The sequence below is a fragment of the Haplochromis burtoni genome, unplaced genomic scaffold (assembly GCF_018398535.1).
Source record: "Haplochromis burtoni strain Fernald_Lab_line unplaced genomic scaffold, NCSU_Asbu1 Contig_371, whole genome shotgun sequence".
Lineage (NCBI taxonomy): Eukaryota > Metazoa > Chordata > Actinopteri > Cichliformes > Cichlidae > Haplochromis > Haplochromis burtoni.
In genome coordinates, this window is record NW_024582732.1 from 183,328 (window position 1) to 255,416 (window position 72,089).

Genomic DNA, 72,089 nt, shown 5'->3' on the forward strand with positions numbered 1-72,089 from the left:
AATGATCAAGAGTACCGTGGGAGATTATCTGGTTTCACATGATTGGTAATCTAAGCCAGCGGTCTGGTACCAGGCCGCGAGAGTTGAGGCTCGGGTGTGAAATTTATGATTTTCAGGGTTTTTATCGTTATTTTTTAATTGCTTTTATCATTAACTCCGTTTCCCTGGGTCTTTTTCTCTGTGTTATGATTAAATCTTCTTTTTTTGGCAACGGTACTGGTTTTATTTTGTTGTATTTACACCGGTCTGTGAAAATATTGTCAGACATAAACTGGTCAGTGGCGCAAAAAAGGTTGGGGACCGCTGCTCTAAGCGACCCACGTGAGAAACAGGCAGAGCAATTACACTCTCTTCCATTAGAGGGCAGTACAACTACCTGCTCTAATTAAATGGGTTGTATTGCCAACTGCCAGTAAAACAGAAGAAGACGAAGAAGCAATTACGTAATAGTCATGCTGTGAGTAGAACAACACAGCACATAATAGCAATAGATAAATAGTTAAATAGTTGAAAAGAAACAGTAGTCAGTCTGACCTGGGTCCTGGAGAAAATCCGACCCAGATGAAGGCCCTAGCATGAGTAGTGGTCAGAAGAAAGCAGCATATCAGGGACAAATCGAAACAATTACACTATGCCTGGTGCGCGGGAAAAAACTATCAACTATCAATATTTCCCAGCTCCAAAAGGCTGGGAAACAGTTGGTTAAGCTCCTTATATGTCAAATGTGTTACCGTATAAGCTGAATGAAAAAGTTGTAAGCAGCTTCCAAGTTTGAAAATTGACATGAACATGGAGGGGCGTTAAAGCGGGATTAATTTTAATTGCCACCAGGGGGAGGTAGCTAGGTTTTTAAAAACACTTCCAGTCATACTAAAGTGTATGAGACAGTGTATGAGCCACTCTGACGTGACCTCTGCAAAGGTTGTGTGTTGTATGCAGATGTCTAGAATTGGTTTGTTCATAACTGTTTTTTATTGAGCATAGTTTCATTGTTCTAATGAAATGTTCTAGTTTGACTACAGGCAAACTAGCTATTGGTGACATAAAGTGATAAATAACCTTTTTGTCATATATCAGACATATATTCTGTTAGTAAATGCATCACAAGGTTACCTCAAAAACTGTATGTCTAAAATGTCAACAAGCGGCCAGCAGTCAGCTTCACACTGGAACCATTTAGCAAATTCATTTAGAGAATTAATGATGTCAGAAAATAAGCAGCCTTACTATTTCCTCAAAACCATTACTACAAGTCAGGGGTAAGCTGATCTTTTCATCGCTATGCTCAGAGGGCATCATCATGTGTTATGCAGGCAAACAAACTGTATTTCAATGGCTCCATCCACTCGTGTGTAACTTAAATCAGATCATTTCTGCCTGGTTGTCTCCGAGGCAAATTCTAATCCTTCATATGGAGAGCTTTCTCAATGAGGGCATGAACTTATGTGCATATTTACTAATTACTACGAGCATCAATGAAATACTTCACCAAAACTTTCAGTTGAAGTATCTCTCTATTTACTTAAATATTGCCAAAGGTGGCTGATATAAATAAATGGATTGGATTTATATAGCGCTTTTCAAGGCTCCCAAAGCCCTTTACAATACCACTATTCATTCACACACTGGTGGAGGCAGCTACAGTTGTAGCCACAGCTGCCCTGGGGCAGACTGACAGAAGCGAGGCTGCCATATCGCGCCATCGGCCCCTCTGGCCAACACCAGTAGGCAAGTAGGGCAAAGTGTCTTGCCCAGGGACACAACGACCAGGACAGAGAGCCCAGGGATCGAACTGGTGACTTTCCGGTTACTTTCCGGTTACAGATGCGATTCCCAACCCCCTGAGCCACAGTCGCCAGTAGCAGTAGCTACACAGCTTTTTGAGGTTATCTTTCACAGCTGAAGTGTCTGAGCAGTGCTACATTTTGTTCACACTTGTATTATCACACTCGGCCGCTTTAGCTTCCTCTATGTGTCCTGTGTTATGAAAGCTTTCTACAGCTATTCTGAATCCGTCATCAACATGACTGATAGAGACAGTGAGGCCTCTCCTCTGAAGGCAAATGCTGCAGCTTGTCTAGCTGAGAAATGGATGAGGTTGGGGTGATGTTACTGAGGGCGTAACCCACCTCTAGAGTGTGAACTCTCCTGCTAATGTGTGTGTTTGCTTGAGGAATATGTACCAGTGTGTGTGTAGTGTCTGAAGAAATGACTAATGGCTAAGTCAGCAAGGCCTCTTCAGAGGTGTGGTCTCAAACACTATGCCCTTCACGTTAAAGGAGCATCTTCAGAGCCCCAGTGGGCTGTCTGTCTTAAGCACCAATCCATCACTGTTCTAGACTAGTGCAGCTATATGGGGCTCAAATGTATGATTTTATTCTTATTTTAAAGGGCCTGACATTTGCGGAAAATTTGCCAAGACTTGAGCAATCGTTCACCTTGCTTTCAATCTTTCAGCCTTTCCTAACTAAGTTAACCATGTCTAAATCTAGCAGTCAGAGTTCAGTTGTTGTAGTTACAACAGAAGCTAAAAAGGACAGGCTACTGGAAATATGTGGTGTTAATAGTAGATTTCTTTAAAGTACCGTGATAAATATTGCATGACACACCAACATTTTCTATTGTGGCAGAAATATCTAATCAGTTTAAAGCAGCAGCTTTATCAGCTAAGTTTAAGGTTTCAATTCTACTTTTTAAAGTTTTAATCCTACTTAAGACACACAACAACTTTGTGCAGTGGATAGATGTGCGTTTACAGTGCAATGGATGAATTCAGACACACTCACATAAAGTGTACCTAGTTTGATCTTGCAACACTCAACAGTCTATCTTTCCGAAACTGGCTTCTTGTGAGTAAAAGAGTAGTATTGATTCTTCATCTTACTCTCAGCAAGAAAGCAAGTAAATTTATAGCCCTGCATGTCAGAGAATTCCTCTAAGACAGGTAAGTATTTTCTTTGAAGCATGATTTGAGTTTTTCTTTGTTTTCCTTGGAGGATTTCTTCCTATAACTGTTCACCAAGCTTGTCTTCCATCTGACTATATTTAGCTTCTTCCTACAGTTCTGTAAACAACAACAGAAATATAAGAAAGAGAAAGCTTCGCTTCATAGAGATGTTGGGAATGAAAAACTCCCTTTTAATAATAAATCTTTTAGGTGCTACTTTGTCACTGACGAAACTGATAAAAATTGATGAAAAAATATAAACCGGTTAGAAGTGAAATATATAAGAAAACCCTACCTCTACCATCAGAAGACAAGACAAAGCCTCTGTTATATTCCTAGAACAATCCTTTCATGTAATCATTCTTTCAGCTCAGTTAGGTAATGATGTGCCTTCTCCTTTAACTCCTGACTGAATTCCCGATTCATCGTCTTTTGGCTTTTGACATGGTTGTAAGTGACAGACTTTCCCTTTGCTGTTGTGCATGTTTCAGTACCCCTTAGGCACTCCCAAAATGCTGAGAGCAAGCCAGCTTGCCAACTCTTGACATAATTAATGCTCTCCCATTTGTGTTAATTACCCAAGAATGGATTGCTGTTGGCCATGAAGCAACTGGCCATGTGGTTCAGTCATATTCAAGTTGACTGTAGCAGGAAATGTGTGGACAAAAACTTTGAGGAGTACAGTATCTATGTGAAAATGTTCAGTGCTGTTGAAGCCGGTGGTATTATTCAGATAAGAACTCTTTTATCCTAACAGCCGGAAGGGAAACAGCGAAGACGTGTGCATAGATGTGGTTGGATTAAAAGACAAACGTCTAATTTCTTTAATTTATGCTCAGACGATTCTTATTACACCCATAAAGTTATGAGAAAGAGAAAATGGAGCCATTTCCTCCTACTAAATAAAGATTACAAATTTATTATTAGTTAGTGTGAAATGGCTCTGCATAAATTTGGAATTAATTTTAAAAAAAATTTATGAAGAGCCCTGACAGAAAGACAGATATTTGAGATATTTACCTCCTCAAACCGGAGACTTTGAGGGCCATGTTTCACACCCCCTCCGTGACGGGACACAGACAGAGCTCGGCAGAGAGGCGCTCAGTCGAGATGCAGAAGCAGAAGGAGCCGCGGTCATGAAATTCCCTCCCTAGAAGTCGGTCCTACCTGCGCATGTTGAGGGATTAACCGGAGTGGCACAGGGGATGCTCAAGCATTTTTGGAGGGCACATAAAAAGTTTGTTCAGTGGGCTCCTATTGGCCAGGGGTTTTCTGGAGGTGGTGACTAAGTTTTATTACCATCACTTAAAAAGATGCAGAAACCCATATGGCCTTTATGTGAAACACCTCTGCCCGATTCTCTTCTTTTATGGTGCCTCCTAATGACATGTGCTGCCTGCGTGTAATTCTCCTAATAATCATCGTCAAGATAGCGAAGGAGCAGCCGGAGAGTGATGAAATGTGGATTTCATAATCATGTTTACTCATCAGTTTACCTGGAGAAGGCATGTTAGCCTGTAGCGCTGAAGAAAGCCTTGTTATTACCTTGAAGGGCCTCAGGCAGACACACTGTTTATGTTTCCTGCCTGTTGTGCAGTTGATTCTTTGGTGTTAGGTTCTTAGATCTTCTGAAGTGAAAACCAAAGACTATGACGTGGTTTCTTGCAAGACAGCTTTCGTTAGCATGCACAGGTATGCTGACATGTCTCACAGGGCTATGTTGCCCAAAAATATGTCAGAGGAGGCAGGAACTGCTTGGCTCATAGGCACAGATCTCTCTGTGGAAAAAAGAAAACCCCTTTTAACCACAATTGCACAAAAAAATGCCTTGGCTTTGACAAAATTACATGCCGCAGTGTGTTTTTATTCATAAGGCTGTTTATTTTTTTTATATTTCCCTGGGGTATATAGGTCTATTGATCCTGGCAACTGCTGTCCCTTCTATATGATGTGATATTGTGAATCAATAGCCTCACAGTCTTCTGATACTCAGTTTACTACCAGAATTTGTTACTATATCATATTTCACGAATCGATTGTTTGTGTAGCCACACCAACGCACTCATCTCAGAGAGTTGTAAAGGAAACACGATACAGATATTGGCGCTCCTCAGAGATTCAGCAGAAAGATCATGTGTCCAGCCTGGATAATGAAGACCTCCTGCTCTCAATGAGACAACATGCACAGACGGCGCAAGGAGAGAGAAAGAGAAGGCATTTTGGGATGATCCAGCCATGAGACTCGCCACATGACCAGGCAACTTGTGATCTGGAGTCAGATGAGACCCTCTAGTTTTTTTTTAAACCATCGAGGAAATCTTTTTACACCCTGAGAAGTAACAAACATACACACAAGCTTCAAATGTGGCCTCATTTCACGTGAGCTAAAAGGCTACAGCATTGTTAGCTAACGAGCTAAAGAGTAAGATAACAGAGGAGGTTTCGCTAACTCCACACTGTAGCAAAAGTCCTTACAGAACATGCTATTGTTGTTTCTGGGGTGTAAAGTAGTGCAGTTTTAGAATAACTACTGGTGTCTCACACAATGTCTTTGGTAATGGTGTGTCCAAATTCATAGGCTGCATCCTCCTGAGGACCCGGTCTTCGCGGTCTACGTGGGCCGGGTCCTCCGAAGGCCCAGTGTTGCCTTCTTAGCGACTTTGTCGATATATTTAGCAAGTTTTCAGACCCCCTCAGCAACTTTTTTCTAAAAAGCGACTAGCGACAAATCTGGTGACTTTTTCTGGTGTTATGGGAGACTCATTTATGACGACTTTTTGACGGGAAAGCGCGTATCGCTCTTACTCTCAACAAGCAGCGGGTGCTGCCATGGGCACCTCGCTGTGCCAAAGCGCTCACGGGCGGAGGATAGTCCTCCCTCAGCTGCTATCAGGGCAGCAGATGTTCACATCTATGCGTCCGAACTGCAAATGAATCGCGCATGAGCGAAGCCGCTGCTCCCGCACTGACTGTAGCGCAGTCAGTTCTTCTTTTGTTGTTTTGTGGATCACAAGGGTTAAAACTACTTATAAACACACACACACACACACACACACACACACACACACAAACTAACTCTATCAGAGTACCTATTTCGGGACACTTTTGCCGGTCCAAACCTGGATAAAGGAGTAGGGTTGGAATTGTGACATTAAAAAAACAATAATTGTTAAAAGAAAGTTAATTTGTAGTTCTAAATAAATTCTAAATGCATTTAGGACGTTTTTAACTCACTATATGTCTCTTCCACAATGAGACATAAACCTACAACCGAGGTTACAATTACATTAGCATGACCAATTATGCAAATAATTATGCATTTAGCGAATTCTAGCGACTTTTAGGACAGCCAATAGCGGTTTTCCTTACTGAGGAGTTGGCAACACTGCGAAGTCTGGGTAGGCCGGAAGTGAGCAGCTGTGAAACTGGACCGTGTAGCCTTCCGTTAACACTGCTAATGCTGGGAGGAAGCTAAAGATAATGCTAACAAGGCTGAATGCACTTTTCATTTAGTGGTGGAATTTAGCTGCTGACTAGCATTAGAGAGCCAAAAAATGCTGAAATCATCTTTAATGAAAAACGCCAGTCCTAAAGTGAAACATTAGCTGTTGTAGCTGTTCCAACTATAAATACATTTAAACATATAGTTAAAAAAAACTATATGTGAAATGAAAACAAAATGATAAATACTGTATGCTTAGCTTTTCTATACTGGAAGTCTACATGAATGTAGTACTGTGGAAAGAACACATTTCTTTGTTTTGTCAAGTTTGTGAAATTCAGATGTGATAAACACATTTGGTGGATTATAGTTTTTGTTATTGGCAGTTTCACTCAATTTTTTTTTGTTTTGTTTGCATTTGGACTTTTTTTTAACAGAACGGTATTTGGTTTTATTTAACAACTTTACTGTTCAGAAAGCAGCAGGAAAATTTTGCTTAGGACCATCAAACAGTTGTAGTTTTTTGCTTTTTAGCAAATATGACTAATATCCAAGTGTGTGTAACTTTACTTTAGGTATAAAAGGTCATCAGTGTTAAGACTCACACAATTTTCAACTTCATTAGTGATAGGGATTAAAAACAAATGCCTACATAAATCTATCAAATCCAACTTGATAGTAGAATTAAACAAATATTGCATTTAATCGCAATAATAAGCAATGCAAGCTTGATATTGGACTCTCAGAAAATTGGTGCCCTTGCTGTATAACCTCGGGAAATTCAGCCAGTTTTTTTTTCTTTCCCCAGACTATATAGTCATCTGGGCTCTGGCAACTGCCTGAAAAACTGAAAAAAAGAAAATCAATAGTGCTCCCCTTTTAATCAAGAGTGCTTGGAGCTTATGGCAGAATGCCACAAGAGAAAAGCAGCAATTGACTTTGGGTTTTTAAGCAGAAGGTGAAGCTTAGAACACAGGAGAACTGTTATCCAGCACTCACTTGGTGAATCAGAGACACAGAAGAACCAAACAAATTGTTAGAGGAAACTAATGCTCTGCTGCTGACAGCAGTTAAACACACAGTTGCCATAGCCAGCAGATTATGGGCATTTTTATTCATTTGTTACATAATCCTCCCCTCCCCCTTATCTGACAAGTGATTAGTCAGTGAAGAGTTGTTTAACCAGGACAGATGGCTTTTTAATTGTACCTGATTGCCAAGAACAAGCTAGACAGTGGCTACTGTGTGAATTTATTGTGTCTTCAAGAAGAAAACCTAGATCAGGAATCCAGATTGTTGTCTTACATGATCAAAACAATCAAACAGATGAGGTCGTCCACCTAATGATTCAATATGTTTTATTCTAGGGGGAAGAAATTGCTTACTGTATCATTTTGTTTGGAGTCATAGCATTTTTCAGCCATTTGTTTTGATTTTACTGCTTCTAACTTTACTGCTATGCTTCAATCTCCTCAGCAAAATCTCCATCAGGAGCTGTTTTTAGAAAAACCCACTGTTCTGCTAACCATTATCAGGTAGGCTATGTTTAGAACTAGTTGGTTGAACACAGTGGAGGATTTAGCCAATAAACTTACAAATACACAGCTGAAGTGTTGGTAGTGGGTAAAATACAGACAGGAGAATGCATCGGTTTTAGGGCCAAAAACCTGTGTGGAGCCAGAAAAATCTCACAGGAAAACAAAATAGCATTGAAAACAAAACAGGTAAGGAAATCCTGGACAGTTTAAACAATGAACAGCACTTTTGGGTCGCAAACACAAAGCTAACATGGAAGTGCAGATCTTGTTCAATGACCATTAGGGAGCGACTCCACTGGTTCCAAAAAGACTTCTGGTTGTAATAAACATCTGTTGGAGAAATCCTTGCTCCCATGCTCTGTGGCCTCCATGAAGACTTTCCTGATAAGTTTATGGGTTAAATAGCTAGTTTTAGCTCATTACCATGGACTGGATCTACCAGGGATGCATAATGGACAAGGCTAAGTAACGGATCCTAGTTGGAATAGAATAGAATAGAATGCCTTTATTGTCACTATACAGTTGTACAATGAGATACAGAGCATCTCCTACTCAGTGTAAACATGCTGGGGGGGTACAGTTCTGCAGCGCTATGTACATATGGACAGTATTAACATAGGGAAAAACATATATATATAAAATGTACAATATACAAGACGTAAGTAATATGTAATAAATAGTGTTATGTATATACAGTTGAGTTGTTGCACATAGAATTGGTATTGCACAGTGGTGGTCCATAGAGGAAGTGGGAAGTGGGGGGCTGTGTTATCTGTGCATGTGTGAGTTCAGGGTGGTTATCGCTTTGGGGAAGAAACTGTTTTTGAGTCTGTGGGTTTTTGTGTTGATGCACCTGTAGCGCTTCCCTGAGGGAAGCAGGCTGAACATGTTGAAGCCAGGGTGGGAGCTGTCCTTGATAATGTTTGCTGCTCTGGTGAGGCAGCGGGAGGAATAAATGTCCATCAGGGAGGGGAGAGGGCAGCCGATGATCTTTTGTGCTGTCTTGACCACACTCTGAAGCCTCACTCTATCTGCTTTGGTGCAGCTGCCGTACCATACCGTGATGCAGTAGGTTAGCAGGCTCTCAATGGACGAGCGGTAGAAGGTCAGCAGCAGGTTGGAGTTCAGCTTGTACTTCCTGAGGACTCTCAGGAAGTGCAGCCGCTGTTGGGCCTTCTTGATGACCGCTGAGATGTTTCCTGTCCAGGAGATGTCAGCAGAGATGAGGACACCAAGGAACCGGAAAGTGTGGACCCTCTCCACACACTCCCCGTTGATGTAGAGGGGGGCCAAGTCGGTGCTGTGTCTCCTGAAGTCAACAACAAAAGTTTGTAGTTTGTAGTTGCACAACAAAATGAATATGGAACAGATCAGGACTGGAAACCATTTGGATGCAGTCATTTCCCAGTTCATCTGGCCCAGATCAAATACAGATCCGTTCATGTACAAGCTCATATGACCTGGATCCATTTTATATATTTTTATTTTTATAATTTAAATTTAAAAATGTAATTTTTTTATGACTTTGTAAATTATTATCCAGGATATGCTCATTGGCTAATGACTTGTCAGTCAGATCCATCCTTTGCTTTTCACATCCAATTCCAAACACCACACTGTTATATAATGTATTATAATGGCTCACATAATAAAACATATAAATAAAGAATTTCTTGCCTCTGTTTGAATAGGAATGTTGATTTGTTAACATTATTATGGTAATACACATGTTGTTAAAGATATGATGGATAAAATAAACTTCCATCCACCCCAATCTCAATTCTATTCAAACTTTGTTGCCATATAGCAAACTCATTTTAAGAAATGCTAATTTGTATGTGCATCATAGAGGATAATTATGGGTTATAATCAAACCGCTTCCCAAAGAAACCTATGGTCACCTATCAAACAGCTCTTTTCTCTAAGCAATCACGCATTTCATTTTTAGTCATTATTATTTTTCCTTCCACTAAGCCCAATAGTGTGTCCAAATCACGTGACGTCCGCCTGCTTATTATTGCAATAACACTTTGTTTGCATAACAGTCACCCTTTTGTTCCTTATCATGGTAATTTCCGAGTGCACGGTTCACTAGAGCTTTTAGGGGGCCGGCTCTGACGTCAGCCCGCCCTGCCGGACGGACACCAGCAGCACTACGCTGACTGGGTGCTGCTGACTATTAATATTCACCTTGTGAAACTATCCACAGTCAGTATATGCGGTCAGCGTTGTGCACAAAGACACGGCCACTCAGCGATACTTTTCCCAAACTGAAATCCCCTTCAGGGGAGGGAGAGAGAGAGAGAGAGAGACGGGGAGCGAGAGGGGACTGCAGAACACACAGGGTCTGGATGAATAACCATGGCAACAGCAGCAGCAGCAGGAGAAGCGATGATATAAACATTTACATCCGCGCATCCGTCCGCAAACAGCAATTCACTCCAGTAGAGGCTTGGACCAGAAACCCTCTGCGGATATCACTCCACATCAGCGCTAAGGTGAGGCTGTTTCATTCCTCATGTGACACCTTCCTCCTCTGCCTTTTGCTGACTGGTTTGTTGTCTTCGGAACACGAGAGGATAGAGGGAAGCTCAGCTGTCATACATTACAACAGAGAAAGCTGCTTTCTGTAGTACACTGCTGCTCGGCGCCAGAGCTGCAAGGCTGACGGATTTGCTTAAAACACGGAGGCTAACGGGTTAAATTCATAGTCCATATGCGTTTCCTCTGTATGGCAGCTGAGGGTCTCTGTCTGACCTATTGCATATATGTGGTCACCACTGAGGAAACAAAACATTGAAGCCCACTCTACAGTGATAAGCTGAAGAAGCAATGGGGAAAATACATGTAGCTTTCAAAATAAAAGCATTGATAATTGTCTTCAAGCAAGCCACATACTACAGCGTGGTTTAATTTTGATAACTGGCAACTGTGTTTGGTGCAGCACTGGATTTCTTTTGATAACAAAGGATTTTTGTCAAAGCTGTCCCTCTGTAGGCTCAAATAGTGTAACACAAACACAGCAGAGACTGAAACTCGTGTGCAAAAATGCTAAAACAGACATAACTGGTGACATAAGGGCAAATAGTCTTCATTTAATAATGCTGCTCATGTACTAATGTGACAAATTCAGGGACTGGTGTAGCTGACTGATCTCAAAATGTCATTATAGAACATAACGCCGAGGTTAGAGTACTTTGAAACCAGTTAATCCAACACTGAGAATTCCATTTTAATGCCCATCTTCACACTTTTAATTAGTTTTTTCTTTGGACAACGTGACCAGCACTCGGTTTCCATACAAGTGAACAGTGCTTCAGAGTTGTGAATACAAATAGTACGTCTGTTTACGGATTGCATGCAGCCCTCCAAACGCCAGCAGAAAAGCCTTTTGATCTTCAGAGAATCTAATTTGGCGATTGCAACGATGCCAGTCACATCCTCTCAAAGTCATATTCTGATTCATTTAACTCCATAACTCGGCCCACTCCTCTCTCTTGTTCTCTTTCGTTTTTATCCTTCTTTTTTTTTTTTGCAGGGATTTGGCGTAATATTGTAATTTAACAACAGAGAGCATAATACAGCATCATGGAGGGGTTTTAGCAAATGCTAGATTATGCCATCACATGATTGCTGGGCTGGCTCAGTGGATTTCTGTAAAGTGCCACTCCAGATAACCAATTTGCAGATAGCTTTCTCTCAAAATTAGAGATGGTGAAAATGATGGATTTGCTACAGCAACTGTGATTTGATACCCTTGCTTATAAGAAGGTGCTGTAACCTAACGGCCCTTTGTCACATATTTGGTGACAGCTTTTTGTTGTTGTGTGCTGGAGAGGGATGTGGATGTGAATCAGTGGAATAATGTCTGGGATTAATTTCCGGTTCTTTGAGCTATGTGCACATACAGCAGCTCATGGCAAACAATGGCTCTCTGTCTTACAGTGACATTTATGCCTGCTAAGCCTGCAAAAATGTGCTTATTTCACACGCAGACACTGTGAACGTGTTGCTTTTTCATCCGTTCTCAAATTGACACTGGAGATGTCATCGGTGGTCCCAGCTGAGCTGACGCCAACAGGAGCTGCAGCAAAGGAAAGAGGGCAGCTTAAGGACAACAAAGAGTTTTTAGGTTTTCCTTAAGGTGGTAGAATTAACCAAGTTGCAAACTCTAGACCTCCAAGAATGCCAGAGTGTGTGGTGTGTTTGTGGCCTGCATTAAATAATAATAAGACAGCAGATGGGTGTTTTGCAACGATTAGTGTTTAATGATTTGCTTCTAGTAAGAAAGAGATAATTCACAAAATTGCACAAGCAGAAAATTCCAAGTGTAGTTTGGCTACAGGTTATGTAGAGATGTCTGGGAGCTGTGCTCGAACACAGTTAATTCAACAGTGTATTAAGGACATTGTATGAATGCAGGAATGTGTTTTTTACTTGTTATGTTAGTTGACATTGACCTGTTAATCATTCAGGCATAAAAGAGGCCTCCTAACTCAAAGGGTAAGCCAGGGTTGTGTCTACACATAACACACCTCTTAGCAAAGAACCAAATGTAAATTGTACCTTTAGGCACTTTGTCACTAGCAGCATGTTGCAAAAACTCAACATCTGTTCAATTTCTTTTGTCGAATCTACAAAACAAACAGACAAAAAAACCTGTTTAGTATCTGTGCACCAGCACACCGATTCCCAAACATGTATTATCTAAAAATTGGGCTTATAGCAGCATCGTGTGCAATGGGTTTATAAAAAAATTGAGGAAATTGAACAAATGGAAGAAAAAAGAAAGCTGTGAGTTCTATTTTCTGCAAGAGTTATGCAAATCGAGCAGTTAATAAAATAAAACTCTGTTGTTGTACTATTTTCGGGTCTTTACCTTACAATATAAAGCACCTTAAGGTGACTGTTGTTGGGATTTGGCGCTATATTAATAATACTGAACTGCATTGGAATTTTCTCTCATCCTTAAATGCCAGCATTTCAAGTTTAGTCCCACAGGCATGTACATTCAACTTATTCACTAATTTATTAATGCTGACGTAAAGGTACAGAGAATGCTTTAAAACAGGGGCGTCAAACTCAGATACACAGTGGGCCAAAATTCAAAACTGGAACAAAGTCGCAGGCTAACATTAATATTTATTGAAATGTATTTATTCCTCCAGATATAAGAATGAATCTTTTCTTATGGACTCAAACACGTTTTGCTGAAAAACTGAATATGGAACAAGCAAAGCTTAATACTAAACAATATATATATTAGCTGTATAATACCAGTAGGCCAGCTCTAATAGTAATTTGGTATGGCTTCGTGGGCCAAATGTAATTAGGCTGCGGGCCAAATTTGGCCCGCGGGCCAGAGTTTGACACCTATGCTTTAAAAGGTCCGATGCTGCAGTTTAGCTGGTGGGGTGTTTCATCAACCAAGATCATTGTTGTCATCGTCATGAAAAGAAACACAGTGTGTCTCTCTTAGATGACTGACAGCTGTATGCCTCTGGAGCTGTCAGCGTGGGTGCTTTGGTGTGTGCCTCGCTGATTTGATTAACGTATTGATGAATTTTCAACACAGGCTGATAATCAGTGCATGCGTCTGGGTGCTCTTGTCATGTACTGTAGGCTGCTGATTGTTTCACTGGGAAATAAAAACATATTACAGTAAGTCCCCGGCCTGTGAGCTTCCATTTTATCAAGTACACAGTGTTCATTCGACTTACTGCCTACCTAACACATTGTCGGAGAAGTGAGCTGCTCCTTCTTATTATGTATGTTGGAGACAGCCGATAACAGATAAGTATAACGGTGGCCTGCACAACAGTTCAGTGAATTAAGGAAGCAACAAAGCAGCTTTAGCTATATCTTAAGCAGCGCAAAAAGAAACATATTTCAGCATCTCACCGTCTCCCATCAAATGACCTATAACTGTTCTTACAAGCAGCATGCCGAGTCAGCACAAAGAGAAAGCGTCTCTGTCGTTACTTGTCTCCTTAGGCCATTTGCGGCAGTGGGCAGCTGATGTACTACATTAGTGAAGGATACTGTGTGTCTCAGGACTGTACTCATTTGCTTTTATGGTCTTCAGCTTTAATGTGGGCACTGGATTTTACTTTCTTTCTCCACTGTTGGCAGGAATCTTCTAATCCATCTTATCAGCATTAGAAGAGAGCATTTTTCTGCCAACTGTCAGGACACCTTAGATTCACCCTATTTGGTCAAATAAAGTGTTAAGAGAGGACACTGGGAATTAATTTCTCTGCTCAGATGAAGGGACAAGTCAGACTTTTTTCTTTAACATTTCTTTCTTTTTTAAAAGCTGTAACATCTTCTTAAAAGAATCTTGAAAAGATTCTGAAATAAAAGAAGCCTTTTTGTCCCAGCCCAGACACATTTATGCAAATGGTACAATAACTGACTCAGAAACTCACCATTAGATGCTCATTGGATAACGACTTACTAACTTTTCCCCAATGAGGATATTCCAGATAATCTTTCTTCCTTACTCGTAGAATGACCATCATTTTCAGGGAAATGTTTATTAAGGTGACACCTAAAGTGACCTGAAGGCGGGTGATTTCATGTAGCCTTCTATACCACCAGAAGTCTTTTTGCTTAGAGGAAGATTGCTCCCGGCTAAGCTAGCTTGGCACCTCCAAGTTAGCTTGGCCTGGACGCTCTTATACCGTCTGTGCTTTTGTCTGACTCATGCATATAGTTTAGCTGTTAATGAAATACTATGTGTGTAGTCAAGGACTCCTTTTACATAATCCTCAATTTAAAACAAATTAGATAAAAATAGAAAAAACAGTTGATATACCTGTAGTTTAGCTATTAGCACATCGTGTAAGTATTTTAAAGTGCATTCGTTTTAAAACAAGTCTCTACAAGCTTTAAAGAAATGTGCCCCAAAGGCCCCTTTTTTTAAACTAACTCAACCATTCACACCTATGGGCCATACTGAATCACCAATTAGCCTAACTGCAAACACACCCATCACCTTCTTGCTGTGAGGCAACAGTGCTAACCTCATGCTATATCGATATAAATACACTGAATACTAAGACAGGGAGAGTTGTATTTTTTTTTCCCATTTTCCTTATTGCAAATTCAAATGATATACGCTCTGAGTGTCTGAGCTCTGATGAAATGAAATCAGATAGATAATTCTTTACTGGTTAATGAAAGTGGGCTTATGCTTTTAAGCCAGCTAAGCTGAGGACTGCTTGTTATGCACAAGCTGCACTTCTAAAAGGTGTTTCCCAGCACTGTTTACCTGTAATGATACGTCACTGTGTACGTCTGACTTTATAGTAATATTGCTTTTATAGTTTTTACAGTGCTTACAGGAACACTCACCCAATACCACACACATGGTGGTGTTATATTTCAAAGCGTTTAATTATGGGTTTCTTAATATGCTTGACTGTAAACACAGTCAGTGTTTGAGCACCTTTCGATTGATGGCAGCTCAAACTTGCCGTGTTTCAGCTCTCATAGCACTTTATAGCCTGTGTACTACGAGGTTGGTATCTAATGTTTGTAGTAAATTGGATGGTTCATGTTCTGAGCTTTAATTACAAGTGACAGGTAGTACTTTTAATATGGTATGAATGAACGGAGAGTCAGCAAGTCTAGTATGTACAGTACTGATCAGAAGTTATTTTGGACACATGGGTTTATAATTGTGATTTATTTAAGCACATTCCCAGGACTCAATGACTTGAAGCATACCTATTAGATCCTACCAATAAGAGATCCCAATAGATACCTAAGTCAAGAGACAATGGAAATTCAATATTAGTTTATATAACTGTATAATAGTAAGGCTTCTGGAGAAAGATAATGGGTTTCTGTGTTGTGTATCCAAAGGATGGATTCAAAAAAATTGTGCTACAGTAAACAAAACTGTGATAGATAATCACCCTTTCTTTTGAATAAATGGGCACCACAGCGATACACTACATTAAACTATAAGTATTAAATGTTATTGTTATGTCAAACATAATAAGGAGACTCTTCTTCTTTGTGTTTTAAAATACTGGGCATACAAAAGTGATGTTTAAATATGAAAAACATAGTTGTGTTATAAAAGTTATTATTATTCAAATGTACTATAAAGGTAATGTGACAATGCTACTGCTGCCAATAAACTGATGTTTTCTACAATAGAACCTGGCTCACAGCTTTTCTTTTTAAGGTAGATAGAAGACAGAGAACATACAGCTGCACGCATTCATTTTTTACTGTGACATAATTCAATCACAGGGGTGGTTGTCATATGTGCAACATTAACCTGACCACTGGTAATGAGAACTATATTCAGACCAGGGTCTCTATCTTTGTCTGCTATCCACACTGCAGTGGACTGAATGAGTCATGCAGTATCACTTCCATGGGAGCTAGTTTTAGAAATGTCATCATTTGTCTTACCTCTCAGTGTGGATTTGGTGTTATTTTGGCTCATTGGTCTTACACATCATATTGATTGGTTGTTTTCTTTTTTGACAGGTGATGAGTGGGATCATATCATGTCTGAAGTACAGGGAACAGTGGAGTTTTCTCTAGAGTTGCACAAGTTTCACAATGTGGATCTCTTTCAAAGGGGGTAAGAATTTTTCTTATATATATTTAATAGTATTTAAAAAGTGCACATATCCTGAATCATTTAATTTACTGGAAAATTTCTATTTCTATTTCTGCTGCTAGTTAAATACTCTGCTGGTTAAATGCAACCATTGTTAGCTAATATCAAAATCTCTGTTTGTTTCATCATAGAACAATAACAATGCTATTTTTTGACACAGAGCTTGTGTACGCAACTAATTAAAATTAGTTCAAACATTAGTTCAATTTGTTAGCACAATCTAAAGCTTTTGATGTGGCTAAAGTCCAGAAGCTATATCAAAACTGGCGCTAACTAGCTAGAGTGTTGTAGCTGCTAATTCTGCTATTGCTAGCCGATGCACAGGCCTAAGAAGAAATGTTTGCAGTGAAGTGTTGCAAAATGTCACATGACAGTGCTGTTTGGAACAGTGTTCAAGAGAGGCAAATGAAAATGAAGCAGTGAGGCCCCCAGCAGACTGACTGTAATGCAAAGTCGTCTTCCTATTATTATATAATGTAGTATTATTAATGAAAAAGACAGATGTTACATCCAGTGCTTTACAAATAGGGAGTTTAAAAGGTTTTGTTAATGATAGAGGTAGTTCTTCTTTCTTGTTGCAGTTTTTATGATATTCCCAGACTAAAAAAGGACCCTGTGTAGCCTGCTCTGTCTGCAGATTAAAACATGTCATTTGGCTCAGTGAAACACCAGCTTTATCAAAATGATTTTCCCTCTCCAAATGTGATGGGCTAAAGCTTTATCACGATAATCCCTTCAGTTGAGTGCACTAATATGTTTGTTTTTACTCGATGCCACGTTGCTCTGTGATATCAGAAGAGATCCGTTGTGAGCACGAAACAAAATCTGACCCCAGTGTAAAGATAAAGCCCTATGGACAGAGAATAGTTTAGTTACCAACATCTACACATCTTCCCACACTGAAATGTGCTTTCTTAAGTCAATACTAATCCCTGTGCTAGACTAGTGGGCCACACAGCTGTCCACTGATTGCATTAGGAATACTGATTAAATCTGCATTTGATTTGCAAAGGATAAAATGGCGATAAGCAGCATTTACATTTTATACTGTAATAGGAAAAGTAAGTTTTAAAAACACAGGTGCATTTTCTTATTCAGTATTCTGTCCTTTCTGCAATTTAGCCTTTTAATAAAAACAATTCAGCTTGTTGAAAACTATTCATGGAACACTGCTATTTATACATCTCTGCCATAGCACATGAGTAAGAAGTGATCACTAAATTGACCTATTTTCTTTCCAAAAAACACCTTTTTGATTTTCTTTATTGTGACATCTTCTCTATCGAGCGCTGTCATTAACACACTGATGACATAATCAAGTTCACAGCCATGCTTTGGTCTCAGCTTGGTAATGATGTGAAGGTTTTACCCAAATCTGCTTTGGGTCACAATGATTCAATGTAAATGATACATTTTTAACACAAAAAGACTGTTTATCATTTCAAATGAACCCTATTTGAGATATTTTCCAATACTTTTACCTAGTTAATAACCCTCTGTCAATAATTCTTTAATAGTATAAGAATATTTGTGCAATCGATGGGCGACTTTGTGTAGCTTTAATGTTATTTTCTCATTAAGTTAATGGAAAGCATGTTAGAATCTGAAAACAAAGACTCTAATCAGTTTCAATAAACAGGATTACTGCAATACGTTGGTTTAAACAAGAGCTGCAAAGTTAGCCAAATTAGCCAAAGCTTTCTGTATTAGGCTCCAGGTGACTTTCACAATGCCAAAACTGCACATACCTTAAATCAGTGTCCCTGGATCTTCTTGTTAATAAAAAAATGTAGTTACAAAGATCTGTAACTGCATTTTTCACTTGTTGAAATTTCAGCAAGTCAAACTATAAGTGGCAAATATCTTAAATGAGTTTATCACATTAATATAAATACATGGTACAATGCACAGTTATGTTCCAGAAATGGTTTGGCTAACACATACATTACCTCCAAACCATTTATTTAATTGTTTTAATTGTTAATTGTCTTAGCAACGTCTGCTCCAAGTGTTTAACTACAAAACAAGTGGGCCTGGTGAACACAGTAATATGAACAGACAATTTTATGCAATTTTTAAGTACCATTTTCTTCTCACTTCCACTATACTAACATGCAAACTGAATGTTAATTAGCCAGATATTAGCGTGGGCAGCATGATGGCGTGGTGTTTAGCACTGTTGCCTCATAGAAGAAGGGCCTGAGTTTGATTCCACCAAGTGTCCAGGGCCTTTCTGTGTGGAGTTTGTATGGATGGTTAGGAAGAGGCTAGAAAATGTGATATTTAACATCTTTTGAATTTAAGTGGCTTTAGTTGAAGAATAGTTTTACAAACAACTGCAAAGTTAAATGAAAGATGGGCTTAAGAACATTTCTGTCAAGAAAATATTTTGTGGGAATGGGAATTGAAAGCCAATACTAAGGACATAAAAAACTAAAACCTTTATTAAGGTCAAAGAGCACCAACGAGACAAAAATACAGACAAAGTACAAGGAATGCATGTCTGAAACAATAAAACAGGAAATAACTAAACAGGGAAACACCGCACACAGATAGGACTTGACACAGGAGAGAAAGCCAAGGGTCTTATGGAGAAACTGTTATCAAAGCTAGAAACTAAAAGGAAACTAAGGGCACAGAATATATACCTATACTTATATAAATATATACCTGAGACAGAGAAACTCTTGAATCAAAAGAAACAAACCCTGAGAAACAATTCAACTGTAATACCAATAAAGTGGATCTAAAGCACTGGATAAATAATACTAAGGAAATGGATAAAGATAAAAAATAAAAATAAAACCAATAAACATACAAAGAGTACAAACAGAGACAGTAAATCGAAAGTAATTTAAAATAAACATACAAAAAATTGTTAAAACCTAAAGTTGTGTTGATACCTTTCACCTACTCACAGACTCCAGAGGGTGAAGTTAAGCAGTGCTGCTTCGTTAAGCGTGACTGTTCTGTTTTTATCCACCACCTCAGGTTCTACCAGATACGAGCAGGGCTGAAGGTCTCACCTCGAGTGCCCCACAGGGTCATAGCAACAACACAAGACAATGCAGGTAAGACAGACGATGTTTACTTCCTCACACTCTGAGAAACACACACATCAACTTTACCACTCGTTCTGGTTTGTGGAGGAACTCTTAATTTGCTGTGTTGTGTTCAGTAATCTGTTTGTGTAGTTTTGTTAAATAGATGGTGGAGCACATGTCTGAATACTTTAGTTTGACACTGGGTACTAGACCATGGTTATTGTTTTTTTGCCTGATGTTTGGCCATTTTACTGGTGCTTTTTCATGGTCAATTTCCGTCACATTTTAATTCCTTCATTGTCCCTTTCTGGCCATTTGGTGTCTCTCAGCAGTTAGTTGGCATCACCCTTTAGTCATTGTGCTTTCATATATAGTGTTGTTCTCTGTGTGTAGTTTGTGACTACAAAGGTTGTTCTGTGTTGCTTCACCATTTTTCTCTTTTTGAATATTTTTACAACCATGTTTGGCTGTTTTGTGGTCATTTCTGATCGAGCTTTTCATACAGTTTTGGATCTTTTTAAACTTGTTTGAATGACTTTCTAACAGTTAAAGGTAAATTGCATTGAGAAACAGCACACAGACTCCAAATTTACCTGCATTAATAAATTACCAGACATGATAAAATTAGACCAAATAAACCTTTGAGTTAACACACTTTGTTTTTTGAAAAAGATTGAATATTGAATATAGTTAATATTTCATGAAAAATATTAGCTAAAGCTTAATAAGATTCTGTACACTGCAGTCATTTCTACGTGGCTTGGCTGTGAACACCTGTAGTATTGTAGTACCAGAGTCTTTTAAGCTGATCAATTGAAACTCTTCAAATAAACAAAGAGATTAAGTGAAGGTTTAGAACGCATCATAGCAAAAAACAGCACTAGTGAAGGTTACTAATGATCTCAGTAATGGTCTCAGATTTGAGTCAATTTGTAAAAAACACTTTAATTCAGCATCTGTCTGATAGATTCAAATTTGTCCCGGTAAACAAAGAGTTTTCCTCGCGCACAAAATAAGTCATAAAAATCGATCTCAGCCCCGCCCGTCGGGCTATATGATTGCCCGACGGGCGGGGCTGAGATAGATTTCGGTCGCCCGACCCGAGATATCGCTAGCCCCGGGCTAGCGATTTTGCGAGCCCTGCCCAGTGGTGACTAGTGAAACATGTAGCATTAGATTACATTTCAGTAACATGCAAGTAAGAAAAAGTAGATGTCACCCTTCAAATCAAGTCACTTAGATGTTTCTTGGTTTCACAATTCTTCTAAGATTTTCAAATCAGACATGTATAAATTGGATACAAAGGACAAGATTTGAACCTTGCAGGGATATAAGAGGTTAATCAAATCTCTAAACTAGTCTTCATTCATCTGCACATCTGTCTATGAGTGATCCTGAAAGAATAATTGATGCAGTTGTTCTAAACTTCTAAGCTGGAACATTCAAATTCTTCGTCCTCAAAGCACTCTGAAAAGCCTCTAAGTTACCCCAAATGCTGCAGCATGAATGATAGAAGGGACTAGAAGGAAAGCTAATATTTCTCACATACCTCTTTATTTGCTCCTGTTAAATCCAGAATTGAGCTTAAATGTATTCTTCTAGCATATAATTCAAGTTTCCAAAAGTAGAATGGGAGGTCCCTGTGAAGCTAGCTCCCAGTTTGGGTTCAGAAGACAGACGCCTTCTCTACTTTTATGATTAGGTCTCCAATTTTCCTGTTTAAAGCTTACTGTTGAGGCTGGTTCTGGAAATCCTGAACCATTAAGCTGCTGTAGGCTTCCTATGATGCATCGACCACTGTCACTCACGTACTTTGACTCCCCTTGCATTTATATGCTGCTATTGCATGCCCTCCTTTTTCTCTTCTTTTGCCCCTTACTCTCTAGTCAGCTGAAGACCCCTGAGCCTGCCTGATGTCTCTTCCTATTAAAAGCAGTTTTTCTCCCTACCATTAGGGACTGTCTCAACATGTGGTCCTCTATCTTTACCTAAGAATTTAAACCACCTTAAATTGACACCATATTAAAAAATTGAATATAAAATTTTGATGTCTATATTTACAAAGAGTATCAATTAAAGATGTGACTGTTTTCTTAACGTAGAGCTGTCAACAGATGACAGATGATAATTTTAATAATAGTAATAATAATAATAATAATAATAATAATAATAATGACAATAGGAAAATAAAACAACCAACAATTTGACTGCTGAGTACTCAGATTTGCACTGTAATTTCTCACTGCTATTGTGGATAAAAGACAGAAATTTACAAAAGGTTACAGTAAACAGTAAGTAGTCCCACCACTGTGCCAGCTATCCAGGATCTGTAGAGAGTGAGAGCGCTGTCTGGGAATTTTATGGCCCTGTCTTACCGATGTGATTTAGGATTTAAAAACTGAGTGACTCATCCTGCAGAATATCTGGCATCTAAAATAGCTTTGAAACATTTCAAACAATAACTCTTAAATGTTTAATAAAATTTTATTGGATTTCCAGTTATTGAGGGAAAGTCTTTAGTCTTGGCTGAAAAGGGCAAAGCCGGCTTAAAGCTGCACTGTGCTGCATAATAGAAAAACTCATCTTAAGGAGAATGTCCATGTATTGAAAAAGCTCTTTGAATTTCTAAAATACATTTGTTTCCTACTTAATTAGAAAAAAAAGTGTAAACAATCACCAAAAAATACACTGTAGTGAAAGTTTTGTGAACATTGAATGCTTCATTCCTATACAAATATACAATTACTTTCAGGTTCCTCAAAGATCATGAAATATTCTTCTTCTGTTGCGTCCATATTTGTATTCATAGGTTGTGACTGAAGGCTTCCAAACCTACCTAACTGTCAAAATGTGGATCTGTGGCGTTGCAGAAAGCTGTTTCACTGCCAATCCTGATTCTCAATATTGGCTATTTTTAGCCTATCATGACTGGAGCAGTGTGTGTATGTGTGCGTGTGTGTGTACACCAGCTGTACTTGTGACAGTGCAGCCTACTGTTTTCATTAGGATGTTTTAGATTGTGAGGGCATTTTGGTCTTTTGGAGCAGGATATTAGTCTCAGGCATGTAGCTGTTGTCAGTGTTCTCACTGCTATAGAGGACAGCACCACCAGCAACACCAAACCATCCATGCGTGCGTGATTGTAAAGATGATGTGTGAGTGTTTTCACCTAAAACACAGTGACAGGAGGCACGGGGTTTTTGATTAAGAAGAATTTCTTGCTCCCTCATTACTGCTGGTTCCAAGTAGCCACTATAATGTCAAGTTGAATAGAAATGAAGAATAGCGGTTTGTCTATTTTTAGGGCTGCTGAATCCTGGAGGATCAGCTTTTTTACATGTTGTAAAGAAAGAGGTAGATCATTTTCCAGACAGGGGAGGCTTCAGTTTTGTTACTTTAGCTCAGATTAGCTGACACAAATGTATTTAATAATGTAACTCATTTTTAGAGGTGCCTAATGGTGCTTACTATTCAGTCTTTTCACCTAAAAGCTGCTTAAGTATTGACAGTTTGTGTCTTGACAGAATGCTACCTGTTTACACAACTGTAGGCCCACACATTATCCCAAACTGGTGACTGTAGATGCTTGAGCTCATGATTTGTTTTAAACATGTAACTTTCCTCAAATTCACAAATTGCGTTTTTTATAAAATACTTCTTCATATACAGTAAGGAAAACTCCAGCATGCTAAGCTAGTCTAGTCTAAGCTAGTCTAAGGTCCCGCCATAGCATTTCAGTCAGGCTGATGTCTAGACTTTCACATTTGTGTTTGGTTTCATTATCTTGTTTCATAACCTAATTCGGGCCAAGCTTTAGTTGTCAGACAGATGGCGTCTCGTTGACTCTAGAATACTTTGATATATGCTCATGTTTGTGAGTTCATGGTTGACTCAAGGTTTCCAGATCCTGTGGCTGCAAAACAAGTTAAAATAATTATCCCTCCACCATCATGCTTGACAGCTGGCATGGGCTGTTTTGTTGATGTACTGTGTTTAATGCAGCTTTGCAAAACCTAAGCCATTCAGTCCTGCTTTGTTTTTTAGAGAGAAGAGACTTTCTCTGGGCAATATTCTTTTATATAAGCAATATTTTATATATTTGTACTATCATGAGCTTTAACGTCTGACACTAACTGAGCTCTGTGGAGTCTGAAATGCAGCTCTTAGGTTTTTTGCAGTTTCTCTGAGAATTTTATGGTCTGATCTTGGGGTGTATTTGCTGGGTCATCTGCTCCGTGAACAATTTTTCCATTGTGTTAATGCTCAGCTGAACGCTACAGAGCAGCAAACGGCCAAAACCTTTGCTTTAATAGTTGGCGTGACACTTTCTGATGATCAAATAATCAAATACATTTGATTAGCACTTGATATAGATTGGTATAGTGCATTTTTGATGCACTAATATCTAAGCTGCTGACTACACTGCAATGTTTCACCAGCCATTAGCATATGTAGACAGCAAGAAACACTGCAGCTACGTATATTACAGTGAAGATCTTGCATGCATATTGTAATTGGAAGGCTGCGGCCCTCCCCTCTCCTCTGCAGCTCTTTCCACAAGGTCATGCACTGAGCCTGCATACCTCACAGACTGAATCATAAACATAAAGCTGCCACAGATAGAACAATTACATTCATCATACAATTCCCTTACTGTGTCCTCTTTGAAAGCGTGTGCTTGACATTTCAATTGTCTGTGCCCTTCAGAAAAAAAATGAATTACTTGTGAAGGATCGTGCCACACACTCAGCTGAAGGATTTAATGACTGTGATTCATGCGCAGTAAGATTAGGATTTTCAAGTCAGAATGTTAACTGGGAGAACTGGAGTGTTGTTTACGGTGCACCGGCAAAGATGCCCTTTCTTATTAATATCATGAGGAGCAAATCTGTGTGGCGAGTTCTGTGTGCTTTACTGATAGGCAGAACACGAACACACACACACACACACACACACACACACACACACACACACACACACACACACACACACACACACACACACAGCAGATGCAGAGCAGAGGCTGTAAGCTGATTATTTCCAGCACAGAAGCTCTGTGGCTAAAGCTGAAGGGCGTTTCAGCAGGTTTTAATGTGCAGGATGTGTTAACAGTCCAGTACCTGTGAGAAGCACAGTACACCAGAAGAGTGTCAGAACCGAGTGATTTCTGATGGCATGTGAATATGTAGTTAGTTTGATGATGCTAGGTAATTTTGTGTCAGGTAGGTTTAGCTTCTTACAAATTTCTGGACGACTAGTCCAGAAAAAAGACAAAGAAACTGGTCAAAACTGGGAGTAAAAAACCAAGATGTTTATGGCACGGTGGAACAGTGGTCAGCACTGCCGCTTACAGCTACCAGATTCTGTCAATGAACATGTGGGTCAGCTTGAGCCTTCCTGTTGACATGTTTTGAACTGCCTGTGTGAGTTTTAAAGGCTCCTTCAGTTAACTGGCGTAAATCTAACTCCCTGGGAGGGGCTGGCAACATGTGCCACCCTCTCATCGATATTGATTCAATCAAAAATATTATCATTTTACTTTCAAATAAGAACACTTTCATTTTGAGATGTTGTCGGCCTGAGTAAAAAAAATACCTTGGGATTGATGATGCTTAATATTTCCTTAAGAATAGGTATCCATCCATTCACTACAGCCTATCCTTTTCAGGGTCGCGGGGGCGGGCGCTGGAGCCTATCCCAGCTGTCATAGGGCGAGAGGCAGGGTACACCCTGGACAGGGCGCCCACACAAGGACAGACAACCATTCACACTCCCAGCTGTCATAGAGGCGGGGTACACCCTGGACAGGTCGCCCGTCTGTCACAGGGCTAACATATAGACATAGACAATATTTACATTTAAAATAAGTAATCAGAAGTGTTATTATAGTAGATTATGATATTACTATTTTTTATCAATTAGCGTTAGATACCAGCAAAATTACAGTTTAATATATTTATATTGTAAGTCTTAAATTATATGTATGTATATATATATATAATGTATATTATATATATAATATATGGTGTGTGAGTGTGTTCTACCGAATGTGTAAGAAAATGCAACTTTTAAAATTTTTTATATACTATATTTAAAGGTCTTTTCTTCTACAGCCTCATGTGACTGCCATGACAAATAGCTTACAGCCAATTTAGTGCCAGTTCTGTATAAACAAACTATAAACAATACAGTGTTACACCGATTATCAGTTTCCATCTTAACTGATCTTCAATCTTATGAAAGAAGGGTTCATAATATTGTTATATTGCATTTTAAGGGTGGTTTAGTGTTTTTTCCACCTCAAGTGTGCACAGCACTGCTAGATGTGTCAAAGCTGTTATTTCAGTTAAGCTGCGTTCTTATCAAGGCCTTATCACTGAAAGTCCCTCGACACGTATTGTAACATTTAATCAAGTCTGTAGAACAAACAGGCATTGAAAGGGAAGTATAATATCTGTGAGCGTGTGAGAGTAGCCACTGCAGCAGGTGCAGTTTGTTGATTTAGTGATTCTGGCCACATGAAGGGAGAAATCCAGCGTTTGTGAAGCACGGAGGCTCCCGAGGGAAACGATGAGTCCTTCACAGGTCAAATAGACACAGAGGATAATTTATGTTAATGACAGCACACGGTGTCGAGTTTCTAATCTGCTTATGTGTCTTGAAACAGGAGCTTGAAACCTACACAAAAACAAAATAAAAACAAGAACATCAAAGTCACATTCATGCAACTGTAAGGAGACCGTGCTAACACCGCGCAACAACTCCTACCCCAGAAAGTACATCCCCAGAGGGATTACGCTGTCTGTGCCACACATCCACCAAGCCTTTGACAGCACTCGTGCTTCCACACATCCGTCACCCTGGCTGGGGCTGCTTGATGCTGCAAGTAGTGACAGCATTATCGGGAGGAGGCCTGCAGAGAGAGGGAGAGTAAGACCGAGACAGAAAAGAGCACAACCTCAGCAGGGGATTTCAAAGACCTCTCACGGCTCACAGCTGGACAGCAGCTCTGCAGTGCTGCCAGGGAAAAATGCGCTAGTAGCACACAGTAAACAGCCACCGCGTCGCACACCAAAGTGCTGCGACGTGGACGATGATGGCAGTTGAAACAATGGGCTGCCTCTGAGATCGTGTGAGTTTTGGGGGCAAATGTGTGACCTAAGTTTTGCACATAAAATCCAATTTATTAGTTTTCCCTTGTGCTTGAAAACATATGTGAATTTAAAGGTACTACTGGCTCTGCATTCCCACACCAAGAAGTTTAAAGGACTTTAAAGTTTATCAGTTGAACTTGATGTGAGCAACATCGATAGACCTAAATATGAAAAACAGCCCACAGCTGTTTGCTTTGCCTTGCTTTAGTTAAACAAGCCTAGAGACAAGCGGTAACTGGCTAAGAAAAACTCCAGAGTAGTTTCTGGAGGTTGTTGGCTGGCCCTGGGCGAAATTGACTGCTGCACCAACAGCCTCACTGTGATTGCTTTGGTTGCTAACAGACTGCCACGATTGCCCATAGTTTGCATGGGAAACGTGCCATTTGTCCATGGATTAATGAAATGGAGAATGTTCACCTTTCAAAGTAAATGTTGTTCCTTACTGCTGAAACCAACAGCTTTTACACTGACACTGAACATTCTCTGTTTCCTGTTTGCATCACAATTTTTCAGGTGTTTCGAGGTAGCTGCAAATAAAGGCTGACAGATCACCCAATGTTGCAGTCAACCCGAGTCAGTCTGCCCTCACCTGTGACTCTGGTTCTATTCTACAATATGTATTCCGATATAACAGAGCGTTGCCAGGTACATGTGGGATTTTGCAATTAAATTGCCATCATGCAGCAACTACTTCGCTATTTGTGGAAGAACTTCTGAATTGAACTGATCAATACAACTGCAGGAAGGTTTTTTCTCTAGCATCTGCAGCCAGTGTGAATACAGGTTTAGAGGGAACCTAGTCATAGATTTTTTTTTGTTAACAGTGTGCGCTGGCCTGCTTTCTGAACCAGTCTAAGTGGTCACATGAAGAACTGCAGTTTTTTATGTTTCCATTTTGCTGCTTGATTTCTTTTTTTTTGTAGCGTTCTTGGCCCAAAACTCATTTACAGATTTTATCACTTGGTTCTAGAGCTAAACGTAGATGCTTGCCTCTGAGTGCCTGTAAATATGTGCAAATGGCAAGAACTGTGTAGATCCTCACAAACCTGTTGATGCTGTGCAGAGATAAAGTGATGTTTTGTTTGTTTGTAGTCATGACAGTGAGCTCTGAGAAAGCTCCTGTTATCAGTTAACCATTCGTGTTTAGTGCTTGTTTTAGTCTATCGGATCTATGTCTTATCATATGTGGATACTAATTGCACTTGCTGTCACTGTGCTTTTGCGTCCCACATTAGGAGAGTGCAGCTTCAGCTCTGCGGGGGTTTACGACGGCACCGTGTTCAGCCGGATATTTCAGATCCTGTACAGAAACGAGGAGATTGCGGTGAATGACTGTATGATCTTCAAAGTCCACCTGCTATTGGACGGAGAACGGGTGAGTCATGTCGGTGACATTTTCTGCACACACACAGACAAATATCCAGTTTGAAAGGGGGGGGGGGGTAGATTGATTGCCATTTGCTCGCTTTTTTATTTATTCCATAGCAACTTGTAGCTTTACAGCATATTAAATGGCCCGTAATTAATGGATTTCATCATTCTCTGTTCCCTTCTGCACTTGTTGTTTTTATCATCTGACACAAACAATACTCCTTGTTCAGAACACACACATTCGTTCCACTTAATCACAGCAGATATTTTACACAACAGGTAATAAAAGATAAAAAACTACGGTGCTATATATTTTGCAGTCTGAACACCTGCAAAATATATAGTCTATCTGTCTATATCTGTATAGATTTAAAGCAGGGGTGTTGGAGCCGTTCTATTTCTTTGGCCAAAGACAGCTCAATTTGCAAAGATGTACTTTCTGGAAACATTGACTTGTAAGGTTTGTCTAACAGAGCTTAAGATGTCTAAAGCATCATTGGCTGTAGAATGAAAATAGGGCAGCAACCTCCTTGCGATTAGGAACAATCGATGGGCGCCCAGTGGTTGCATTAAATTGTTTTGCTGTTGGGAACCAATTGTAAGTAATTGTCAGTGCGCAACACCCTCACCTCACGATTGCACAGGCCACCTGGCCGGAGGCAACCTATCTCCAAACAGTTGCAGTCCGACTCAGACTAACTGCGGTCCCGCTCATCCAGATGAAGGCAAAGGTTTGCAAATAAAGCAGACGGATTGCCGATATGTTGCTTTCAATCTGACTCAGTCTTGTCAGTGACACGTAGGTAGGGACTCGACTCAACTTATATAAACTGTTTGCATTCTGATTATAGATTCCTGTTGAAAAGCAAGATTGCCGGGCAGCTATAGCAAATTGAAATTAAAGTGCCGTCATGCACCAGAGGAATTTCTGAATTTCTACTTCAGATCTATGAACTGTGGCTGAAATGGAAGTAGTTGTGTATGAAGACAGCAACAGATCTGTGATTTTTGCAGACTGATCACAGTTACAGCTGCCATATTCTTAGAAGTTTGCACTGATGTTCTGGGTAAACATTTCATGTGATGGCTATAACAGGGATAAAAATGCATTTAAATAAACAAAGCTTATAAGTTAATGTAGCTCTAATCTTTGAAACTACTGGTCAGTCTGATGGCTCGCCCTTAGCCCGTTAGCTAATTTTCTGAGGCTACCAGTGTAGCCCGGACACTTGGATAGACATTAAAGGAAATCCAGTTCAGAACTTCCTGTTAAATGTTTATGAACCCAGAAAATGTAATAAAGTTTATTGAAAGTTAAGTTGACCTCAGACACAGCAACTGTTTTTGCGATTGCATTGGTCATATTATTAAATTAACTATTAAATGGCTGCTAATTGGTTAGCTACATGCATGAACTGTTCCAGAAAGAGTTAGTGGTAAGTAACAGATTTTTTTAAATGGGCACTGATTTTACTTTTGGAGTAGGTCTGAAGTGGAATATTAGAAGAACTGAACTTTTCAACTTTTTGACAGCTGGCTTTCATTTTCAGGCCTAGAACTTGTCTCCAATACTTTCTTTAAGGGTCTGTAGGCACACTATAGTTTTTTTTGTTAACGGAGGCATTAGCGGTTTTTAAATGTGATGAAATGATTGACAGGAGTTTGGTTCCCTGAAAGATAACAAAAGCTATTCAGTGGAAAAGGTTAATTGCCTTTTTCAAAGGAATTCGGTCCTAATCATAATAACCACTCAACCAGTGCGAGGGTCACTGAGCTCGTAGACTCGTTCCGTGAAATTAATGTTATGTAACTGAAAGACTGTGCCTGTGCACCCAGACCGGCCATATTTAGTTCAGCTGATCAGGTGTGTAAACCTACCTGACAGTTATTGATGTTCTGTTTTACTGTGGGCGTGACCCTGAGAATCCACTCTGCCCGTTTTTGCCTGTGGGAGCCACCGGAGCTCAAATTGATCAGCAGTGACAGCGGTGACACGGGCTTGATGCTGGGACGTGGGAGTGTTAAGATGGCCTCATTTGAAGCTAATCATGCATTTGATAGCCGTAGCTCACACGCTGACAGTACTCTAAACCGTCGCTCAGCTGCTCCCTAACATGTGGTGTATACGCCTAGTTTACTGTGGAAGGATTCCTGCTTCTGCCAGAATGTGGATTTTCTGTCTCACATGACAACTAATTTTAGAAATTTTCATTAAACGTAGGTGTTGCTGTGGAGGTGTGGAGACAGAAGAGCTTAAAGGCATATCAGATTTCATCTGTAAGCTCTCCCGAAGGCTCCCCGCTCATTAACCTTCCGGAGGTTATCTGCTGTTCACAGCTACAGATAGCGCAGACGAAAATAGCCTCTCATTTCCCCTGTGCACACCCGATGTATTCTTAATCAATCACACCATCAATATCAGATGGATTTATACGTTTACTGTAAGCGCTACAAAAGTGGAACTACTTCTATTAAAATTTAACAGCGCTGCACACCAATCCTCAGAAGAGTCTGTTGCATCCCTTTTCGGCCCCGGCTTTGTAGTTTCCTAATATCGTTTTCTTTTTCTTTTTTCACTTTGTTGTTCAGATTTATGCCTTTATTTTCTACCGCACTTTGAACATGAGAGGAATTGATTTTTTCAGCCCACATGAAAGACATAAATGCCGGAATACAGAGAACATAAACAGTTAATCAAAAAGAACACTAAAGTGGCTAAATCAGAATTGCAAACAAGGTTGGTTACATTAGCTTCTGTGCCAAATAGCAGCAAATCCATCATGTTCTTGTTGGTACCGTGTGATGGCCGTTCCCCTTCATTAATTACGAATTTCTCCATTCACGTGAGTGACAGTAAATAAATGAGAGTCAGATCCTTCTCCACAGAGCACAAGTGGCTGCCGTATGGTTTGATGAGTGCAAAGATAATGTGAAAGCTGAGGCTACAGCTGTTTTTGTGAAATATCAGAATCTACATACGTTGACTTTTACCAGCCTACCTGTGTTGCTTAAATCTGGATATGAACACTAGTCTAGTCTTCTGTGTGAAACACCCAACAGCCTCTTGCACTGATTTGTTGCACTTCCGTTCTGAAGTCTCAGTTTTGCATTCGCCATTGTGCCAGGATGGAAGCTGTTGGGTGTTATCAGCAGTGTTGGTCAAGTTACTTAAAAAAAGTAATTAGTTACTGATTACTTCTCCAAGAAAGTAATCCCATTACTTTGCTGATATTTATTTTCAGAAGTAAATAGTTACTTTATTACTTAGTTACATGATACACAACCCAAATACATACTAAAGCAATAGACCTTTCAGCCCAATTCTATTTTTTCTGCATAATCCATCATATAAAATTGAATCAAGTGAAAACTAATAAATCTTGTTTTATTAGTTTTAATCTTTTAGCTTTATGCACATTGCATTAAGCAAAAATGTAATTATATGAAACAGTCTTTGACTTGAACTTTGTTTAATAATTAAACCTATTTTTTGCATATTCCAGCATATAACATAAAATAATGTTTTAGCGGCACTAAGTCCTGTCGCTCTTATATCTATGGTCACCTGGAGGTTTGCCCAGTGCTGCAGCGGTCATGTCAGTGGGAGGATCTCTGTGAATTTCACATTCCCTTGGCAGCGTGCTAGGTGCTTGCTCAGATTTGAAGTTAAATTTTTTGCTGTAGAAAGAAGTTTTCTTCCCACGCTGAGTGTACAGCAGATGCTAATGTTTTTGTCACTTTTTACGGAATCAAGCTCAAAGTAATGTCAGTACGTCCATACTTTAAACGCTGCACAGTCGTACTCTCTCCCGCTCTCCATATTATCCATTATTGATCTACACACGTCTGTTGCTGCCACGGACGTCGCACGCTTTTACGTAATTGTCATGAGACACTCTCACAAACAAAATCATGGTCTACTAACACAGTAACGCAGTGTGCTTACAGGAAAGTGACAGTAATCTAATTAGTTTTTTTTGCAATAGTAGTGCCTTACTTTACTCATTGCTTGAAAAAAGTAATCGGATTATGGTAACGCGTTACTGCCCATCTCTGGTTATCAGCTATTGCTAACTAGCTTGAGTAGCAAGGTGCAGTTACAATTCTATGTGATATCAATGCTACATTTGGTTAGCAAATAAACAGGTGGAAGTAAATAAGTATAATCCAACACCGATTAAAATACACTAATGCAAAGGTACAGAGACCAAAACTCTCACAGACTCATGGGCCACTTGATGCCATGTCCAAAGCGAGTTAACCCACGTTCATTTTTATTTTACACCATAAAAAAGCATGTTTAGAAACCCGGTAAAAAGGGATTTGGCTTCTATGGAAAGTTTCCCCACCATAATAACTGTGTGGACGGATAGATTTGTATACATCTGGACACTGTAGTTAGGGGCGTGGTCACCTTGGCAGACAGGGACCAGTTGAGGTAGCTGAACTTGACCTGTCTACATGAGTTTTTTTGGTTTGTTCTGTGATAGAAAGATTATGATTATGATTCTTTTGTGCCCATGGTCTTTCAATATTTATGCATCAACAATCCTTATCGTTCCCATTTGCAGGTGGAGGAGGCCTTGAGTGAGGTGGATTTTCAGTTGAAGCTGGATCTTCATTTCACTGACAATGAGCAGCAGTAAGTTTCTGAACCACTTTGAAAATATGTGTTTGGTGTGTATTTGAGATGTGAAGTGAGCGACTTTCCCATTTGGCTGCTAGACATCACTTTAAGCAACCGATCACAAATATAGGGCATACGATCCTTGACTGCAGGGATTTGTATGTTTGCTTGGGACAAAAGGAAGAAGAAGAAATATTTAGATTGTATCATCATTGTTGATATTGGATTATGAGTGAGCAGCTTTCCCAGTTATTTAAAACTGGTACTATCTAAAGGCAGTTGCCCTGATATTTCCCACTCACTTAACAAAGAGACGCTCCTTTTAATGTGAAGTTTTAGGCGCTCCAGGGTCACACTTTTACTATCAGCAATAAAACCACTTCTTTAGTTAATCTGCACTCTGTGGCACAGATACAAAGATTATCAGATTTTAATTTTTTATCTATTATTTCATTCTCATTTTCAGTGCTGAAAAAAGCAGGCATTGAAATTCTGCTTAGTTTTAACAGTCTACCCATAACATAAATAACAGTTATGATTCGTCATATTAAAAACTTTAACTGTAAATAGTTTCATTAGGGTTTCCTGATTAATTTAATATACCAACGGAGAACAGTGTAGCATTATCTAATTAAAGCATCTGAGTACTTCCATCAATGATGTTGTTTAGTTATTCTGTCCTTTGCTACATGAGCCATTCTAATGGAACAGCTGCAAACATTATGGACGATGGCAAAAAAGGACGATTTTCACTTAAAGAGTTGGGTTTTGTTTTTACTCCCTCAGGTTGGCTGATATAGCGACTGTCCCCTTGATCAGTAGTCGGACCCTCAGCCTCCATTTCCACCCGCGAAGAGGCCTCCACCACCACGTCCCTGTCATGTTCGACTATTTCCACCTGTCAGTCATTTCTGTCTCCATCCACGCTTCACTGGTTGCCTTACATCAGCCCCTGCTCAGGTAAAGTCTGGAAAGCTTGCAACTGTTTCGCATCCTGCAGACCCCGAATCTTCACATTACACAAATTTGTATCTGATTTGGTATGATCTCAGGAGCCCAGCTATTCTTTTCACTGCACAATCTGCTAATCCGTTATCCAAACCTTGCTTGGATTCATTTTTGTTTCTTTATAAATAAGCCATTCATTTTGTAATCTATGGCTTTGAATGCTGTTTGGAGATGTGTTCAAGAAAAAAGGTCAACCATCTGCAATGAGCAGGTTTTAATTTTTTAAGTGAAAAATTTAACTGAAATGAAACCCATACAATCAAGCAGGCGAGAACGTGAGCTTGAACTGCTGGCACATCTTTTGCGATGGATAATGTATCTCTTGGCGAGCTGAATGAATAATTTTCCAAACACTCATCTGATGAATTCAGCCGTCAGTGTCATAGTCGATGTTCCAACATGCATTACATAGATTACTGCAGCACTTGACTGATTGCAGCAGCACTGCTCTTATTTCTCAGTTCATGTCTTCCTTCAGAGTCACAAACACTAAATACAACACAAACATTATTCATGCTTTGCCCCTGCTGTGTCATCCCTGCCCTCTCTCCAGCTTTGCCCGTACGGGGAAGGGCTCCTGGCTTGGGAAGGGCTCGCCAGAGAGCACGAACGACCCGTCCGCCATGTCTGTAGAGAACCTCGTGTTCGGCGCTGGCTACTGCAAACCTGTCATCTCTGAGGTGTGTTAACCTTTAGCGGTTCAGCTGCTTTCAAATAGAAAGTCACACAAAGTCAAAGCCTATTTTGTCTCACAAAGCTGAAAACAAATGTCTCCCTTTGAGCTGGTTGTTCTCTTCTTTTTGTGAGCGAGCAGCTAAATGCCAAGCGATGACGTAAACAGAAAGGTTTAGGACAGAGGCCGACAGATTTAGCCGGGATTTGCTTGGGCATGTCATCCAGAAGCAACGGGATTTTGAGCTGGGAAGGGAGTCGTCCTGATTTGGATTACAGATTCCAGACCTTGTCTGTCCTTCGGAATCAGTCATTTGTTGGCACTATGCAGAATCCTGTAGGTTTTAAGACCAGAGGCCAACGTGGTGATTATCACTGTGCAGCGCTGTGGTGTTTCATACTATTTGTTGAAGCCGCTTGCCCAGGCTTGTAGGCTTCCAGGCTTAGCATCTGGAATTGATAGGAACTCCCACTGGAAATGATGGTGCTGTCTCTCATGCTTCTGGCTTATTTATAGCGCACTTAATTCACAATGAAATAAATAATAATCTATCATAATTACTAATCATGATCATATATGGCCTATAGCAAATTTATTTTATTGCCTTTTATTCACCTAGGCGTATATTAGTAAAAAGCTGTATTCAATAGTAGCAGGTGATAAAAGACACACATGACTCATGTTCGTTATTGTGACTCAACAACTTCTTTCTTTAGTTTTGTAATTAGCCTTGATTCTGTGAGTGTGTAGCTAGCTGTCAGTCAATAGGAGAGAATGCAGCACTTTGGTTAACAAGCCCTACAGCTCGCAGATAAAAGTGAGAAATCTGCAGCCGTACGGAGACACAACCAGTATGCAGCAGGCGTGTCAAACGTATGGGAAGCGGGCCCGAAAAGGCCTCATCAGAGGGTCCAGTGTGAAAAGATATCATTAAAAATCAGAGTGGTGATTCCAGCAATTTCTTTTTTCCAAAAGACTCATAAAAAGGTTTTGTGCATTTGTCGATCCACTGTGTGGGTGCATTTGAGACACAGTGCCACTTATTTACCATCATTTCTCCTGTAAATGGAAGATTCATGTATAAAGTTACTTGCACTTCTTGAAACTAGAAGAAAATGTTTTATATTTCAATATGTTACAATGCAGTGATTGTGAAAGCACGGGTGAATGATAGTTTTAATCTCACATAGATTCCTGTCTAGACTAGTTTGCATAGTTTACAGATAAGGAGCCACACAGTATCTCTTTGCACTATCAAGCAGCTAGCCTGTCCTCGTGACTCTTTGGACTCGGAGCAAACAGTACTGAGCAGACAAAAGGAAACAAAAAGTGTCACCTTTTTCAAGTCTTCCAAGAATTGCAGAACCCAATGCAGTGGTGTACTCCCAACACAACTCGAATCTATGATAGTTTCACTGCTGCTGTTTTCAGGTATCACCGCATATCCAAAAATTATATTTTGGGGCTGATGTTCCTTACTGAGTTTAGCTTTCTTGTGTATATTTGGTAATTACACCAACATAAGGTACAAAGAGTTTTTCCTCAGGTTTTATAACATGCATCTCTCAGGTCTCCGTGAACGTCACGGTCTGCACAGTAAATCCTAATGAGCTCCCAGGCCCCCACGCCACCTTGCCTCTCCTCCTCCCGGTTTTTACTCCCACCCCTGGCTGGGCGCTTTAATAAGCTCAGCGTTTAGCCAAGCGGGGGGGTTCCGTTTGATCACAGTAATGAGTTGTGCTTGCAAGCGCCACGTACCACATAGCTGCAGGTGAAAGCTGCGCACAACGCTGCAGACTCTTTCACCTTTATTTATTTACAGCTTTTTACCCGCGGCTACGCTTAGTTTCCAGCACTTTCCCCCTTAACATGTGTCATTTTGTCTAAATCTTGTGCTTCTGCTGTAAGATAAGACTTTTTAAAATTTGGTGTTTCTTTGTGGAATGAAACGCTACCTGCATGCTTCAGAAGTAAACGGCTCCGTAGCAAATTAAACAAGCAGCAAACAGAAGCAGAAATCGACATCAGGTGAACTGTGGCAGATTTTAACCATTGTTAGTGTGCAGAGAAACTGTGCTTTTAGGATAATGACTAGTTTATAGGGGGGGAAAAAGCTATTTTTCGGTGCATCTCGCTTACAGACTGTTCCCCAGCGGGCCTCTATAAAGCTAAAGAGAATTATGGAAGTAAACATACAGGTGTTCCTTCCTGGTTCGGGTATACTCCACTGGAGCAATTACAGAGTGTGCACAGGTATGATGATAGGGCCGGCAACTTTACTAGCTCGAGGGAAATTACAGTATGTCCTGATACTCAGGCATCACATGCCTTTTGGAGCTCTACGCTCCACAGAGGCAGCCAAAAATCTCGGCACTGGGTGGGAAGAACTCTGATGAGTGTTTGGGGTCAGGGACCATGGATGGTTGTAGGCATACTGTGATGACTCACGTCTAAAGTGATACAGTCTTTTTGGACCACTGTCTCTTCTAGAAGACTTCAAGGCTTCGGTGATTTGTAGTTGGTTGCACAGTGCCAGCAAATGCTATTAACGGCTTTGGTGAAGCACAGCTAGAGCCCGTCTTTCATTGTTAGAGAGCCATCTGCTGGAACAAAGGCCCATATTACAGCCCAGATTTTACTGGCCGATCAGAAAGCAGAGGTTTGTACTTGAGCTACCAGATCTTGTTGTTTTTATTATTTCTCTTTTTATGTGCTGGTTCCTCGTCAAGCAGCTTTTCACCTACATTTTAGCATACACTTATTTATGTAAGAAAGAAACACTCAGTGGTAAATGGGCTGGCAGGCAGATGAGTGAGCCACAGCAGACACTGACTCGCACCCTTTACATTCTGAGTTTCAGTTTCCTTCTTTTGGATGAAGTGCAAAATAACATGGCATAAAAATAACTTTTCTACACCAGCTACCAAACTGATGGTGGTGCTTTCCTGACGCAGATGCAATTTTTTGGGCACTATTTGGGGGATGACTCATCTACTCAAAACCATATCTACCTACAGGCACAAACAAAGGACCTGTGTTTGGACGTTTGATTCTAGTTCAGTGGATATAATGTGAAGCATAGTTAAATACTATTTCATACAGATTGTTGCACCGATTTTAAAAAGACAATTCTCCAAACAGTGCTTTGCTTCTTGGGCCAAGTTCCCACACCTGGGACCTCTGAAGGCCCTAAAGGGCTGCCATACATCCACGTGTGCCACATAAATGTCTTGATCTGCTTTTGCAGCTCACAGCTAGCTGTGTTTAAGAGGCATTTGTTTTATTGTATCAGATCCTCCAAGGAGTTATTGTGACTGCAAAAGTAAGCTTCTATTACTAAGAGGTCAGAGCAACAAACCTTCAAACCAGGCTATAGTAGAGCCTGTTAAGTTCAAGTATGTGTACATGTTTGTCATTAAAAGAGGACATTGTACTTGAGAGGTGGCTTGTGACCTACATAGTAGCTGACATTTCCTCTGTCCTTCTCCTCAGGGAAGTTTTTATGTGCCCAGTGAAAACTGCCTGCAGAGAGCTCATACGTGGCACCGGCGACTCTGTCGCCTCCTGTTGGTGGCACACAGAGGCCTGCACACGTACTACACAGCACTCATGAAGGAGATCCCACAGCTGGAGCAGATTCCTCTGGAATCAGGTGGCACATATATAGAAAGCCTTGGACCTGTTTCTTCATTAAAAGTCTAGTGAGATCTGAAAATAACATATTGGAACATTTTAATAATGCAGGAACTGTTTTTTTTTTTACGACAATGTAAATTATTTAAAAAATGTGATTAAAACTGTAGAAAAAGTATTATTTTAATGACCTTGTCAGAAAGTAATTTAAAATCAGCCCAATAGAAATAGAGGACTAACATTAAACAGTTTACCTGTACTGAAAACTAAACTATAAGTACTGCTATTATTTGATGTACTTAGAGTACTTGTTATGTATTCTGTAAACCTTTTTCCGACTTTGGTACAGTGACACTATATTTCCGCTAAAACCTTAACTTCGTATATATGTAGTGGAGTACAAGCATGCTGATTGTAACCTCCAGTTTCCTGAACACAGTTTGATCACATGGTCTTAAGCAGTGAATGTAAATGTTTCCGTATTTGCCCTTTTAGACGGGGCTTTGCGCAGCCTCTTAGCCACTCAGTAAAACAAGCCATTTCTGTTCCCTTCACTTCAGCTTGTCTATATCTAAAACTGTGCACATATGCTTAACTTGTTTTATAAGATTTTCAAACTATATGTGTGTATGACCCCCTGTCACAGGATAACGAAAGTTAAAACTCCCCAAATATCTTTATTCCCACAGATGTGTCGCCTGTAGAAGAAACGCTAAATCAGCTGACAATAGAGCTACAGGTAAGTTCATGTCTTTGTATGATAGTAACAAACATACAGTGGGGCAAAAAAGTATTTAGTCAGCCACCGATTGTGCAAGTTCCCCCACCTAAAATGATGACAGAGGTCAGTAATTTGCACCAGAGGTACACTTCAACTGTGAGAGACAGAATGTGAAAAAAAATCCATGAATCCACATGGTAGGATTTGTAAAGAATTTATTCGTAAATCAGGGTGGAAAATAAGTATTTGGTCAATAACAAAAATACAACTCAATACTTTGTAACATAACCTTTGTTGGCAATAACAGAGGTCAAACGTTTACTATAGGTCTTTACCAGGTTTGCACACACAGTAGCTGGTATTTTGGCCCATTCCTCCATGCAGATCTTCTCGAGAGCAGTGATGTTTTGGGGCTGTCGCCGAGCAACACGGACTTTCAACTCCCGCCACAGATTTTCTATGGGGTTGAGGTCTGGAGACTGGCTAGGCCACTCCAGGACTTTCAAATGCTTCTTACGGAGCCACTCCTTTGTTGCCCGGGCGGTGTGTTTTGGATCATTGTCATGTTGGAAGACCCAGCCTCGTTTCATCTTCAAAGTTCTCACTGATGGAAGGAGGTTTTGGCTCAAAATCTCACGATACATGGCCCCATTCATTCTGTCCTTAACACGGATCAGTCGTCCTGTCCCCTTGGCAGAAAAACAGCCCCATAGCATGATGTTTCCACCCCCATGCTTCACAGTAGGTATGGTGTTCTTGGGATGCAACTCAGTATTCTTCTTCCTCCAAACACGACGAGTTGAGTTTATACCAAAAAGTTCTACTTTGGTTTCATCTGACCACATGACATTCTCCCAATCCTCTGCTGTATCATCCATGTGCTCTCTGGCAAACTTCAGACGGGCCTGGACATGCACTGGCTTCAGCAGCGGAACACGTCTGGCACTGCGGGATTTGATTCCCTGCCGTTGTAGTGTGTTACTGATGGTGACCTTTGTTACTTTGGTCCCAGCTCTCTGCAGGTCATTCACCAGGTCCCCCCGTGTGGTTCTGGGATCTTTGCTCACCGTTCTCATGATCATTTTGACCCCACGGGATGAGATCTTGCGTGGAGCCCCAGATCGAGGGAGATTATCAGTGGTCTTGTATGTCTTCCATTTTCTGATGATTGCTCCCACAGTTGATTTTTTCACACCAAGCTGCTTGCCTATTGTAGATTCACTCTTCCCAGTCTGGTGCAGGTCTACAATACTTTTCCTGGTGTCCTTCGAAAGCTCTTTGGTCTTGGCCATGGCGGAGTTTGGAGTCTGACTGTTTGAGGCTGTGGACAGGTGTCTTTTATACAGATGATGAGTTCAAACAGGTGCCATTCATACAGGTAACGAGTGGGGGACAGAAAAGCTTCTTACAGAAGACGTTACAGGTCTGTGAGAGCCAGAGATTTTCCTTGTTTGAGGTGACCAAATACTTATTTTCCACCCTGATTTACGAATAAATTCTTTACAAATCCTACCATGTGGATTCATGGATTTTTTTTTCACATTCTGTCTCTCACAGTTGAAGTGTACCTCTGGTGCAAATTACTGACCTCTGTCATCATTTTAAGTGGGGGAACTTGCACAATCGGTGGCTGATCTTATCTTATTGTCTCTTTATAAATATTTTATTACACAAAAAGTAGGAAAAATGCAGGTTAATCTATAAGTAAAAATAATTAAACTCAACAATCAATCAAACCATTACTTGTATGTGAATTACTGACATAACGCTATTTTATTTTTAACCTCATCAATGCAGAGCACACACTGACAATAACAAAAATACTTTATTATAGAGCTCTATGTAAGAAAACATTACTTTTTTAGAGTCTAACCAACAAAGCAGCCTCTGTCACTTTTCACTTTGATATGTCACTAGTCCATAGTACCTGCTGTTTCCTATTTGTTTCTATTCTAAAGCACCAGCATGCTAAGAATAGATTCACATTAAAAAAAGTTATTTCTTTATATTGTTATGTGCTTCTAAGGAATCAAACGTCTTAATTTTTAAAGTGATCTGGAGCAAAGGTTTTCTAGACATTCTAACTCAACATTTTTAGTCCACTCCTTCTCACTGACCATTTATTAAGTCACTCAACACTGACCTATGAACTATCAAGCAATCAAGTACAGGATGAGCCAGTGTTCTCACCGCACATAACAGAAACTTAGCAAAGAAAGACTTTTAAATACTATCTATAGGCACTTTGTTACGAGCAGCCTGTGAAAAAAATCACGATTTGCTTCCATGTGTTTAGATGAATCTGCAAAAAATGCCAAAGACAACTTATAAAATAGTATTTTTACGCCAGTGAGGTGATTCCCAGAGAGCTATTAGTCAAAAACTTGGCGTATCTCATCATGGTGTGGAATGTGCTCTTAAAAAATTGGAGGTAACTGAGCAAGTGTCGGACAAAATAAGATGTAGCAGACCTAATGATATATATCACAGATGAACAGTATCTGATTTAGGAAAAAATCCGAAGACTCATCAGAAAAGGACTCTGTGGAAGGGTGGTGATAGTATAAGTAGTGGTTATAAGTTTGGGGTTCAAATCATTGAGTGGGTCATGAGAGATATACAGATACAACTGGAGTTCTGATTGGCAACAGCTTTTTTTTAGCTTGACAATGACCCCAAACACACTGCAGTAAAAACATAGACACAGTGGAACATTATCAGTCATAGACAGGCCTCTCCAGAGTCCGGACCTCAACATTGCTGAAACAGTGTTGGTGTGGCTATAGCTCAGGAGGTAGCGCAGGTCAGCTGCTGATTGGAAGGTTGGTGGTTCAACCCCCGGCTCGCCCAGTTGGCATGACAAATATCCTCGTCTTGTACTAACCGACTTGCTCTCCGATGCATCCATCAGAGTATGAATGATAGTTAGAAAGCTCTCATAGTGCTTGTGTGAATGGGTGTGTATGGGGTGAATGTGGTGTGTTGTATAGAGTGCTTTGAGTACTCCGGGAGAGTAGAAAAGCGCTATATAAGAACCAGTCCATTTAACAGTGTGCAGTGTTCATCTTGACCAAAAAGCATAAAGCAGCCAACATCCAAAGAAGAGTGAATCCTGGAGAACTATTCCTGAAGGCTCCTTAAAGAAATGACATGAAAGCTTGACTAAGAGAGTTCAGGCTCTCGTGATCTTTATGTTTATGTGCGGGAATCTATTCTTAGTACTTATTTCATTTTACTTCCTTTAGTTTAGCTGAAAAAAAAGAATTGTTGTTGTCCTGATGGCGTTCACCTGTTATTATTATTCTCCATGCTGTGTGCAATTAGTTGGTTTTCTACTTCAGTCTTTGTCAGCTTGTTGTGTGATCTCCGTCTCACTCCTTTCCCTCTCTGTTTGTTACTACTAAAGTGCTTTTACCCTGGTTGTTTTTCTGCATTTGGTTTTAATTTCTGTGTTTTTCTGGCATCTCAGTGTGCATTGATATGTGCCTTAATCAGAATATGTTGGGGCATTTAATAAAATCTGTTTATGAGGCCGGAGCTTTTCAGTATAATGAAGCTATTAGATGATACCAGTAAAAATGGTCGTGATTAGTGTTTAGGTGAGCAGCTGCCAACCAGTCAATCTAGGATCTGACAATTCTTCGCTGTGTAGGCAAACTGCCACTCCATACTTGGACATAAATTTCATATTAATAATCCGCCCACAGTCATTTTCATATCAGACAGATTGTAGACACTGTTTTCTTTGTAGGTATGAATATGTGAGCAGGACAATCACCCAGCCTTGGACTTGTGCATGCTTTATTCTGGGAGTTCTTTGAAATGCAACACTTTCAGCTAAATATTACAGGACTGCGTTTTTCTTTTCAGCTGCAAGAAGGCCACGAGAAGGTGGCGGAGCAGATCAGCAGGGACGTAAGCCAGCTCTGCTTCCAGCTGGCTGCTCTGTGGAGCTGCTTCCTGGAGGCCGCTGTGTTCAACCCCCACATCCTGTCCTATCTGGCCCAGGAGCACCACACGCTCAGGGTGAGAGTTCAGCTCCATCAAAGGCAGGCTTATACAATGTTCAAACGTCATCATTTGCCTCTCTGAGGTGCTGAGCCTTTATTAGGCCCTGGTGCCGATATGTTTAAATATAGTGATTGTGATCCACCCACGCTAAAATGCAAGAATACCACAGAACAATAAAACATGTTTCATAAGCATTGACATTTTGTCTCTGAAAGCAGCTCCTTAGAGGCATGTTGTCACCAGTTTTCAGAAAGTAACATGATACTGAACAGTCTGTCTAAGAAGAATCAAACTAACTTTCACATTGATGAGGAAAAACATGTCAAAGTTAAGCCCAATCAAGCATCAATAACTGTTATGCACTAAAAAAGTTCGGATGATTACCTATAGAAAGTACTGTTAAATTTGTCCATCATGAAGATAGTTTGGATACAGCGCTTTCACAGGACTCAATGCGCACTCGTGAAAAATGAAGTACAGCCTTATTGCTTCCAATTTGGAGGTTAAGTAGGAGCCAGGTGCTACTGATTAAGTGATCGTCCCAAAAAGGACTGACCTCTGTAAAAGCAGGGTGACACAGTCCTCCCAGGGGTGGACATCCCAGCAAATTCATCCCAAGATTACCTCAAGCAAAGCTCAGAGATATTACAAAAATTACTTTTTAGGAAGAGCTGCCAGGAGAAAGTATCGTCTCCCTAAAAAGAACATGGCAGCGACTTTGGTTGCATCTTAGCAAACCTCAAGACTTGAAAAATCCACCAATCAGATCAGACCTTCTACCTACTGTTCATCATCTTCTTCTTCTACTACTACCAATACTGGCTGCTCTCTGTTCACTGATCATCACCTACATCCTTAACCTTCAACACCTTCTTCCCAGATATCTGGCAACTCTTCCCTACCACCCAGGACCAGTTTTTGTGCTTTGCTCCTTCTTCAACTTCCAATATTAATCCCTGTTCCTGCCTTCACTTGCTTCCTTTTCTTGACTTCCAAAGTCAACCTGCACCCTACCAACACGGTGTTGTAAAGATGAGTGGGCCAAAAATCCCCCCACAGTGATGTTAGAATCTTATAAAGTCATAGAGAAAGTGATTACTTCACATTCCCGCTAGTAAAGATGGTTCTATAAGCTCCTGAATGAGGTGTACTTAGTTTTTCACAGGAGTGCATAAAGTTCTGTAAAAAGAATATACATGTTACTGTCTCCTTAAAGTTTGGTATTGGAAATACATCTGATCCCATGACATCAATGTCTGTTTAAATACATGAAGATAATAAGATACCGGAGGCAGCCAAGTCAGTCTTTAAAAGGGGAGCTTTGTTCTCAATTCCAGCTCTGCATATTTATTCTTGGATTCTTCTAGAGTAACTGCACATGATTTAAATTTATTATTATACATCCATACTGACCCTCAGTTCATCCTCTGTCTAAATAAGCCTTATAAGCTCTCCCTCCCCTGCCCTTAAGCCTAGTTGACTTTCTCAAACAGAAGATTTGATCGCAGGTGAGTAAGGAGCATGAAAAGTCTGTGCTTAGCTTACTGACAGGGCTGGACTGGGACAAAAAAATCTGCCCGGGCATTTTGACTAGAGACAAGGTATTATAGGAAAAGCCATAAGGCCTTTGAATGGAAATAAACGCTGTTGTGACAGTGATATGCACTGTCTTGTTGGTATATGTATGATTTCTATACATGTTACATCAGGTCAAAACTTTGGTTGTAAGATTCAGATAATTATTCATTAAAAGCAAAACATTTTAAATGTTAATGCCCTACCTGGCCCCCTGCCAAAACTTTGCTAGACCCGCCCCTGCACAGTTACCAGCTGTCAGCTACTTAGAAAAGGATCCTGGTGTTATTTGTCTCTCAGAAACAGTTCATAACTTTCCTTCAACTCATTCATGTCACCTAAAAGGTAAACCTGTTTCTGAGGGGTGCAACGATACACAAAATTCACAGTTCGGTTCGATACTTTGGTGTAACTGTTCGATATTATTTTATATTTTTTCAATACAAAAAAATGTTCATGCCTTTTTTAATTTGTCATTTATTAAAATTATAAACACATATTTTAACTCAAAAGTACAGTTGAGGCAATTGCCATGTTGTAACGAGCTTAACGTCTGTCTTGCTAGCTTGCACTGCGCTCAATGGATCTGCACTCGACAGTGCAGCCTAGGCGGAGTAAAATGGTAAATGGCCTGTATTTATATAGCGCTTTACTAGTCCCTAAGGACCCCAAAGCGCTTTACATATCCAGTCATCCACACATTCACACACTGGTGATGGCAGCTACATTGTAGCCACAGCCACCCTGGGGCGCACTGACAGAGGCGAGGCTGCCGACACTGGCGCCACCGGGCCCTCTGACCACCACCAGTAGGCAACGGGTGAAGTGTCTTGCCCAAGGACACAACGACCGAGACTGTCCAAGCCGGGGCTCGAACCGGCAACCTTCCGATTACAAGGCGAACTCCCAACTCTTGAGCCACGATCAATCGAGCACAGTTCCACTGAGCGACTACACATCGTTAGAAGAAAAGTTGATAAAATAATAAAAGATTTTGTATCTGTTCAGATACTTGCGTACCGAACCGAAAGCACTGTATCGATAACTTCCGATATCGAATCGATCATCGTTGCACCCCTACTGTTTCTCCAATCACCTGTTCAGCTCTGATGATTCAGTAAGGACATCTCCTGGTTTCATTTTCATGTTTCCCTCTCACCACATATCCATGACCAGCAGCTTTTACAGCTGTGGCTCCAGCAAACATCAGCTGATACTAGAAATTAATATTAAATAAATTCTAACAACAGCTGATCAAGCTTAAACGTGCTGCTGTTGTTTAGCGCGACATCCGCTGGTTTCCTCTTTCTGGCGCAAAGTGGGCGATAAACAAACAAGAGAGAAAAGCCGATCAGCTGATCATTGATCAGTTTCATGATTGAAGTAGAAACAGGAGAGAGGGGGAGAGAATGAGAGAAGAAGAGGCAGCTGTGCAGCAAGACACAGAATAACTCCAGCTTTGTGTCTTTTTCCATTCTAGCTGAAGTTCCGGGACAAACTGTGTTCCTTTTCAGCTCAATACGAAACGCGTAATATTTTCTCTGAATACGGGACGATTCCGTTTTTTACGGGACGGTTGGCAACTCTACTAACTAACCTTATGAATAAAATAAAGTTCACTATCAGTAACATCATAGCACCCACCCAGCTGTATAGAAACTCCGTCATGCTAGCTAGTACGCAGTACGAGTTATTGTAACTGACTGTAAAAAGTCAGCACAACGAAAATAAACTCCACCTAAACTTGGTTTATATCTGACCCAGATAGACTGCAGGTCATAACTTCTTACCTGAAGTTCAGTTCACCTGACACTCGGACCGGCGGCCGCCTCGGGTCTCTGCTCCTCCTGCCTCCCCTTTCCCTCATCCACCTGCTGGCCTCTGTGGAAGCTTCGCCATAGAAGCCACCACCAAACAACTGAGTTATTTTTACACATCTGCCAGCATCTGGCCAATCCACCACCTTTCGTTGTTTATACCGTTAAAAAAAACAACAACAAAAAAACATCAGCCCATGAAAACGAAAAATCACCATCGGGCATACCGGGCAAATACCCAGTATGCCCGATGGCCAGTCCAGCTATGCTTACTGAATATGTGTAAGATCAGAGACAAAGGTTTAAATGATGTAATTTCATATCATGAACCCCTGATCAGTCATGTCCCATTAAATCAAGTTGTCCTTTTTTCCATGTACATAATTTATTCTGTTGTTAAATATTGAATACACTAATTTCCAATCTTGTGTAAAATGCATCAAACCTGTTGCCATTAACACAGCAGGCTTGCTGCTCCCTCTCTGAGTCCACATTTAGACTATGTTTAGTCTCATTGCTGATGCACTTGACTATTTGTGAGCTTTGAGTGTTTCAAAAGGAATCATTCAAATTATAAATGCCATTCTGGACCTCTATATCCTAAAGCTTGCTGAGCAATCTAATATGATTTCCCCTGCAGTTTCGATTAAATCACTGGGCTGTTTAATATGAAAATGTGCTACACAGTGGAGTAGCTCTCAAGCTTTTTTGTCTGTTTTTTGTGCTCATCAAATACTTGGTAAATTTTTCTTGCTTATTGAACCAAGAAATCGAACCCAACCATATGTTTACCAGTGATCTGAGACTGAGACTGAGGCTCTTATCAAAATTAATTTGTTTGTATGTCTTTGGAAACACAAGGTCAGGAGGTTCTCTGAGGCGTACTTTTTCACCGAGCACCACAAAGAGATATCTCTGACATTTCAAGAGGAATTGTAAGTACCACCCCTGTCAGAAAGCTCATTCTGTGAGTGCAAAGAAGTATAATATTTAATCTTGAATTGTCCTGATTTAGAATCAATAGACACAGCCAGATAGCTGCAGAAGTACGGAGCTCAGACTACTTGACCAAGATGCCTCCTTTACCTGTTGAGTGCCTGGACATCGATGGAGACTGGAACAGCCTGCCTATCATCTTTGAGGACAGATACGTGGAGTCTCCTCAAACACGTACTACAAAATATATATCTTCTGCTACCTGCTATTAACATATCATTACGTATTGTCTCAGGACCAAACTCTTGTTCTACAAACTGAATTTCTTTATCTTTCCAGAGTACACATCACATGTGCCAATGCCTGCAACTGCTGATGAACAAACCAACTTAGATCTTGCCAAGAGGATTCTCGAAAGCCGCCAAGAAGCCGTATCACCAGCAGTACCCAATGACTCTCTGGGTAGTGAATGCACGGACCTGCCCTTGTATGTCTCGCTCACAGCAGACCAGAATAAGAGCGACACCAGATGTACCCAGAACATCATTCCTACTGAGGGCAGAACTGAACTTTCCGCAGCAGTGAAGGAAAACTTGACGGAAGCAGCAGAAAATCACAACCAAAATAAGGAGAGCTATAGTTCAGGCGAGATCTACGTTGCAAATAAGTCATGTGATCCTTGTAGAGGAGAGGCACTTTTGGCTCCCTCCTCAAGCTTTAGTCCCCTCACAGATTCTGCAGACAACAGTGACAAGTCTTCTCATCCTGTAACAGAAGTAATTGCCCAACTTTGTGATGCCACAAACCACAGCAAAGCAATGGAGAATGAAAACACTGAAGAGCACCCTGACATTGCCATGCCTTTAAATCACTCAGTGGATGATGAAAGTGAGGATGTCCCTCCTATCAGTGTACCCGCTGGCTGTCCAGTAATACCACTCTTTCCGGGTGAGCTCAGAAAAGAGACGACTCATCGCGGAGGTTTGGTCGGCACCAAGGTCATGAAGCGCTCGTCCTCTGTTATTTCAGACTCTGGTATCGAGAGTGAGCCCAGCTCTGTAGCGTGGCCGGTGGAAGCCGCACTGCGAGGACGACCCCCTCTGGACTTTTCCAGCGAACGGGAGATCCCACAGCAAATAGTGTTAAATCATCCGGTGCACCGCAGCTATCTGGAAGGGCTGCAGATGGAGAGCAACGGCAGCCTTCCAAGTGGAGGTATACAGGCTTCACTTACATCAATTAGCTCTCTGCCCTATGAGGAGGATCAGCATCAGAGGCAGCTAAGCAAGCTGACCAAGTCTGTTTCTGCGCCGCAGATAAGTAGCCCAGAAGATGTAGAGGATGGCCATATGCTGCTCAACCAGGAAACAGATTGCAAGAGCTTAGTACAACATGAAGATTCATGTAGGACAAACTGTTCTTTGTACAGCAACCTGGATTCTGGACAGTCAGAATTATCTCCATTAGACATGAGTTCATCATCAAATCCTGGCCATATTGTCAAGGAGAATGGGACCTCTGAAAAGTCAAACTCTCCACAGTACCTGTCAGAGACATACAGGATAAAGTCAGCGTCAAGCAGTGTTTCTGAAGTATTACTTTTACAAGAGTCTGCAGAAAGCCCTCATGTCAAGGAAAGTGCTGTTATTGGCAGCCAGAGGGAGAATACGAACAATCAAACACACATCAGTGGAGTAACCTCAGTGAAGAATATCTTTGTCGTTGAATCGGAAACAGTGCCCTGCAGCTGTGGAAACAAACCATGTGTGCATGAAAGTGCAACAGATCAGGAGAGGATTAACACGGGAGATGAGTGCCAAAGTTTCCATCAGACCCAACTATTCGGGCCTGAGAAACATGAATGTCTAGATCCCTCACAGATACTTATAAAACCTTCATGCTTCAGTGATCTGCCCAACAGTAACAGCACCACTCAGAGGCCAAGTGACCCCTTGGGTGTGACAAACAGAGAGATAGTGTCACCTGCTGATGTAAATGGAGTATCGAGCTGTGAGAAAGCACCTTTGGACTGCCAATCGAAGGCCACCAAGATCCCTAACTCAGGACTAGCCTTTGTGAACAAGAAGATGGTGGAGGTGGTGAACATGTCAGTCTCCTGTGCCCCAACCTGCCTCCCATTTTCATCCGTCCTGAGAGACTCTCCATCTATCAGTGGAATGTCCACTCGTCAGACTACCTCACCTATCACTCATCAGCCTCTGGGCTCCTTCGGTATCATCTCCTCATCTTCACTCAGTCCCCTGAACATGGATGAAGAGACAAATGAACGAATGCTGAAGTGAGTTTTTCTTTTTCCTAACAGGCATTCTACCTCTTTGTATCCCGCTAAGTTTATTAGTACACTTACTACTTACTTTTGTGTTGCTGCTCAATACAAAAAAGATATTTTAAAGTGCAAATCACATCCAATTTACACAGAGTTTTAAGATCTATAAGCATATACAACTTTCTTGTGGTATTTACCAAGCAGTAACCTTTAGAAATGAAAAATTAAATGCATTAGCTAAGCCGGCAGGCCTAGCAATGCTTGCTAGCTTAGCTAATATATAATGTCTCATTAGGATATATGTCTCAAAAGGATAAGCGGAAGCGAATGGATGGACGGTGCCAAATTGGTACTTTTGAAACGGTGCTGGTGTTATTTAAGTTATTTTTATTAATATTTCAGTCATATTACTTCTTGTGTGTTTTACTGATATTTCTGCTTCACAGATGTGCCAAATATTATCAAATTTGCCTTATCTTGAATCTTATTGTTTATGTATACATTATTAATCCTGTAGGAAAATGCTTAGTCCTCTGCATTTAACCCATTCACTCAGTGATGCAGTGGGCAGCTACCAATCCAGGATAGCCTCTGTTCGTTGGATTTGAACGCCCAACCTTTCAATCATGTGGCATCTATTGAGCTAGCTGTGCCCCGAGAGTTGGTCTTTAAGTGATGATGCTTCCTGCTTCCGGGCCCACACTACTCTTATAGCCTGTTGTGCTGTTAAAATTTTTAATGCTTTTTATCTTGTTCTATTACATCTGAACAAGCCCCTAAAAACAGCCAGTGATCACTGCCAGCCTAACCATCGGGAACCCTCACGTTAATTTTTATCAAGTGGTAAAAAGTTGGTGTTCATCCTCCAGCTTCACTGTGTTTATGTTATGCTAACACAGCTGTGTTGCTAGCGATCACGTAGCACATCACTATGTACCAGCTAGCCCAACTTCAGTAACCTGACAATAGTCACTGCTGTTTAGTTTTCTGTCTCCCTTTATGTTGGAAGTGGTAGCAGAGCTGGTGTATCATGTTCAGGTGGAAACAAGCAATCTAACTTCTAACTCTGTTAAATTTCATATATTCTGTTTTCATGGATGCCTGGATGTTACACCTGGTAGAGCCACACACTGATCATTTTATTAAAGATGAAAGAATTTAGACAGTTTGTAACTCTCAGTGATGCCGCAGAGTTCCAAAGTCAAAGGAACTCTGAACCATCAAACTTAATGGCCGGATAGCATTTCTATTGCTTAATGCATAATTGTGTTGTGAATATTCATCCTTGATCTGTGAAAAAGCATAAGGTTCAGAAAAATTATAGTAATTACAAAATGGTACATTTCAGGCTAGAATAGCAAAGGGGAACCTGTCAGTAGAGGAACAAAAGAGAAGGAACAGGGATGATCAAAAAAGAAAGAGAGAAAAAATTAACAGCCAGCCTGAGTTGAAGAAAGAGTTTCTCATAAAGGAAAGGGAAAGATGGAGAAATAGAGTGAAAGAGGGAAAAATAAAGAACATCAGTGATCTGAAAGGAAGAGAAAAAAGTCAGAAGAGAAGGTTTTGGAAACAAGCACAGAGTCAAAAGGAGAGAAAGTCCAGCAGGGTCTAAACACACAACCACAGAGAACTTTAGGAATCAAGGAGTAGTAGGCGGCTACTTGCTGGTGAACTATTAAGATGTAGAACTTGACATGTGCAAAAGCAGAATTGTTATGATGTGTCTTGTGATATTACAAAGGTTGTTAAGGTTTAATTGTCATTTTGAAAGAAATAATATCTTGTTAGTGTCACCACCGTCAGCACCTTGTCAACTCCATAATATGGAGTTTTTGTTTATTTTTCTCTTTTGGAGAACCATATATTTTCCTCTCTCGTGATCTTCCAATAAAAATACGTAATTTTCTCAATAAATGTGTAATTTGCATGCTGCTTAATATGACTGTTTCTTATACAGATTAAATACAAGCTTCTGAAAATATGTATGACTGTAACTCTAACAATAAAAAGCCAAAACAATCTTACTTTTAAATGTGGTATAATTACTTTGAAAACCTATGTGCATAAACAATTAGAATAGAGAAGCTGCTAATAAGATAAGATAAGATGACCTTTATTAGTCCCACAGGTGGGAAATTTGTTTTGTTACAGCAAAAGTGCAAAGTTATGTAGCAGAAATTAGAAAACACTGGAATGCAATAAAATAAAATAAAATAAAATACTATATACAATAGAATAAAATAGAATAGAATAAAATAATATATACAACAGAATAAAATAGAATACAAATGCTATTTACAACTGAGTATGAAAAGTAATTGTCAAAATAGCTGAAACAACTTCATTTAAAATATATATTTTTGCATTTCTTTGTGTTTGACGGTGTTGACAAAAACCTTGCACTTCTCCAGCAAAAACATAAATTATTAAAAAATGTTACACCTGGGAGATTGTACCAAAACATGGTGAGACAGACAAAACTTTGTGTAACAATTATATGTAAATGTGTTTTTGAAAAATCAAAAAATATATTTTAGAAAATTAAAACCTGTTTTGTCCCTAATCTCAGGAATCACTGAAGGCCAAAACATGAGGGGTTTACATGGGTTTTGGGAGATGACTCCTGACATCTGGTGCAGTAGCTGGCAGTTACTCATGCTTGGAAAGTCTAGCATAACAAAATGAAACGAGGGCAAATATGAAGCAAGGAAGCCAAAACGAGGTGAAATGCCTCCTGAATGTATTAAGTCACATCAAAGAGTACACAGACAAATCCATCACGATAAGCTGGAAGTACACTAACTTGAATCGGATTGGCTTTGACTTCTGCATGACTGTAATCTGAAACCTGGCAGAATGACAGAGTAATAAAACTTTTGAGCAGCTTACTGGTTAGTCTGAGACTTCTGTTAAGCAACACAGGCTTGCTCAAGAAGTGGGCAGCATGAGCAATGTAAATTCTGAAAATTGAATGTAGGTTGTCTATTATATTTGGGCCACACGGCGAAAGCTGTAGGAGTAATTCACTTTTTGGAAAATGAAACATTCATCAACTCGTCTCTAAGGCAGCGGTAGACAATTAGGTTTTCCCAACGGGCTGCAAGTGAGATACTGGGACTGTTGTGGAGGACTGTCCCAGTAGGCTGGACTCAGTTCTGCTTAATATCAATTTTATCTTTTTATAAGACTACTGGCACGACCCTCCACATCTCATGTGGCCCCTTGGGGAAATTAATTTGCCACCCCTGCTCTAAGGTCTACATGCCAACCCTAAACTCAGGCCTAAGTTTAAAGCTAGGCAATTAGAGTATATAATTTTTAAAAAATATCATTAAACTATTCTCTCCAGTGTTTACAGTCAAGAATCATAAAAATGAATCATTCTGTCACACATGAAAAAGTAGCCACATTTTGCCCTTTTAAGACTAGATTACAATTAGAACGTATGATGGCTGAGACAGCAAAGGGTTAAAGGCTTAAATCAGCTCATATCTCATTAGCTTAAAATTGTTCAGTATAAGTTTAGTAATATAATATCACATTTTTTTCTCCAGTTTCTACAAAGCCAAAGAGGAGCTGTTCAAAGAGTTGAGCTTCCAGGCCAGCTTGTACAGCGACCTCCCGCTCCTGGCATCAGATCTCCCCTACTTCCCTCCTGAAGAGGATGATGAGGAGTTTGATGACGGCATACACCTGGTGGTGTGCGTCCATGGGCTTGATGGTGAGGCTGCACATTTAAAAAATGTTCTGCTTCGCTGCGATCCAGTTCCACGTCTGCATTGCACTGACACATCCATAACTTTCTGTACAGCCTTTCATATGATTCCCTATTAGCATTGTAAATGTAATATAGTCTGATAAAGTCCTACAGCTTGATTACACTGCACTGTGCAGTCTGTGAATACTAATTCCCTGAAACTCATTTCAGGTTAACTTTTAAATGTTTATCGAACATGCTTAATAAAAGCAGAGCTACAAACTTTGTGTGTCTTTTTCGTCACCTGCTTCCAGGAAACAGTGCTGACCTTCGTCTTGTGAAGACTTTCATAGAGCTGGGATTGCCAGGATCCAGGCTCGACTTCCTCATGTCTGAGAGGAACCAGGTACATTTGACAGTGACGGGAGCAAAACTGTGAAAGTGTGCTTCGAGGCAATTTGCAGAGCGCTGACAGCCTTGCTTTTCTCCCGTAGGCCGACACGTTTGCAGACTTCGACGCCATGACGGACAGGCTGCTGGATGAAATCATTCAGCACATCCAGCTCTACAATCTCACCATAGGCAGGATCAGGTCAGTCGGCCAGGTTTAACACGCTGCAGCGTGCCCATTATTGACACATTTCATTTTGATTGGATATTAAACCTCTTAATATCCACTAGCTTGCTGGTGAACTAAGGGCAGAGATAGGGTGCAAATACATTCAAGTGACTTTTCAAACAAGCCTGCTTCCAGAAATTAGAATATATCACCCTTCAAGTTGAGTTTGTAGTTTCATTTTGGTCTTACAGTTCCTCTGCTAGAAGATTCTCATGTGGGAAGTCATTTGAGGTTAAGGGAAACCAGTAAAGGACCAGCCTGAGCAGTATTCAGTCCAGTCAGCAGATGGCAGCAGAGACTTGGCTCTGATTCTTCTGTGGAAGTCTTAACTTCGGAGAATGACAGCTCCGTCATAATGTATAGACTCAAAATGGATAAGTGGCAGAAAACAGATGAAAAGCTCTTATCATACCGTGCCAATAAGCTTGTGACTTTCACATGATAGACTGCGCTGCTTTATGCAGCACTGTGCTGCCTAGTTCCAATCAAATTAAGCTATTCATCTTCCCGCTTAATTGCCCTCAATGTGACAATTTATTTCTTTGTGAGAGTTTCTGCCCAAGTTTCTTAACTCTCTTTTTATTGTGGCGTATTCTCTGGGGAGCGAGTATCAAAGACAAAAGGCAATGGAGTGCCGCAACAGCATCTGGTTCTTTCCACATTACCTCTATATTTAGTTTGGGAGCAGACAGATGAGAAGGAGCAGGGATGGAGATGAGGGATTGTGGGTAGAGCCGCAACAGTACAGTAATTAAACTAAGTGACAGACATAGCTTGATGAATCTAATATTTCCCACTGCTGGGAAGCTGCTATTAATTCGTGCGGTTTGTCCTCTATGTTCGCATCAATAAGTTGTCATTGCCTTTGAGGATGTTTAAACATTTAGCAAGTTAATGAATTTTCTGTAATCACCGCATGCTGCAGCAGGAATCTCCAAATAGCTTCCGCTGCAACCCGTTCCTGCTTCCAGAGGAATCTACCAAAGCTATCGGGCAGTGTCGTAGGTCAGCAGCGTTGGAGGCATTTTTTTTTTCCCAGCCGCCCACTCATGCTGCAAGTTCCTCTCTCTGAAAGTTGTTTGTCTTCGGCCAACAGCTTCATCGGCCACTCTCTGGGGAACATCATCATCCGCTCGGTGCTGACGAGGCCTCGCTTCCGCTGCTATTTGCCCAAACTGCACACTTTCCTCTCGTTGTCAGGGCCACACTTGGGAACGCTGTACAACAACAGCACACTGGTCAGCACAGGTGAGGCCACGGCTCGTCTCCTGGAAGAAGGCACAGCGCTGCGTGTTTCGTGCCTCTCAGCAGCATATTGTCTTTTGTCTAAGAATATCATCCATACTGCTCAGCTACTGTGATGCATGTGGAGTCCTGATTCGGTGTGTGTGTGTTTTGCTTAGGTTTGTGGTTAATGCAGAAGCTGAAAAAATCCGGATCGTTGCTGCAGCTCACCTTCAGAGATCACGTTGATCCACGGAAAACGTTCCTCTATCTCCTGAGTCAGAAACCAGGTACGGCTTGAAAGCGGCTGAGATCCGAAACAGAGGCTGCGTGTTGACGGCCCCACTTTACAGACTGTTGCTTGAAAGGCAGGCTGTTCAAATATTCATGAAAATGTTGTCATCTTGTCTTTTTTTTGTCAAATTTCTGTACGTGTCAGCTCGCTAACACTCAAACCCCTGCCAGCGAGCTGCAAGAGGCCTGTGAGAGGCCTCCCCACTGTGTGAGTGGAACAAAGCAGTCGTTTGTCACACAGGCTTGAAGAAGATAAGCCTGAAAACGCTTTTTTTCCCCCCTCTCTACAGCTGTGGCAGGCTGACAAAGTGATCCAAACCCTGTCATTGGAAACCCACCAGTGCACTCTCTTAAAAGCACACAGAGAGGAGACTAGAGAGAGAGAGAGAAAAAAAAAACACAGCTTTATCGTATCAAGGCCTGTCATTGTGCTTTGTGATTGTACTTTGCATTTTACAACCAATTCAATCCTTTACCCTGTCTTGCCCTCCTTCTCTCTACTCTGTGCTGTCTCCTTTACTTGCGTCTTTCATGTCCTTGTAGGGCTCCAGTTCTTCAAGAACGTTGTGCTAGTGGCGTCTCCGCAGGACCGCTACGTTCCTTTTCACTCTGCCAGAATAGAGATGTGCAAAACTGCTCTCAAAGATAGAACCACAGGTGAACAATGCAGCTGTCATCACTTCAGCTCATATTTGTATTTCAATAGTTTCTATCTGGATATCTGGGCACCTGGGGACCTTGTCGTCCACATTATTTTAGCACACTTGTTTATTCCTAGAATGACATTTTACATTATTCACGAAAGGAGCGTGCCTCACATAACAGCAGGTAAGACCCCTTCTCTCCTCTAACACTGCAGGTTAATAGGGAAGACTTGGCAGAACACTGTCATAAAAACAGCAATTACATATTCTGATGGCCTCGGGTTCAGAGTTTGAGTTGGAGTTAGAGTTGGTGGTGTCATCGATGACTTAAACGCCAGAAGGTTAATTAGTCACACTTTTTCTCATTTCATGCCATCCCTGTTGAGTTAAAATAAGATATAGGAATGCTTTACTTTTGTTTTACGTATGTCTGGGTCTAGAACACCCACATGCAAAACCTTCAGGTTAAGGGCTTCATCAGTGATGATTCCAGCCTTTGCTCTCAACACTGACCTTATTATTTGGAGAGAAGCAAAAAAGTACCTCTTTGGAAAATAACCTCAACAGATTTTTATATGTGTCAGTGAGAATTATTCCTCTCTTTGTCCATGGATTGCCAAGACTTTATGGCATAATGAAAAAAAAATCTTATACCATACATTTAGGGTTGGGGTTATCAGTGGTTATAGATGGTTAGCAGAAGACCTGTAACTGTGCCAGTGTAGGCCAGATACATTCACTGATGTGTCATCTTCTAGTTTTATATGTTTCTTAGTCATCCAGGTCAGGGTTTAAAAAAAGAAAGGAACTGGACCGTTCATCCAAGGCTATGTCCACACGTACATGGGTAGTTTTGAAAACGCTGACACCCAGGCTTCTAGACTTCTGATTGGCCAACATTTAGTTTTTAGCATTTACATGTGGACAGAGTTTTGTTTTGTTTTTTCAAAACGAAAACGGAAAATCTCAGTTTTCAAAAATATCCGTGTGCGTGTGGACGTAGCGCAAGAGACTTCTTCAGATTTAAAAACCAAAAGGTGGAGAGTTCAAGGTGGTCTTGAGGGTCGTTGATCCACTATTGATCATGTGTGTCATCATGTGAGCTAAGGTGTGAAAACAGGCGCAAGTTGTTAACGTCACCAGGAGTTAAGGGTTAAATCACTGCGAGACCTTAAGGTAACTAGAGGCAAAGTGTGAATACGGGTAAAATGCCTGGAAAGAGATCTCAAGACTGCATGGTAGGTAGCTGATAGCTGGTGTTGTAAGCCACACGCTCTGTTTAACCCCCACAGGGAGGTAAATACCTGGCACTCTGCACCTTTTGTTTTTAGAAATCAAGAAACCTTGAATGAGAAGTGAAATGTCCTTAAAACATCAAGCCGTCAGCTCTTAAAACATCTACTAGTTTGTATAAAAGCTGTTAAGCATGTGGCTAAATATGATTGCATCGCCTGATGACGTCTTTAACAAATTCATTTGCTTTCATTTATAAACCTCTGGACTTTAACAGCTCAGATTTAGCAACTTCTTCTAAATTTCTACCCATATGGAAAACTTAAGTCATACATATCTGTGCAGACACTCTGAACTGATCCTGTCACCCATGTTCCACACATGACATGGTTGGGGGGGGTTGGCATGACATTTTCAGTTTTACAGGAGATTAGGCTCTAGGGTGTTGTATGGCAACCAGCCGAGACTCTAGGAAGTCATTGCACTGGGGCAAAAAACAGTCTGGCTCACCAGCACCTGTACATGCCTCATGCGACTTTGGGCAAAAAATTCCAGTAAGGGTAAACACTCTGCAATGGCAAAACTTTGCACTCATCAGAGATTTCAAAAAAGTGGAACGGAAGTATGTTGCAGTAAGTATGCAAATCAGAAAAATTGACAAGAATTATTGTTATTATGGGGCGTATGTTTCATGTTTCTTATTAAGGTCGTTTAGATGGTGGTGATGTTGTGCACTGCGTTATATTTAGAAGCTTTCCTAATTTTATATCCACTCTATCAACATGAAAAAGTAAGTTTCTCCATAGAATATCTGGCATTTGTTGACCAAACAAAAACAGCTGATGAATCACTAATGAATCTAACTGTGGCCCTAAGTTTTAACACTTGAATATGGATAAGACATCATGCACGTAGGAGGACTCGCCATTACTTTCTTTTTTTTTCCTCGCACTGAAGGGCCCGTGTACACCGAGATGATCAACAACCTCCTGCAGCCACTCGTAGAAGCTAAAGAGTGCCGCCTGATCCGCCAGAATGTGTTCCACGCTCTACCCAACACAGCCAACACGCTGATCGGCCGTGCCGCCCACATCGCCGTCTTGGACTCTGAGCTATTCTTGGAGAAGTTCTTCTTAGTGGCAGGACTCAACTACTTCAAGTAAAGGTGCTCCTACTGCAGGCTTGCTGGACCGATCTGAATGGTGGATAAAGGAGTATAAAGGAAGGGGATGAGGTCATTTTACCCTGTACAATAGATGTAATGTATATATTTCCTGGTATCCAAGAGGCCAGATTTGTATATCCCATTTGTTAGGATGGTTAGCAGCTGTTAATAAAGGATTGGTATATTGTGACTGTTTAAACCGCTAACTCAGAAGTCTGAGTTTGATGTGTAGCCAGTCAAAGCAAAACATCTGACATCGATGATAGGATTGATTGTAGATGTTTTGTCGGCCTTATGAATAACCTCTCAGCCAGAACACTAACAGATGCTAATTGTGGTTTAAAGCATTTACTTACTTTCCCTTTAGAGTTGGTTTAGAGCCTTTGCTATCGCTGGTTGATTGAATTCTTCTTTAAGGGTTACACTAATGATAGTCTTACACTATCCTTACAAGGCAATAGATGCATAGCATTTATGTCCTTGATTGTACATGAAGTATTTTGTTGTACGAAACATAGATGTTCATTTATACAGAAATGACTATATTGTTTAAAATTATTTATTTTTTACCTGCTTATGTTATTTACAGTGTAAGTAGTCCGTCTACATTTAAGTCTCTGTGTGTAATTATCATCAAATGTGTCAAATGAAAAGTAAAAAGTGCGTTGTCTGTATGTTTATCTGTACATCTCAAAAAATCTTGCTGTCCATGACTAGCTAAGTGTTAGGCTACAACAAACGTTTGCATAGAAGTGCGCAGCAAAGTATATTTGATAAGAGATGATCCTACCTGCTGTGATAGCATTTACTTTGTAATTGTGTTTTTGTACTGACTTAGTAACAGATTAACAAGATTCAGGATTGGACCATTTGCTAAGCCCCACCTCCCCTTAGTTACCATCGTGCCACCTGTCGAGCTTTTCAGCCTCTTAAGGCCCTTATGCAATCTAGAATGATACCCCTCCAACCTGCAGTAATGTTTACATTACTAAAATGTGATGTCAGACCTAAGTAGACAAAAGCAGACCTGTCACTGCTCCTGGACTTTTCAGCGTTAGCTAGCTAACCAATCAAGCTAATCTCAGCTACTTGACTATCATACCTGTGTTTGACTTTGTTGCCTGAAATTTTTCCTTTTTTAAGCTGAATTTAGACATAACATAGCTTTATTTGCATGATTTTTATGACGTTTGCGTGACGTTTTGGGTTATGTTGGTTGGGGAAGCCAACATCCCAAAATGTGTTAAACAGCGCACAAAGGAAAAAGTAGTACAAGTTGTGATTAGACGTTTTTATACTGATTCTGTAGACATTTGACCACCAACCATTCATCACCCATTTTAGACATGTGCCAAAAATGGTGACAAGATCAGTTGAAGACTAGACACAAAATCTTAGCGACAGTCTGACCATTACTTTGAAGGTGAGCTTTCTCCCTTGCTGGTTTGTTTTATATCTGCTTGGCTAATAGTGCCGGTAACAGTGTTTGCTGACAATCTGAAGAACTACAGGAAACATTTGCTGCCAACCAGTCAAGGCATACATATGTTTCCTTAGCAACAGGTTGTTGTATCATGTCCAATATGGCAGACAAATTTTAGGCAATGTGTGCATGGCATTATATAAAAAGTGAATGTGAATTTGGCATTTGGGATTTTTGGAACGAGAAGTGTATATGTAGATTCATGATGTTTTTGGACTTCTTAGATGGTGTGTTTGAAATAAATAACTGCACAGCCATAGTATTTGTCAAATAATGCAAAAAAAAAAGAAAAAAGAAATCAGCTCCAAATAAAAGATACTGTATGTGGCTTTAAACACGCATTACTTCTAATGACCAGAAGGGGGCAACTCCTCTTGTGTCAAAAATCAGAATCAGAATACTTTATACTTACTTCTATAAAAGAACTTCTATAGTCAATGGAAAAATTGTCCTTGGCTCTTCTGATCTCTTTTATGGTGTCACAGTGCATGTTTGGTAAATTCTGGTCCTTAGTAGGTTAGTAGGTTATAAAAAAATAGTAAAAGGGTAAAAGCCCTTAGGCCAGGGCTGCTGTGTGGTTGACAAGTGGCTGCTGCATGTGATTGCAGTGCATTCTGGTTCTCCGTCAGTTTCCCCTCTCACATCCGGTTTAAAAACACCAGAGTAGCGACAGTGAAAATGTTCAGCCCTCAGCACAGTACAGCACGTTTTCTTCCAAAAGGTAACGTCATATTTATCTAAAGGCAGTCTACAACTTCTTATATGTCACAACCTATAACACAAATTATTCATCTACTTTTGCCCGGACATCTTTGGATGTGGAAGTTGATAGGTTACAATGATGTAAGATGTAAATGCATACAGCTGCAGCTGATGGTAGCACCCAACATTATCATACCCTCCCATACTTTTCTGCCTACTTTTGGTTTTGGAACAAGCCACGGGCAGCGTTTAGTTCTGTTGCTTCACTGGTTTGAACCCCAGCTGGGAATTTTCTGTGTTGAGCTTTCGTGTTCTCCCTGTGAATGAGCAGGTTTTCCTCGGGGTACTCTTCCTCCACAGTCTAAAGTCTAAATTGGCCATGCATGTGATGTATAGATAAAATATTTAAACTGCATTGAGTAAAGCACTCTATGAATGTATGTTTAAGTGTGGCTTGGAGTCAAAAGCACTTTGATTTATCAACAAAGCTAGAAAAGCACTGTATAAATGCCCACACACTTAAACATGCAGAAATCCATAGCTTGACAGGCTTCTTGTGCCTAAACGAGTTGCTACGATGGAGCGATAGCTAACCGGGGGAGAGGTTTAGCAAACAATTTTTCCTTTGACGTGATGAATATTTAACAATCTAACAATCATGAAGCAATTTTATGGAATTACTGCTATAAAATATAAAATTATATACAACTACTAGTAGTTGTAGCCTCTAGTTAATCAGTTCTTTTGATAATGCGTCTTGAATCTCGAATGGCAGGCGGTAAACAGGCTTGCTGGTATAATCAACGGCAGATTTGATGTGCATGCATGTGACAAAGATTTGCCATTCATGACTGTACGATACAACAGACTATTGTGGTCTAATGAGGATCTATTTTCTAATTAGCCATGTAAAGCTGTAGATTAAAACCCTTTGAAATGCAATGCTTTTTTTTTTAAATTGGTGTAAATCAGGGTGTCATTGCTTTTGTTATCCTGGATGATTCTGTGTAATACTGACACACTGCCAAGATTCTCCCCCGCACACTGTCTACGCAATGTGATGCATGATGATAGCAGGGAACCGCTGTGCAAGCAGTCGAATGTTCTCTTGAACATGTAACATGCCGTGTTGTGATCTCATCAGCTTTTCCCACATCCTTGGCTGTCAGATGCAAAGTGTTGTTTTCTAGCATCCTGGCGAGGATTGTTTCCTCACCGCCGTGCTGTTCATCAGACAGTGTTTACATATTCTGATATTAGAGAACTGTCACACACGTCTCATTTCCAGCTGTAGTTATGCGTCTGCTGCATATGTAGTTATATACAGACAGAGAGATATATTTTAACCTTTGCACTGGTTTGAAGTGCACTTTATTGAAAACCTTGGATCAACTTCCACTAGCTTTACAAACTACAAACAGCTATTTTTCTTTCTTTTTTAGATCTGAAGGTCACGTCCTGTTCTCATTGTAAAAACTAACCTCACCTGTCTGTCTTGGCTGTACAAGCATTGTTTTTTGTTCAAAGCGTGCTGTCTCAAAGAACGACCGGTGACACGGCAAACTGCTTTTTTTCCCCGTGTGGAAGCTGCTGCTCTGTCACTGTGATCGACTCTAACCAAATGGGTTCCTTAAGGACGATGGTTCTCAAAGACCCGCTAAGCAAAGCTGCGCAAGCAGTCTGCTGGAGCTGCCGTGTATCATGCACCAAAAACACACATACTGTACATGGCTGAGGCTTAAGCTTGTTTGCTTTTCCTTTGTGTGTGTTTACTCAAAGGAGTCGGCAGGAATCAATGGAGGGGAAAAGTGATGGAGAGGTATTGAGATTGACCCCTTCAAGGGCAAACAGAGGTATGAAATTGCTTTATGAGATGGATGGCTGTCCTGCAAAAGGTTTCATTTGAAGGTTTCATCAGAAAGAATTGTATTTACATCACTCTTAGCTCTCTTTTTTACCAAATATTTATTGGCTGTTAACTGTACATTTATGTTGTTGAGTAAATTCTATAAACCCAACACTTGACTGACTTGAACCATTTTGTATTTGACTTTTTAGAGAGCCTTGTTTATGTGTAGCACATGGAGGTGTGTATGGAAACTGTGTTATATGTCTGTGAAAGCTCATCTGTCTTCGCTGTCCCTATTATTTTGGACCCTCTATTTCTTTGATCTGATTATAAAAATGTTTCATGTCCCTCAAAGAATCATTAATTTATTTCATTCTGCATTTCTTTTGCTGAATGTACAACATGTAAAGTATAAAACAAATACTACTTCATCTGTGCCAATACTACTATAATATTTTTCTATGTTGCTGACTGTACTGTACGCATTCCTTAGTAGCTTGTGTTCAATGTAGAAATAGAAATATAATTATATGCAGTATATAGCATAATATTGTTATAACATATATGAAAAAAATAAATGACAAATGTTCTTTTGCATAATTATTTTGTTCGTGAGCCTCAGTTCTATATTGATGTTAACTCTCAGTTTGAATGATGATTCCAACCTGAACCCAAAACAAAAAAAAGAATCTTTCTACCTGATAAACACTAAAAATGGACATTTTTCTTTCTTAAAAGTACAGAGTTAGCATAAGGTTAGGATTATCATTAATAATGCCTTAGATCTCAGAGGATTAGCCACTTAACACTGCGAACAACTAGACATGGAGCACATGAGCAAGAGTCGTTGCGGTCACAAAACCTCGGCATTCATGTGGACCATTGTGTTCACTGTCTTATAATGAAACTCATGTCACTCATACCTGATTTGATCCTAGCGTACTTGTGGACACAGAAAGTACAATCAGGGGTACGGTTGTGTTGCATATTGGCGACATGGTAAACATGCCTAGTTTTAGGAGCCTGGTTCATGTTAAGAGGTCATACATGTTACATATTCTCATAGCATGAGGTAAAGGCTTGGTTTTAGCTCGGCGAGGTCATTACTGTTAACTCTAACAGAGTGCTATCAGCATATATGTTTCCCCTTAAAAGTACTTTTAATTAGGGGTGACAAAGAACGTAATCATTCTGACTGATACACATCAAAAGATGACTGCCCCTCTCTCAGATTCTGCTGGAGGTTTCTGCCTGTTAAAAGGGAGTTTTTCTGTCCCACTGTCGCCAAGTGCTTGCTCATAGGGGATCATCTGAATATTGGGGGTTTCTCTCTATTATTGTGAGGTCTTGACCTTACAATAGAAAGCACTTTGAGGTGACTTGTTATTTTGGGCTATACATATTAAACTGAATTGAACTGAATCAAAAACCTGGTACAGTTTAAAAAGAAGGAATCCAAGTTTAAGTACGGTAACAGGTAACACTCACAAGCAGAAAGACATTCACAGGAAACATCTTAAAGTCTGTTCATGTATGAAACAAGTTTTTCGGGACAGCTTAAACCTAGATGAACTCGTAGAAGAGGGATGGGATGAGTGTGGAGAAGGGAAATGAGAAGCTCATGATCCAAAGCATCTTTCAAACATTGTGAAAGGCATAATTACTGCATTGTCATTCATGGGTGCCACTGGACCTGGGTCACTGGTATTTACTGATGATATGAATCTTTGTCATGTTCATTAAACCATCCTGTGGACTGCTCTGTGAAATGAAGCATGTTCATGTTGGAAGTTACCTTGAGAAGGTGCAAAATTGTGGCCATAAAAGGCCACAAAGCATTCAAACAGTGATTGATTGGTGCAGGCAACACAACACACCTCACACCGTGATACTGAGCGTGAACTGTTGGCGTGCTGCAAGTTTGGTCTGTTCGTTCATGCTGTTGTGAGCCAACTTGTGAGCGTACTATGTGCAGCCTCAGCAGAATGCATTCTGAGAAGCTTGTCATCTCAGCACAGTTCGAAAGAGGGGTTATCTTAGTTACTGTAGTCTCCGCTCCATCAATTCTGGCAGTCCTTCTCAGGGTGAAATGACTCGCGAAAAGCTTAAAATGTGTTGACATGACACGGAAAATGTCCTGAAAAGTGTTGGTTAATAATATGGAAACAATTGCTGGCTATTAATGCAAAGATGTAAAATTGTAGCAGAATCAATCTTCCTTTGTCATGGAGACGACTGAAAAAATGCTACTTTTTGGCAACTTTGTATATATTAAAAAAATGCGATTTGTTGTTTAGACCTGTGAAAGAGGCTAGGAATTATCTAGACATATGATTCGTGTCACAATATGGAATTTGTCAAAATTAAAGTTTCATCAGTTTTCTTTTACATCAGGATATATTTGGTTTTATTACATGCCAATAGCTATCCAATTCAGGCTTCAGCCTTGTGAGACAGGTTGTTGTGAGTTAAACTGTACTCCAAATTAATTACTGTGCTTGTCTAATAAGGGCTAATCATTTTTCTGGACGGGCTGAAGGATTTATGTGGACCAAACTGTACCTCAACAAACTATAAAAGACATAATTTTCAAATAAATACAAGCATGTCCATCCAGCCATCCATCCATCCTAAGCAGAGAAGCCCAGACCTCCCTCTACCCGGCCACCTCCTCCAGCCTTCCCACGTGAACACCAAAGCGTTTCCAGGCCCACTGAGAGGTATAATCTCTCCAGCGTGTCTTGGGTCTGCCCCGGGGCCTCCTCTCGGTGTGACATGCCCGCAACTACTCACCCAGGAGGTGCCCAGAAGGCATCCTTGTCAGATGCCCGAACCACGTCAACTGGATCCTTTTGATGTGGAGGAGCAGCGGCTCTACTCTGAGCAGACGGCTAAACTGCTCACCCTATCTCTAAGGGAGAGGCCAGCCACCCGTCGGAGAAAGCTCATTTCCGACGCTTGTATCTGCGAACTTGTTCTTTCGGTCACTACACAAAACCTGTGACCATAGGTGAGGGTAGGGACGTAGACCGACTGATAAATTGAGAGCTTCATTTTTATGCTCAACTCTCTCTTTTCAAATTATGTTCAATCATAATTTCCTTGGGGATTAGTGAAGTATTAACCCTCTGAGGTGTAAGTAGGGATCGGAATTAAAAAATAACTCTTGCAGCGAACTTTAGTTCAATTCCTTGGAATTGTTAGCTCGCCTATCATTTCCATTTATCAGTCCACTACTGCTATAATCCATAGCAGTGATGAGCAGTCAGGCTTACAACCTCTACTTTTACCTGTTCATGTTTCTAAAGTAGAATCTTTGTGACGATCGCTTCAACGTATTTTTGGCTCTTTTAACTTTTACTTTGTGTTGTTGACTTGTAACTATACCTAAAGACTAAACAAAAGATCCTATCTCCGTCTCCTTATGAAAATGGGGAATTGTGTTGGTGTGTGATAAGGTGTTTCAGGTCATTTTGCAGAGTAATGAGAAAGTAATGCAACCAACCTTTTTTGCGCCACGAACCAGTTTAATGTCACACAATATTTTCACAGACCGGCCTTTAAGGTGTCGCGGATAAATACAACAAAATAAATGGTACGACTGAGACAAAAACTGTGGTATTTTATAAATATGATAACAAACGCAAATTCACTGTGTAATTGTGTAACTTTATTACTGAAATGCGCCAACAACAGTAAGAGTAACATCCTCCTCTCTGCCCCTTAATGCTCTCTGGTCGCTATGGTAACGTGTAAATATTTCTTTCAAAATAAAACACACAACTACAACACGGGGAAAGACCCAGGGTAACAGAGTTAACAATAAAAACCCTGAAAACCATAAATTTCACACCCGAGCCTCAACTCGCGGTACCAAGCGACTCACAGACCAGTGCCGGTCTGTGACCCGGGGGTTGGGGACCGCTGGTGTAACCCATGACTTTCTCTGGTGACCAATGAAGTAATGTAATGCATTACTTTTAAGAAAAGCAACAAGTAACATGCAGAATGTTAAAAAAGTGAATAGCTTTTTGTTATATGTTACTTTCTTTATCCCTTGAATGTTGAAAATATACATTTTCATAAACATTTAGCATCATAGGCTCACGAATGACGATCACTTAGACTTGGATGCTTATTAAAACATTTCTATTCCTTGTGATTCTTCTTTCCCTATATGGACCTTACTGAAAAGTGGTTTAGAAACCTCAGATTTAATGCATCACTTTATTTTTTTGCAAGGTAACTGCTTACCTTGTAGTTTGTGTATTTTTACACAAACTACAATTTTGTGAAAAAAATGCGTACTCTACCTGGTCTAACCTCGCATGTCAACCTATCAGTGTCCCTTAGCGGTGCTTGTGCCGCGCGCAGATATGTGGCTGTTTCCTGCCTCCCTGAGCCACTCGGCCCACAGAGGCAGATTTGTCACGCCCTTTAAATTCTGTCTGTGTATATTCTATTAACGAGCCCTGTTGTGGGACTACAGTGACTCGCCATTTGTATTGTCCGACGGTGACACGCGCAGTAAACGAATCATAGCAGCAATCCCCTACTGACGCCCCATTTCAACTACATCAATTTATGACTTCCAGGTCTGGGGTACCCTGGAGCTATAAATCCAGGCCCACAACAATCCATACTCAATTTGATTTCAGGGTGTTCTTTCTCATTCCGCCCCCCATTTGTCATTGCGTGTTGAACTCATGATCCAACTGAGGCTAGTTGGAGTCCCACTACTTGCCTTTCTCCTTTCTTTCTTCCCTCCCTGAAATCAATAGAGCTCATTTTTCCTCCCCCAACCCTAAAGACATCACTGTCACTGGAAAAATGATGAGGGAATTGCGCTCACACATAGTAATGCATTTCATTTTCATCAAGTTAACAGTAATTTGTCGGTCACATTCACTTATCATCAAATGCAGGGAAATCGTAGCAAATAAAAGGCATGTTTTGTGTTTACAGCTCGACTCTTGCACAAACACATCCCCTCGGAGACCCATCTCATTCTGCATGTGTTGCTCCGCCCCGGCCATAAAGTGGAGCGAGGAATGATTTTGTCATTAAATCCATCACTCAGAGTTGATTGAAGCAGTGTTCATTCCATTGTTTGCCTTGTGAAGGAGGGAAACCATTAGTCCCAGAGCGATACTTTGGGCAGGCGTCGTCAATAAGCAAGCCGCCAGTGGGAGTAATTATTGCTGCACGAAACTGTCGGTGCTGGAAGGTAATAAGATCTCACATGGTCTCATTATCTCCAGTGACACTGATTAGCAGGATTTCACACCTAAATATTGGGGAGATAAAGCAGCACAAATGTGACGGAACTGGACTTCCAGAGCTGTTCTGAATGACGTCTCGCTGTCTGCTGTTTGGAAGTGCACACGGTTCTGAAGCCTAACCGCTATGGATTTTTGCTGCAGAATTTGTTTGGAAAATGATGTATTTGAAAGAAAGATCCAACTGAGAACAATACCCCCACTCTACATGCCTTTAAAACAAGTGTAGTGTACCATTATGTGCAGACAGGATGCATGAAAACATCAACAAAAATGCACTTCCTCAGGGTGTAGCTCAGGCGGTAGAGCAGGCGATCTACTGATCGGAAGGTTGGTGGTTCAACTCCTGGCTTCCCCCTAGTCTGCTTACTAAATATCCTTAGGCAAGATACTAACCCCAAGTTGCTCTCTGATGCAATCCTTCGTAGTAATGAATGTGTGTGTGAATGTTAGGTAAGCTTAGGAAAAAGTGCTTGTGTGATTGGGTGAGAGCACAAGTTGTGTAAAGCGCTTTGAGTGCTCAAGATAGTGTATACAAGCGCTATGTAAGAACCAGTCCATTTAATGGCGAGTAATAACCATATATTTAACACTTTATCTTTAACTTTGGGTAGCGAACAGTTCAGAAAGAATGCAAGTCGTGGTGCGGTGTATTTCTGTTAAAATAACCGGCAGCCTCTGTGACTTAAAAAAAAGAAGCTACAGCTTAAAGTACTCTCGTACTAAACTGTAGTTCCTTGAAGATCTACTTGAGCCTGGTTCTAGAAGCAAATCAGTCCCCACAGACACTAGTGTGCACAGACATAAACATGTTTACACTGTGGTAGAAGAAAGAGATACAGTTTTCTCTTTTATAGTCAATTCATAAATTCATTGAAAATTAAGGATTTATTAATCTTGTTCAGGTGATCTTTGCTAGCCAACCAGAATTCCAGCCAGCTATAATTAACTGATGAACTGCCTGCAACATAATCCAAATATAGTTACTCATTTTATATTTGCATGCTGTCAAATGAAGAAATTCACAATTTGTCTGAGATGCACCCAACCAGTCTCCTTGACTTTTAATCCTCAGATGTTTAACTTGCCATCTGACGACCGCTAACTCTAACCTTAAGCAGTCCGGATAGTCTTTTTTTTCTCTCTAATTGTTTTGGTGATCGGGAAATAAAGAGTATAATCATTCTAACTGACACAACTTTGACATTTTTCCTCGTAAAAAAGTCTTTTTTCCTTTCTCATATATTAGGATTAGGCTTAGGGGACCACCTGTGATGACTCGTTGTCCTGAGTAGGCTCTGTGCTAACATTTACCTGTGGGTAAATGTTAGCATGGTCTAAAAATTAAGCTGGCTTTTAAGTGCCAGACTTAAAGGCCAAAATTAGAGGCATTGTGAGGAACTGCACGTTCCTCACAATGCCTCTAATTTTCAAATGACAGTCAGTCACTGTGGATTTCTTAAAATCTACTTCACAGTATTACAAAAAGCCTGTTTACACTGGTTTAATTGTTTTTATAACTTATCAGGATCTGCTAGGTCCAGCTGGTTTATCTGCTAGGTTCATCCTAGATAAACCAGCTGGACCTCTTAACTGTGTTTTTACTGCTGTAACTATCTTACTTGCTGTGTGCACTATCTCATCAAAGAAGACTGTGTTTTAAATGTTTCTGAATGATTTTTGTTTTTGGTGTACTTGCTTGGGACTAATTAACAGGATTAGTTTTTAACTTTGTTAAAAAAAGGAAAAAGTTTTCTAGCATGAGCTGAAAACTCATGTTCCACTTCGTTGTCCCTTCTGTTCCCAAAACATCCAAGATGTTGTAGTCACGCTAACAACAAATGCAGAATTTAGAAGCACTTTTCATATTTGCTTAAGGCCAGCACAGCTAGCTGCTTCAGTTACACATGTAAGTTTCTGTTTCTGAATTTAACTACACATCAAAGGAGCATGTCATGTCATGAATCCTTAATGTCTAAACCAATCAAACAGTATGACTCTCGTGGATTGGCTCTGGAATAATCTGCTCACATCACTACGACTGTTATCTCAGATATTTTACATATTTGCTTCCAAGCTTGGCCTTCCAAATATGTATAAATGAAAATTTGAGAAAGTCAAAAAGTTGACTGAAAAGTTGAGATGTCAATCTCCTTAAAATGATAATTTCATCTGTCACTGACGACAGCATGTGTACACCACAGCCTGCTGGCAATCTTTCAAAAATGTTATACCGAGAATTAAAATTAAAATTTTTCTCATTGCTAGATGGAGTTATATACATTCAAAATTGTTTGTCTTACTAATCACCATGACAGAAATGCCAGTGAATCATGAAAAGATGGTGACAACTCCTATGCAAGTTCACTATGGATCAGATACATAATTAGAACATATGTTTGGTCTGAAACACCATTTAAGTGTGTGATATGTGTCTAAGTAGCATGCACAAGAGGGTATTGCGTCTCGACATTGCATTGCAGCAGTTGAATGTTACTGTAGCTGTTGAAAGTGTGAGGGCATAAATACATCTGGCTGTCTTCTGTCACGGTGCGTTTGTCCAGCAGGTGATGCTACTGCACCTGTAACTGCAGCCTGTTATTAAAAGAACCATCAATGAAAACATTTTGTCAGTAATATGGGGAAAAAAACTTCTACACAGTGCCCTTTAAATCATTGCATTATGTTTATGTAGCTCCTGTTTGTGCAGTTTTAAGGTTATGTAGACCCATGGGTCAGATGCATCTATAATGAGCAGAGAAGTGAGAGAGATGTTGTACTGTGCAGCGCTACAGGCAATGATATTGATCCAGAGACATTTACTGTAGCATCCTTACAGGCCATAAAGTGTCAAGATGCCTCCTCATATCTCAGCTAAGTGGTTAGAAAGCAGGCAAGAAAAAAGGAAGGAAAAAATACACAAAATCTATTCGTTTTCACCTCGATGAGACCCATTTCCTCCATCTTTCCTCAAGGTGACCAACCTCTGCTGTGGGATAATAGCAAGTCGGCTTCCAAAAGTGATTCAGACAATACCTACCAATTTTGTGTCATTGCTGGTGAACACACTTCACCTGACACATTCATATCATTTCTCAGCTGGGCTGGGCTGTAACTATAGAGGTCAGTGAAACCTGAAACTAGATATATCTGTGGGGGGTGACAGGCTGTCAAGAAAGAGCTGGGCAGATGCAAAGTGGGAGGATAAGAGAAGAAAATGATGTGGTTAAAGCGAGTGTTCAACATTTGGAGGAAAAATACTTATTCTCACGTATAGAGTGCTCCACAATATAAGGCATCTGATAGCAGGGATCACGAGAAAGTATAGTATTAGTGCTTTTAATAAATTGTCAGATAATTTGCTGGGACAAAAAATTCTTGCTTCTTGAATGAAGAAACATTAATGGTTATGCAATGGTGCAGAATTTCACTAACCAAAACAGGAAGCACTGTGTTCTTATACAGGACGTACCAAACCACGAACACGGTGGAGAGCTGCAGCAGCTGCTCTGAATGTCAGGATACAGGAAAGCAGCTACGCTCCAAACTTTAGTAGTAACCATAGAAGTGAATACTGCAATCTCCACTGTACAGCTGCTAGAAAGGTGAAATATTTTCCCTAATAAAATGAAATAATGGTGCTTTACAAAACTTTTTATGATCACCAACAGTCCATTTTTCCAGTGTCGCATGTTTTAGACGGTGCACACTCATCTCACGGTGCCTCTTTCTATTTAATTCATTTCAATTTTATATATACAGCATCAAACCACATTAACAGTCACCTCAAGTTGCCTTACACTGTAAGGTAGACCCTACAATAACATACAGAGAGCAACCCAACAATCAGATGACACACTATGGGCAAGCACTTTGGCGACAGTGGGAAAGAAAAACTCCCCTTCCCATCTGCTGCGATCGGTTGAGAAGTCATTCAGTGTGTAACACTTAGACACTGAGTTACAACCAGTTTCATTAAATTGTCCAGCTTTGATCATTTTGGTGAAAATGTCTGCAGTTGGAAATCAGCATTATTTGTGTTTTTAGATCGTTCAATTATGATTTTAGGTGATCCAATAGATTAATATGATCCCATCGGCCATGTCTGGACTTTAAGGTTAAAGTCACTCTTTGCATTTCCTACGCAGTAAGGACAGCTGAAATGGAAAAACAGCTAAGTCGGCTATTATCCAGAAATAGAGAAAACGTTTTGAAACTTCCCAGAAGTGGCCAGCCTACAAAATAGAATACTAATAGAGCGCATGAACGACTCACCCAGGAGGTCACAACAGAACCCAGAACAACATCTAAAGGACTCAGTTAAGGTCAGAGTTCATAATTCAGCAATAAGAGAGAGACTGAGCAAAGATGGCATCCATGCAAGAGTTCTGAGGAGAAAACTACTGCTGACCAAGAGAAACTCTATCTATCTATCTATCTATCTATCTATCTATCTATCTATCTATCTATCT

At 40.4% G+C, this 72,089-nt stretch overlaps 2 protein-coding genes across 4 annotated transcripts in view; one reads left to right on the plus strand and one right to left on the minus strand.

Moving 5' to 3' along the window:
* The window catches only part of LOC102307518 (collagen alpha-1(IX) chain), a 31,587-nt gene extending 27,422 nt beyond the window's left edge, over nt 1-4,165 (minus strand). For 2 of the 3 annotated variants that reach the window (XM_042228962.1, XM_042228961.1), the window contains exons 1-2: nt 3,968-4,165; nt 535-570 (exon numbers count right to left, since the gene is read on the minus strand). In XM_042228962.1, coding sequence (XP_042084896.1) covers nt 535-570; nt 3,968-3,996 — 65 coding nt within the window. In that variant the 5' untranslated portion in view covers nt 3,997-4,165. The remainder of the gene's footprint in view (nt 1-534; nt 571-3,967) is intronic. The other variant, XM_005947293.2, reaches the window with a different exon arrangement.
* A 5,875-nt stretch (nt 4,166-10,040) lies between these two features.
* fam135b (family with sequence similarity 135 member B) lies at nt 10,041-60,063 on the plus strand. The gene is made up of 20 exons (XM_014329214.2): nt 10,041-10,425; nt 16,436-16,532; nt 19,563-19,642; nt 28,005-28,144; nt 32,712-32,782; nt 33,554-33,727; nt 34,329-34,455; nt 37,941-38,100; nt 38,771-38,820; nt 42,673-42,828; nt 47,067-47,140; nt 47,221-47,375; nt 47,481-49,440; nt 52,983-53,149; nt 53,440-53,531; nt 53,620-53,717; nt 54,841-54,992; nt 55,148-55,258; nt 55,806-55,919; nt 58,097-60,063. Exons 2-20 carry the CDS (start codon nt 16,456-16,458, stop codon nt 58,300-58,302), a joined length of 4,164 nt encoding a protein of 1,387 aa, XP_014184700.1. The 5' UTR covers nt 10,041-10,425; nt 16,436-16,455; the 3' UTR covers nt 58,303-60,063.
* Nucleotides 60,064-72,089: the final 12,026 nt, after the last annotated feature.

What these genes read in the sequence shown, in the direction of transcription:
- fam135b (XM_014329214.2), top strand. Translation starts at nt 16,456, where the DNA reads ATGTCTGAAGTACAGGGAACAGTGGAGTTTTCTCTAGAGTTGCACAAG. An exon ending in TTCACTGACAATGAGCAGCA is followed by an intron (nt 32,783 to 33,553) that starts GTAAGTTTCTGA and finishes TTACTCCCTCAG; the next exon opens with GTTGGCTGATATAGCGACTG. An exon ending in TCATGTCTGAGAGGAACCAG is followed by an intron (nt 53,532 to 53,619) that starts GTACATTTGACA and finishes TTTCTCCCGTAG; the next exon opens with GCCGACACGTTTGCAGACTT.